Source organism: Bos taurus, chromosome 4 (assembly GCF_002263795.3).
Source record: "Bos taurus isolate L1 Dominette 01449 registration number 42190680 breed Hereford chromosome 4, ARS-UCD2.0, whole genome shotgun sequence".
NCBI classification, from domain to species: Eukaryota; Metazoa; Chordata; class Mammalia; order Artiodactyla; family Bovidae; genus Bos; species Bos taurus.
Genome location: NC_037331.1, coordinates 9,217,169 through 9,278,116, shown reverse-complemented (window position 1 = coordinate 9,278,116; position 60,948 = coordinate 9,217,169). Strand labels below are relative to the sequence as shown.

The 60,948-nt window shown below is 39.4% G+C and overlaps 1 protein-coding gene and 1 pseudogene across 2 annotated transcripts; one reads left to right on the top strand and one right to left on the bottom strand.

Moving 5' to 3' along the window:
- The first annotated feature begins 23,326 nt into the window (after positions 1 to 23,326).
- Positions 23,327 to 30,479, top strand: MTERF1 (mitochondrial transcription termination factor 1). Of its 2 annotated transcripts, none has more exons than XM_024990962.2 (3): positions 23,327 to 23,584; positions 23,952 to 24,013; positions 28,016 to 30,479. In XM_024990962.2, the coding sequence occupies exons 2-3, from the start codon at positions 24,009 to 24,011 to the stop codon at positions 29,202 to 29,204; spliced, it is 1,194 nt and encodes a 397-aa protein (XP_024846730.1). In that variant the 5' UTR covers positions 23,327 to 23,584; positions 23,952 to 24,008; the 3' UTR covers positions 29,205 to 30,479. The 2 variants fall into 2 exon arrangements, with proteins under 2 accessions (XP_024846730.1, XP_002686694.3); XM_002686648.6 differs by having other exon boundaries at positions 23,327 to 23,619.
- A 4,357-nt stretch (positions 30,480 to 34,836) lies between these two features.
- Positions 34,837 to 36,227, bottom strand: LOC132345064 (tigger transposable element-derived protein 1-like; annotated as a pseudogene).
- Between the last annotated feature and the right edge of the window lie 24,721 nt (positions 36,228 to 60,948).

The window sequence follows — 60,948 nt, the reverse complement described above, 5'->3', positions numbered from 1 at the left end:
TAAACCCCGACCTGCCAGCAGCACCCTAACTTTCAGCTAATAATTCTGCTTTCTTTTGCTGGGAAGAGTTTGGAATTAACTAAAAGAGATCCTCCATAAACTCCTTCCACCACAAGATCCTGCTATCCATGTCACGAGGCCCACGTCCTAACTCCTCCCTTTACTTTTGACGAAATCTCTGAGCAAAGGCAAATTTCTCCACTTGTGCATTAGATTTCATTCCCCTTTGCCTACTCAAGGATTTTGCTCCAGTAATTCTTCTCTTTGTCTCCCAAAGCATCAAATTTTCTCTGTCTCCAGGATAATTTTTCATTAGAATACAAATATGTTCTTTTTCCCTCTAGCTCTCTCACTCTCACTCTGTGTGTGTGAGTAAAACCAACTTTCTCTTTCCTTCCCCAGCTCAAAGTGAAAGATGTGTGAAAGTGAAAGTCATGTCTGACTCTTTGTTACCCCATGGACTGCAGCCCACCAGGCTCCTCCATCCATGGCATTCTCCAGGCAAGAATACTGGAGTGGGTAGCTGTTGCCCTCTCCAGGGAATCTTGCCAACCCAAGGATCAAACCCAGATCTCCCACATTGCAGGCGGATCCTTTACCATCTGAGCTACCAGGGAACCCCCCCCTTCCCCAGCTACTCCTCTAATTTCCTCCTTTCCTTGTCAGCAGTGCTCCAGTTATCTCCAATTTCTCTCTGCCCATTCTCTCTTAAATCTACTCTAGTCATTATTTTCACCTCCATTATGCCATCAAAATTGCTCCACCAGAAGTCCCTGATGGTCTCCATGATGCCAAATCTATGGTCATCTCTCAAACCTCAGCTTCCTTGACCTCTCGGCATGATTTGACACAGATGATGACTCTCACTTCCTTGAGACTTGTCTTTACCTGACTTGCAGAGACACGTGACATTCACTTGCTGCTGCTGCTGCTGCTAAGTTGCTTCAGTCATGTCCAACTCTGTGCGACCCCATAGATGGCAGCCCACCAGGCTCTTTACCTTTCTTTGATTGATTCCTTTTCATCTCATCAATCTCTAACTGTTGAAGTGCCTCAGGGCTCAGTGTTTGGATGTGTATCTACTCACCAAGGGGATATCTCACCCAGGTATTTGACTGGCATATGACCATCAGACCTAGACAGCATATTAAAAAGCAGAGACGTTACTTTGCTAACAAAGGTCTGTCTAGTCAAAGCTATGGTTTTTCCAGTAGTCAGGTATGGATGTGAGAGTTGGACTATAAAGAAAGCTGAGTGCCAAAGAATGGATGCTTTTGAACTGTGGTGTTGGAGAAGACTCTTGAGAGTCCCTTGGACAGCAAGGAGATCCAACCAGTCCATCCTAAAGGAGATCAGTCCTGGGTGTTCATTGGAAGGACCGAAGATGAAGCTGAAACTCCAATACTTTGGCCACCTGATGTGAAGAATGGACTGATTTGAAAAGACCCTGATGCTGGGAAAGATGGAAGGTGGGAGGAGAAGGGGACGATAGAGGATGAGATGGTTGGATGGCATCACCGACTCAATGGACATGAGTTTGAGTAAACTCTGGGAGTTGGTGATGGACAGGGAGGCCTGGCATGCTGCAGTCCATGGGGTCGCAAAGAGTTAGACACAACTGAGTGACTGAACTGAACTGAACTGAGCTGATACTCATGACTCTTAAATTTCTATCTTAGCTTGGACTTCTCCTTAGATTCTCAGTTTGATATCTCTACTTGTATCTCAAGTTTAATATGGACAAAACTGACCTGTTGATAAATACCTTCCAACCTGTTCCTCCCATAGGTTTTCCCACCTCGCATAAGGACAACTCTTTCCTTCCATTTTTGCAGGTCAAAAACTCTGGAGTCATGCTTGATTCCTTTCTTTCACACCCCACATCAATTAAGTCAGCAAATGGTTAGCTTTACCTTCAAAATATCCCAGAATTTGATCATTTCTCACATCTCCACTAGCACCACTCTGGCCCAAACTACTATTACTTCTTACCTGGATTATTATAATAGCATCTTGAGTGCTTGCCCCACCTCTGCCCTCCATGTTTTTACCCAAGTACCAAAAGTGAGAGCAGTCATGCGTGTACGCGTGCTCAGTCGCACAGTGGTGTCTGTCTCCATAGGGTCTGACAGACCCTATGGACTGTCGCCCGCCAGGCTCCTCTGTCCATGGAATTCTCCAGGCAAGAATACTGGAGTGGGTTGCCATTTCCTTCTCCAGGAGATCTTCCCGACCCAGGGATTGAACCCACGTCTCCTGCACTGCAGGTGGATTCTTTACTACTGAGCCACCTGGGAAGCCTTGACAGCAACCATATTTCTGCTTTTTTCCAAAAGTATCCCATTCTTTCAGAATAAAAAGCCAACTTCTCACAAGATCCAGCTCCATCTTACTGCTCAGAGCTTAGGGCCATTTACCTTGTACCTTGTATATCTGCTCCAGCCACACTGGCTTCCTAATATTCCTTGAAATAGACAGACACTCTTGTCTCAAGGTCTGTTCCCTCTGTTCTCTCTGCCCAGAAATGTCATCCCTTGGACATCAGTATGGTTTGCTCCCTCACTTCCTTCAAGTCTTCACTCAAATTTCCCCTCGAAGTAGGGCCCTTCTCATCCAAATTTCCACCCCTCACACTGCATACTCTCCTCTGCTTGAGTGCTTATCACTATCTAACATATTACATATGTTACATTTATTTTGCCTATTATTTGTCACCCACCCACTCCCAGAATATAAGTTCCACAAAGGCAGGGATATATGCCTTTCTTTTTTTCAATGCTATAATCCCTAGCTTCTAAAACAGAGTCTAGCACAATAATGGCTGCTCGACAAGTACTTGTGAACGAGTGAATGTATGTTTAATAAAGGCTCCCACACAGGGAAAAACAGATTCAGGAGCCAGTGTTGACACTGTGCTTCTCTACAGCCACACTGGAAGTGGAAGGCAAGAGACAGTGGCATAAAAAATATAGATGAATTCCAGCCTCCCTGGATTTCAAGGGAAACTGTTAAGGAGGGTAAGCTAAAGATGCTTTCAGATTTGCAAGATTCCAAAAATATTATTCTTGAGACTTCCCTGGTGGTCCAGTGGCTAAGACTCTGGGCTCCCAAAACAGGCGCCTGGGTTTGATCCCTGGTCTTGGAACTAGATCCCGCATGGCATAACTAAAGATCCTGCAGGCTGCAACTAAGAACAGGGACAGTCAAACAAATAAATAAATAAAAATAAATATTAAAAATATTATTTTCATGAACTCTTTATTAGGCAGCCATCAGGTGACTGACTTCATTAAAATGAGGGGGAAAAATACCCCAAGAAATAAGAAGATACAGATTCCAGGAAAATTGATTCAACACAAGAGGAAAAGCAAAGGGAAGACCTAGGGTAATAATTAGTAAAATTCTAGGCTGTCGTCATACAGAAAGTCTTGAGAATGATCAATCCATACAGAAGCAGGAGGACCTGGACTCCAGGAAAGATGTCTTTGAGTTAAAAACCAGAACTAATAGCTCACCTGATACATATTTACTCAAAGGAAAGGACTTCTACAGTCTGGTTAAGAGAGTTCATGAAATAATTAGTAACAGATAAATAGGAAGCTTGGAGAAGGCAATGGCACCCCCACTCCAGTACTCTTGCCTGGAAAATCCCATGGGCGGAGGACCTGGTGGGCTGCAGTCCATGGGGTCGCTAAGAGTCGGACACGACTGAGCGACTTCACTTTCACTTTTCACTTTCATGTGTTGGAGAAGGAAATGGCAACCCACTCCAGTGTTCTTGCCTGGAGAATCCCAGGAACGGGGGAGCCTGGTGGGCTGCCGTCCATGGGATCCCACAGAGTCTGACACGACTGAAGCGACTTAGCAGCAAATAGGAGGCTAAACAACACTATGTGGCTTAGTTATTTGCACAGTAATAATAATATAAAATAATGGTCAAATAATTTGATTAAAAATTGTAACCATGGGTAGAAAAGAATGTGGGGACATTGTATATAGAAGCCCAATCCAAATTTTTCAGAGTAAAAAGCTGACATACAAACACCTAAAGTAGAAGCAGAAACTAGCACTTAAGCATATTATATAGAATATAAATAGCTAAAGAAAGAAAAGAGCTGAAAGAAGCTGTCAACTTAGACTGGGCATGAGAGGTTGAGAGAGACAGGACCCTGACAGTCTCCTACTCTTCACTGTAAGCTTTGTAGTACTATTTGACGTTTTAGGTTATGTGAATGCAATTTTGCTAAAGGTAAAAATTAAAACTGAATAGGCTCGTGTAACATGAAGAAATGTCATTTAGAGTTATGGAAATAATAAAAGGAGCTGAACACAAATGGTACAAGACAATGGTTACCTCGGAAAAGTGGGATTGTGGGCTGATAATTTTATGACTACAGGCATGACCGCTAAAACAAAATTAAATGAATAAGACCAAATCACAGTAAAGGTTGATCAATCAGATGTCTGCGAGAATGGTATAGTCCTGAAAAATAGTTATAAATTAGCCTGCATTCATAAGAGCAAAGTCATTAGCTTGCATTTCACTAAGAGCCTTCTATCAGAATGCATATGCTTACAGAAAGAAACCCTTCTTGAGAAAATGAACATATCTGGGCTTCAGCGTGATAATGTCATGATGATTTGCCATTTTGAAAACTAGTATCTTAATATCAAGGAAAGGTACCTGTTGATTTAATAGGCAGACTGAAATCCAAATTCAAAACTCTCCACTTGAATCAAAATGACCTTCCCGTAAGAAAATTAATCCTCTTAGCATTTTGTTCTAATCTTATTTTAGGAGCAGATTTTCCCTAATACCCATTGGAGTCATTTGAGCTCTGACACAGAAATAGCAAAGAAACAATCATGATAGGTAAATACTGGGTCAGGACTTTTGTATGTGCTGTGATAGGTTCCATGGAACCCACGCATTAATTACTTTGAGGTTACCCAGGGGAAAATATCTGTTTTTATTTTTTAAGATATTCATGACATCTCTCAATAATTAGTTTGTTTCAACATTTCTTTTAAAATACTTTTATTAAGTAATATTTTAATACATACTGAAAAATGTAACACATGTGTAAGGAATAAAGTATGGTGATATAACAAATTTTAGAACTGGAAGATTACCAATACCGTAATAGCAACTCCCTGCATGTTTCTTTCCACATCCCATCCTTATTGAAAAATAGCATTCTCTATACCAACTTCACAATTTTCTGTTACGATTCAAATTAATTTCTTCTGGCTGTATCCTCTGAAGAATAATATCTATGGAACACTTTTGCTTTCACTCACAAATGAGTGAGTATAGTATTTGAAATTGATATCTAGTTGCAAGGCCAGCTTTGCTACAATCTGGCTACTTTTATAACTGTAGACAGGTTACTTAACTCTTCTGAGCTGCAATTTCCTCATCAGGAAAACAAGGATAATAATTTCTCATTTGTAGAGTTATTATCAGACTTAGATGAGCTAATATTTATGAAGTTCTGATTACCTATAGAAAGTAGATCATTGTCATCTCAGAATATTTTTACAAAGTATAAAGAAAAAAATAGGTTAATTATTTCACTTGGTAATGCTTGCTTCAAAAACAGAATCTAAAAAGAAATATTTCACTTGCTTTATCCTGGTTATTTTAATAACTGAATCCAATCAACCTGTATGGATGATTTTTTGGTTCATTGTGTAGACACTAGTTGTCAGGGTGGCTAAATGTCCTGTTTATGAATTCAGTAGTTTAAAACTCAACATAAGGATGGAGAAAACAATAGAGACTGCACATGAGAAACGTCAATAGGGCATTGATCTAGTTGCCAATCGTGTGTTTTGCTGACTCAGCATTATACAGACAGGAAAGGGGGCAATGACTTCAGAAACACTGAATTTTTGTTGTTCATTTTTTAAAACATTTTTCTGCCTTAAGAAATAATGGAGCCAGCTGTCACAATATAGCCGCCCGGAATGTTACCAATTATTCTGTCACCATGGTAGCAGTGTCTGGGGAACACATGATTAGATACAGGCTTCTAAAAAGTCAGAGGTTGACTTCTATATTTGTATAAGGAGACTTGTTTATCTGAAGAGAGATCACATTAACTCTCTGTACCCTCCTGAACTATATGAAATGCTACCTTCCTGGAAGAGAAGCTACTAGTGTGGAGAATTCCAGAATACCTTAAGATGGCCAACATCAAATAACTACAGACATGAAATGTGTTGCAACGATAGTAGGATGAAGAACTGGTCCTTTGATTTTAAACCTACCTGATGTATGCTAATGGTGATGGTGGTGATGAGCAAGGGATTGTGAGTGAATCAGGACAGAAAATTTATTATTACTGCTAAATGCAAACACTCAATCATTTTCATACATTTCAGGCCCGTTCTTCTTAAAGAGCCGAGCTACTTTATTTTCATGTGACATGCATTCTGTGTTGCAGTCCTGCCTTTTGACTCGTGTGTCTATGTGTGTGCTCAGTCATGTCCAACTCTTTGAGGACCCATGGACTGTAGCCCACCAGACTTCTCTGTCCATGTAATTTTCCAGGGAAGAATATTGGAGTGGATTCCCATTCTCTCCTCCAGCGGATCGTCCCGAGCCAGGGATCGAACCTGCGTCTCTTGTATTTTCTGTATTGGTAGGAGGATTCTTTACCACTAGCAGTGAAATATATGACAGGTGCACAATGAGGTTAATTTTAAAGGGCTCTTTGCCACGTTTTCTGCTGTCATCTGAGAACTGGGCTAAGATGATAGCATGATAAATATTTGGGTGAAATCCAGTCATGTGGCAGTTTGTCCCTTATATGATGCTGAAAGATGCATTTGACTGATTTTATGTTTCACCTACTTGACCAGTAGTTGTTTGACCAAATTGTTTTCTTTTGCATTTTGCAGACACAATTTAAGTGTGATGACTAGCTCTGTGGGACTTTGTCTTTAAAACTACTTGTTCAATCACTTCTAGAGTTTCAGTAATAAGGTTTGCCACTGAACTGTTTAGTCCAATTTATCTTATGATCAGAAACATCCACACAGTGGTATTGACATTCAGTTGAGCTTAAATTTGGAACAATGAAGTAAAATTTGAATCATAAAGGGATGGTTAAGAATTCTTGAGAATTTGTTTCCTAATGTGTGTGTGTGCTTAGTCACTCAGTCATTTCTGACTCTGCAACCTCATGGACCATAGCCCACCAGGCTCCTCTGTCCACGGGGATTCTCCAGACAAGAATACTGGAGTGGGTTGCCATGCCCTCCTCCAGGGGATCTTCCCAACCCAGGGATCGAACCCAGGTCTCCCACACTGCAAGTGAACTCTTTACTGTCTCAGCCTCCAGGGAAGCCCTGTTTCCTAAAAAGGGGGTTTAATTACTATGTCCAATTTTAAAATTTATATCTCATATTATTGTTATGAAACTTTATAGAACAGATCACTCTAAGCTTACTTCATCAATTCTTCATAAAAATACATTTTAATCTATTTACATTACAAATATCTAGAAGTGACAATATGAGCTGGTGCCAATGCATACTTATTCTCCTTTTTATGGATCAGTCACCTGGTTGCCGTAGAAACCTTGCTGGGAGGAGAACTATCTGGTTTTACATTCATATTCCTTAAGGCTCTTACCTCCAAAACTATGTGCTTTGATTTTTCTGTATCATTGCTATTAGTTTTATAAGTTTTTAAAGCTTTTTTTATGAATAATGTAGTAATAATACCTAGTCTTCCAGTTATGAATTTTTATAGCACTATTAAATATTTCTTCAAGGATTTTCTCCCTCAAATAATTATAAGGTGTATTTCCAGAATAGCTATTTGTAAATTTGAGGACTAATTAGAGCCTTGTGACATTATGATACCCATTATTGTAATCTAATAATAAATAAGTTTTTAAAAGTCACAATCCACTGATATATTTACTTGTTTTATGTACTATGAAACTTTTAGAAATATCATCTAATATTTCCTCTGCTGTTGTCACTGTTATTAGAAATAACTCTTTATTATGTTTAGTGATAGCATTATCAATAGAAATAGAAAGATTTAATAATTTTCATTAGAAATTCTCTATTGTAACATGATGATACTTTTGTTGCTTGTCAACAAACCATGAAATGTTTACTATGTACTGTCAGCTTGCTCTTACTTTATATTTTCTATATATAAAAATATATATGACATTCATAACATGTAACAAGAATATATTTGTCCTTTTTTATTTCTTCTGGAGTACAAATATGAAGTGGGTCCTGGCCAAAAACATCGCTTCAATTTCACACATTACTGCTGGCAGTGAAAACCGGCAAAATGTTCATGGAGGGTAGTTTGGTTCGTCAAAATTAAAAATGCTCACACTTTGACCCAATCACCTCAACACCAAGGTTTTTATTCTACAGATAATCTTGCATATGTGCAGCACAAAATGCATGCAAATGAAACATTTATTGCTGCCTATTTGTCATTTGGAAACATTAGTAAATGCTCATTCTTAACAGATTGTTTAGATGAAGTATGCTATATTTGTACTGTGGAGTACTATGATGGATTTGGAACAATCTTCAAGAGTGAAAACTCAAAGAGCAGAAGAGAGTATATATGACATATTACCTTTTGAGTGAAAGGAGAGAGAGGGGGGAAATTTATACATGTATGTTGGCAAATGCATGGATTTTATTTTAGAAGAATTGCCACAAAACTGGGTACAGGTTATCCTTCAGAGAGGGGAACTGGGTAACTGAATAAAAAGAGAGAGACAAGTTTTTATTGTATCTGCTTTTGTATCTTTGTATCATGTATGTAAGCTTACTTTATATTACACATACATATAGGTACACACATACATAATTTTAAAAAATAAAAGAAATATAGCCTCATAGTGAAAGTTGCTCAGTCGTGTCTGACTCTTTGTGACCCCAGGGACTGTAGCCCACCAGGCTCTTCTGTTCATGGGATTCTCCAGGCAAGAATACTGGAGTGGGTTGCCATGCCCTTCTCCACGGGATCTTCCCAACCCAGGAACTGAACCCAGGTCTCCTATGCTGAAGGCAGATTCTTTACATTCTGAGCCACCAGGGAAGTACACATACAGCCTCATGTCTTGGAATAAATATACTGCCCAATACTACTTTTCATTTCTTCTTTCCTCTTCTATAACTTCCATCACTTAAGAGTACTTAAGTTCTTTTATTAAAAAAGAACAGACATTTCTATCTTTATAACTACCAGCACAATTGTTTCTAAGTAGTTAGAGAAGACTTGGGCCTCTTAACCTTTACGTTTTAGAAGTGTTTGGTTTTGTAAATACAGCAATGCAGTTGGGCCTCTGCAGTCTAAAGAGAAGTGGAAATTTGATAATTATAAAAGAATCCCCCTTTGGAGGCTGGAATTGTTTGTAGTCTAAACTGAGTAATGGTCAAATTGCATCAAGGTACTATGTATACAGTCTCAGAATGATATTCTAATATAAAACTGTAATTAAATCTCTGAAGATGGTTGAGTTTGCACCATATAGAATTTGTAACATGCTATAAAATGTGTACCATATATGTAAAACATATTTAGAGATTCGTGGCAACAGGTTTGAAAACTTATCTCATGTTTTAAAAGAAGTTTTAAAGGTTAAAATAATGAAATAATGTCTAGTAGAAAAAATGTTAAAATGTCAATATAGAAAAAGAATTACAAAGATCTTATAAAGTTCTGTGAAAGGCTGTCTTGCTTAGAGGTGAAGACTGCCTCAAATTCTATAATTTGTGGTTATTTCAATGACTGTCAATGAGGAACAAAAGTAATTTTCTTAAATCTCAAGAACACTAGAAAAATATTTACATTATCATATGCATTCTCACAACACAGGTACAAATGCATGCAGTGCCAATTAACTAATGTTTTCCCTCCACCATCCCCAGGAATTCATATCTGCTTCTCTGCTAAGTATGTTTCAACGATGGTGCAGTCAATACACTCGATCCTCTAGAAAGTAATAATACATACCCCCTGGAGAAGGATGCCTTTGTTTCCTGGATCTTGGAGTCGTGCAACATATGGTCTGACAGATTCTAAGCTCCAAGTATCTATTTTTAGACATGATGGTTCTTTACCATTATCTTTCAATGAAAGAGAAAGTATTTGTTGAACTGAGACTTGCTTTCACAATAGTACCTAAGCTAGAAAGCAAGTGGTTTTGTCAGCTTAGAAAGTTTGGTGAGATGAATAATTTAGTCTGTAGGAGTAATATGTCTAGAGAAGAAATTTAAGTAGAGGTTAGGTAATGCAGGTAATTAATTAAATGATCTTAGGTTATCTGATTCACAATGACTAATTTAAATATGTCCTAGAAATACATACGGATCATAAGTCACGATTGTGATATTCTCAAGGGCAATACGGAACACATAATTCAATACACAATAGAAAAAATTAATCGCTTTATGTGCTTTAAAACATTTGAGAGTTCTCTCTCTCTTTCTACCTTTTTTATCTTTTGCTAATGTTCACAGAGAATCACAGTGCCTGATCAAAACAGAGAACAGAATCAAGCTAAGGTTTATATTTAATGCCAGGAAAAATGAACATATTTTAGAGCACTTATCTTTAGCTAGACAAATATGTGAATTTTAAAAAGTACTTTTTCTGAGAATTGTTCTAAACCTTACAATAGGGATTGCTTCTTTAGATTGTCACCGTAATTAACTGGGTACAAAGAATGGTGTGTTATGAAACTCCTTGGTACTAGGAAAATGATATTTAGCACTTCTCGTGGGCTGAAGAAGAGACTAACTTTCTCCATGTCACTGATGGCTGGGAAGTCATCAATCTTACCAACAGAAACAGATGCCAATAAACTCTGCCCTCATGTTCATTCCTGTCCTTTGTCAAACCTGCAGGCCTGTCCCCTGTGACACTGGAAAAGCAGACTACTTAGAGAAGCGAACCTCCATCATGGTGCTAGATATTTACATTCATGTGGTCCTCGGTTTAGAGATGAGTTGGGTTTCAAAACTTTAGTACCAGAGTAGAATTTTCAATTAAGACAATATTATAGGTGGTGCTAATGTTCTGGAACGAGTCTATAAAATGAAGTGTTAAAAGAGTAGTAAAACCCAAAATAGCTGTGAGACAAGTTCAGTTCACTTCAGTTCAGTCTCTCAGTCGTGTCTGCCTCTTTGAGACCCCATGAACTGAAGCATGCCAGGCCTCCCTGTCCATCACCTCCCTGCTTCAGCATCAGTCCTTCCAATGAATATTCAGGACTGATTTCCTTTAGGATGGACTGGTTGGATCTTCTTGCAGTCCATGGGACTCTCAAGAGTCTTCTCCAATACCACAGTTCAAAAGCATCAATTCTTCAGCGCTCAGCTTTCTTTATAGTCCAACTCTCACATCCACATGTGACCACTGGAAAATCTATAGTCTTGACTAGACGGACCTTTGTTGGCAAAGTAATGTCTCTGCTTTTTAATATGTTGTCTAGGTTGGTCATAACTTTTCTTCCAAGGAGTAAGCGTCTTTTAATTTCTTGGCCGGAGTCATTATCTGCAGTGATTTTGGAGCCCAATAAAATAAAGTTTGCCACTATTTCCACTGTTTCCCAATCTATTTGCCATGAAGTGATGGGACCAGATGCCATGATCTTAGTTTTCTAAATGTTGAGCTTTAAGCAAACTTTTTCACTCTCCTCTTTCACTTTCATCAAGAGGCTCTTTAGTTTCTCTTCACTTTCTGCCATCAGGGTGGTGTCATCTGCATATCTGAGGTTATTGATATTTCTCCCAGCAATCTTGATTCCAGCTTGTACTTCATCCAGCCCAGCGTTTCTCATGATGTACTCGGCATACAAGTTAAATAAGCAGGGTGACAATATACAGCCTTGACGTACTCCTTTCCCGATTTGAAACCAGTCTGTTGTTCCATGTCCAGTTCCAACTGTTGCTTCCTGACCTGCGTACAAGTGAAGCAAGTATCAAAAGAGAAAACAACACACCAATTAAAAATGACTTATGTTGAATGCTGGTGTCTGAAGAAAAATTTTCTTTAGAGGAGAGTAAAAAGAATACAGGCTCTTGTGAGAATTCTGAAGAGCTTTTATTAGTGCTTTTAGGAACTCTAGAGCTTGTTCTTTCTTTTTACACCAAAAAAAAAAAAAAAAAATTCACTTTGAAATGTCACTTCTCTTTTTTTTCTGGTTTAAATACACCACTGATAATAGTCTTTTGCTTAGGCATGGTTATAGTCGTGGTGGGGGAGGTAAAAATGGATCAAGGGAGAGGAAAATATTCTTGAAATAACCAGTTTCAAGTTAAGACAGGGAGAGAATAAAGGAAAAGGGATTAAAGATGAGATGTCTCTGGGCAAGAGATTATTAAAAATTATCACTAAGAGTGGAGGATGTAGTAAAATAAAGAGAAAAATCTGCAGCTTGACATGGGCATGGCTGAGTGATGTTAGGTCAGATAATTTCCTATCTGTGCCTGTCACTAAGTGATACTGTTTATTCTGGTCAAATCTGTTACAGTGGTTTGAGCAGGGGAAGGGAGGCAGACACAGTGGGAAGGCCTCAACACCTACTGTTTTGCCTGCCCAGCAACTGTTGCCCCTTCTTTGATTCCCCATATTCCTTTGGGGCAGAGGCTCAATCACAAGGAACAACAGCCTGTAATTACTGAAATGGGAGCCAAGGCCACCATGGGATTAAGCTCTGAGTTGCTGAGCTGCTAGCCTAAGGCTCCTTGAATTTTCCCTGGCTAGAAACAGAACTGGTCCCAGCATCCAGAGGGGGCTTTAACCTGCTGGTAAAAATGAAGCAACTCCAGTTTCAAAGCTACAGAAGTTCTCAATTTTGGCTATCCATTAGAATCATCCATTGAAAACCAAAACTGCTTTTAAACATAACAAAAAAACCAGACCAATGTCTGGGCTTCCCGTCAAACCAATTAAATCAGAATCCCTGGGGGTGGAGAGCTGGGCTTTGGAATACTTAAAAAGCTCCCGAGGGGATGCTAATGTGCAGCTAGCATTGACAACAGCAGGTTATGAGGGATACAGAGGTGAAAAGCTCAAGAGTCCAGCTCACAGGTGAGGGTGAAGAGAGAAGTTCTACCGGCAGCTTTGGAGAAGGGTACTCTTGATGCTCAGCTGGCTTGCCTAGTGTGGCAGTGAGGTGCAAGGGAGTCAGGTGGAAGCAGGAGGTACTAGCTGTTCAGCAGATACAGGAATCAGGAGCTCAGTGAGGAAGGCTGGATGGCAGTAAGGTAAGACTTCCCATCTTTGCTATTTTGCTTAGTGAAAGTGAAAAGTGAAAGTGTTAATGGCTCAGTGGTGTCCGACTCTTTGCAACCCCATGGACTGCAGCCCATCAGGCTCCTCTGTCCATGAAATTCTCCAGGCAAGAATACTGGTGTGGGTTGCCATTCCCTTCTTCAGGGGATCTTCCCTACCCAGGGATTGAACCTAGGTCTCCTGCATTGTAGGTAGATTCTCTACTCTCTGAGCCACCAGGGAAGAGGAAGCCCTAAGTTACCTCTTCGGTGATTATTTGACAGCACCCACCTCCCCTTCCCAAAATCTAGCCAAGGTTAGCAGTCATTTAAAATCTCCTTTTCACTGATTTGAGTGCTTAAGATGGGAGGAAGAACGGGCCATCTTCATGTGATCATAAATCTACCAGCTCAGTGCATGCGGTGCAAACCTCCTACTCAATAGACTCACAGAAGCCTATAGCAGGAAGGGACCTTCAGTGACATCTGGTTCAACACTTTTCTATGAATATCTCCATTAGACTTGATAAAGGCGAGGAGTGTTTCTTAAGTTTCTTTGTTTCTCTAGTGCCCACCTGGTGATGCATAAATATCAAAAGACCAACTGAAAGAAAATATTTTTAGATGAGGAAGCTGAGTTGCTTAGTCAGTAAATTAGTCACTTCATTCATTCATTTATTCACCCATTCACTTAATACCAGACAGAAAGCTTTAGATATTTATGGGAATCAATGTACAACAAGGAGGTTATAGTTAATAATACTGTACTGTATACTTAAAATTTGCTGAGCATAGATCTTATGTGTTCTCACCCCATACATAATAGTAACGATGTGAGGTGAAGGATGTGTTAATTAGCTTGATTGTGGTAATCATTTCACAATGGATAGGTACATTGAATGATTGTGTTGTATACCTTATATATACTCAACTTTAATTTGTCAGTTATACTTCAATAAAGCTGGAAAAATAAAACTAGCAAACAATTGCAATATACTCACAATTTTCATTTTCATTTAAGATAATGTAGTCTTTTTTATGGTGGATTATTTTGGTATTTCACAAAGAAAAATAAATTTTTGCAGCTGAAAAAAATAGCTATAAGGAGCTAGAATATTTCTGATCATCTTAGAAATATAAGTAATTTTATTCAATCAACATTTTTATTCACTTACTAGGGAAGGCATTTATTAGGTGCTATAGAGGTTAATAGGGCTTCCCTGGTGGCTCAGTTGGTGAAGAATCTGCCTGCAATGCAGGAGACCTGGGGTTCAATCCCTGGGTCAGGTAGATCCCCTGGAGAAGGAAATGGCTACCCATTCCAGTATTCTTGCCTGGAAAATCTTATAGACAGAGGAGCCTGGTGGGTTACAGTTCATGGGGTAGCAAAGAATTGGACACAACTGAGCGAGTAAGCCATAGAGGTTAATAGAATTTAATTATTAAGAGCTCAGTCTTGGTGTCAATAGCCCGGATCTGATTTCTGGTTCCTACTTCCTGGGTGTGTGATATGGGGCTACTTATTTAACCACTTCATGTCTCCCTTTTCTTAATTGTAAAGTAGGAATAACAAAATATGCTTTGCAGGGTTAACAAGACCTTACACTTAATAACTATTCAATAACTGTTAACTATTAAAGACGTGATTTAATACGATCTGCTATTTTGAATCCCTCTTCACTACTAAGAAGACTAGGATCTGTTACCTAGGTGGGATTTTATTTCACTGAGTCTCATGTGGGTTTGGATCTGAAGATGGGCCTGGAGCACTGCTGACTTTGGGTGAAATAGTGGGGAGAGGAGTTTGAAGTCCTGAAGACCATCCAGTAGGAAGAAAATGTGAGCCAGGCTCTCCAACAACAGATCTGAAAGTTGTTTTTCTGTGTGGTGTGGTAAGTAACCCCTTGGACAAAATCTGCAGTGAAGTCCATTTTGCTCATTCATGTTTTCAGGTGACATGGTTTACTTCAGCAGAATTCAAGGTTGTTCTGGGTTTATGAGAGAGCATGTGCAGCTGGCAGAACCAGAGGAACTGGTTGCTGGTTGCTGACTGTTGGCTTAGTTTGTTTTCCCTTTCAAATACGTTTCTGATTTAAAATTGTCATGCTATAAATACCAAGGAATAAATCTTTAAAGATGGAATTTAAAGATAGACTGTAAATAGGAAGGAAGATAATTTCGGAAAAAGCGGGTTTTATTCCATCTTGTGAATATTTGCTCCCCTGCTCTGCAGTAATGTAACATTTTCTACCAGTGATGAAGAACTGCCTCATGGTAATTTAAGGCAGAGTACTGCAGGATCAAACAACCCAAAAGGTTGTTAAACTCACCAGACTGAGTGGAATCTCAAGTATTATGGTGTTTCTTTTCTGGTGATGGTGGCAGTCTAACTACCTTGAGAACCCAGGATCATATGGAGGTACAAATTGTTAGGCAGCTAGTGTAGGGCTGGGACCTTGGTTCTTTTTTAAAATGTCAAATTTTTCTCCCATACAAATATCTTGCTCCATTAACCTAAAGTTTATACTTGTTGTTTCAGTTTCCAGGCATTCAGAGAAATACCTCTCTCATCTAGTAGGTAATAAAACATCCAGACCAAAGACAGGACAATTGTTAACTGCTGTCCAACTTATCAAGAAGAAAAACACCAGGTAGACCTTTAACTCTTACCCCATACATCTGGTCCTTGAACAATGGCCTGGGGTCATTAGAAAGGGTCATGGGATGGCAACTCAATGTCTAATAAAAAGTCAAGGACTTGGGGATCAAAAATAAAAGCAAATTATAAAAAATAAAAAAAATTCAAACTAGACATAGTTGACTTTAAAACGATTGGTTAGAAATTACATATATGTCAGGGACCCACGTTAACCAAAAACAAACAGATCAATACTGGAAAAGATATAAACTGCTGTAATTCCTGCCTTCGGGGCACTTCACCCCGTCTCAGTGTCTATCCTGAGAGCTCTGCACTTCTTATTTCTCTAAAATAAATTCTGCATGTTTACTACCATGAGTGTCTGCGTGATCGTAAAGTTCATTCTTTGGCTCTGTGAACAAGAACTCAGATTCCCATTTCAATATCAGGTCTGGAATCAGCAACTTTGCCAGGCTAAGTATACAGTTCCTTGCCACAGACCCTTGAGGTAATTAGCCTGGAAGTGGGAGCACTCATTGATGAAGTCTTTCTAGATTCTGGTTAGGCACATTTCAGAGAAATAAAGTTGCCAGCAGGAACTCTGTATAAATCTGTTATTAAAAACAACTGTTCTGCAAAGGAAGGAAATTAAGCTAGCTCTTTTGTTTGTTTGTTTGCAAACAAAGAATATTAACCACCTGTGACTATGTGGGTAACTTTACTGGTTTACTCAGCCTTAAGCTTTGTAGATTTTTCTTTGGTTTTCAGGCAATGCCAGGCAAGAGAATGGAGGAAGAGAGTTCTGGGTAGAGACCTGCTGTTCCTCTTAAGGCCCTCAAGTGAGACATGTAGGCAGCTGGCAATCTTTCTGGGAAGTTGATATGGTGTGGGTGATCCATTTGTCCACTGAGTCCAGGAGTCTGTGGGTGCAGTTTCATTGGGTAGGGGGAGGGGGAACGGATGACCACTTCCTCTCTGACCTCAGTCGGATTTTCTGAGATTCAAACATGAGTGGTCAACCAAAGGCTTGTGGTTTTGCTAGAAGTCCATTTGCATGAAAAACTAAGGACACTTCCTGGGCAGAGCTGGTCAGGCAGGTACTTTGGGCGTAGTAACAAAACAACAACAACAACAAAAACCCCAAACAAGAGCAAACAAACAACTTTATTTATAAAACGGGCAGAGGTGCTTCTGAATACATCACAGATACTACATTTGTACTTGACTTTCAACATATGTCCTGAGTGTCTAAGTACAACCTGTGGAAGGAGGGCTCCAGAGTCTGTCCTTTGCCTGCAACAAGCTTTCAAATAAAAAGGAGGCCAGGGAAGGAGAGATCCATTCAATCTTGCAAATTTGATCCCCTCCCCAAGTAAGGTCACTTAAAAACACATATAAGGGGGGAAGGGTGGCTGGGTGCAATGATTTGGAGATTGGGATTGACATATATACACTACCATGTGTAAAATAGGTAGCTAATGGGAACCAGCTGTGTACCACAGGGAGTTCAGCTCTGTGCTCTGTGATGTCATAGACGGTAGGATAGGAGGAGTGCAGGGTGGGAGGGAGTTCCAAGAGGGAGGGGATATATGTATACATGTAGATGATTCATCTCGTTGTAGCACAGAGATTAACACAACATTGTAAAGTAACTATCAGTTCAGTTCAGTTGCTCAGTCGTGTCTGACTCCTTGAGACCCCATGGACTGCAGCATGCCAGGCTTCCCTGTCCACCACCAACTCCCAGAGCTTGCTCAAACTCATGTCCATCGAGTTGGTGATGCCACTCAACCATCTCATCCTCTATCGTCCCCTTCTCCTCCCACCTTCAATCTTTCCCAGCATCAGGGTCTTTCCCAATGAGTCATTTCTTTGCATCAGGTGTCCTAAGTATTGGAGTTTCAGCTTCAGCATCAGTCCTTCCAATGAATATTGAGGACTGATTTCCTTCAGGATTGACTGGTTTGATCTCTTTGCAGTCCAAGGGACTCTCAAGAGTTTTTTCCAACACCACAGTTCAAAAACATCAATTTTTCAGCACTCAGCTTTCTTTATAGTTCAAATCTCACATCCATACATGACTACTGGAAAAGCCATAACTTTGACTAGACGGACCTTATGCTGTCTAGATTGGTCATAACTTTCCTTCCAAGGAGTAAGCATCTTTTAATTTCATGGCTGCAGTCACCATCTGAAGTGATTTTGGAGCCCAAGAAAATAAACTTGACACTGTTTTCACAGTTTCCCCATTTATTTGCCATGAAGTAATGGGACCAGATACCATGATCTTAGTTTTCTGAATGTTGAGCTTTAAGCCAACTTTTTCACTCTCCTCTTTCACTTTCATCAAGAGGTTCTTTAGTTTCTCTTTGCTTTCTGCCATAAGGGTGGTGTCATCTGCATATCTGAGGTTATTGATATTTCTCCCGGCAATTCTGATTCCAGCTTGTGCTTCATCCAGTCCAGCATTTCACATGATGTACTCTGCATATAAGTTAAATAAGCAGGGTGATAATATACAGCCTTGATGTACTCCTTTCCCTATTTGGAACCAGTCTGTTGTTCCATGTCCAGTTTTAACTGTTGCTTCTTGACCTGCATACAGGTTTCTCAGGAGGCAGGTAAGGTGGGCTGGTATTCCCATCTCTTGAAGAATTTTCCATCGTTTGTTGTGATCTACACAGTCAAAGTCTTTGGCATAATCAATAAATAAGAAGTAGATATTTTTCTGGAACTCTCTTGCTTTTTTGGTGATCCAACAACGTTGGCAATCTGATCTCTGGTTCCTCTGCCTTTTGTAAATCCAGCTTGTACATCTGGAAGTTCACAGTGCATGTACTGTTGAAGCCTCGCTTGGAGAATTTTGAGCATTATTGTGCTAGCATGTGAGATGAGTGCAATTGTGTGGTAGGTTGAAAATTCTTTGGCTATACTCCTATTTTAAAAAAGAAACACATATATGATCTTATATTGCCATGGTTGCAGAAAAGGAAGAGAACTGCAAAAAGAGATATATGACAATATAAATTTGACTTAAAAATTGAGTTACTTTAGCCTTTATAAAAATTCAGAAAGATGAAAACTTTAGAACAGTTTCTAGGAAAAATTCTCTTCTATCATGCTACTACTTCACCTCATTCCCTTTCCTCTCTGTTCCTTCATCATTGCTTACTCCCTGCCACTGGTGTCCCACACACAGTTCCTAGTGATTCCAACACACTTTATTTTCTTAATTACATCATTTTAGTAGAGCCTTCAGAGAAAGCAATGGCACTCCACTCCTGTACTCTTGCCTGGAAAATCCCATGGATGGAGGAGCCTGGTGGGCTACAGTCCACGGGGTTGTTAAGAATTGGACACGACTGAGTGACTTCACTTTCACTTTTCACTCTCATGCATTGGAGAAGGAAATGGCAACCCACTCCAGTGTTCTTGCCTGGAGAATCCCAGGGACAGGGGAGCCTGGTGGGCTGCCGTCTGTGGGGTCGCACAGAGTTGGACACGACTGAAGAGACTTAGCAGCAGCAGCAGTAGAGCCTTGGGTCACCTGTGATCTTGGGGAAGCATGTAGATGAGCAGACATTCAGGCTGAGAATGAGACCTACCTTGTAAATAAAGTCCAGGAGGGCAGGGCTTAGTCTTGATTTTCACCATATCCCCCCATTCTGAAAACAGGGTAGGGGGTATAGTGAATAATGAATAAAACACAAGCAAGGTATTTAAAAATTCCATTCTAACACAATGCCAATGGCAACCAAGTCATTTCTCCTACTGGAGGTAATGACAATGTTTTGGGGATTTGAAAATTTTTTTAATCCTTAATGAGTAAACCTCTTTGCAAAAATATGAGAAGGAAAAAATGAATCAATAATACACCATTCTTATCCAACCATTATTATATTTTTCTTATTCAGAATTTTATAATATGCATTTAAGATATGAAATATGGAACTTATTTTCAGAAGAACTAATCTCTATAAGACATCACTGAAAACAAACCATGGTGTTGCTTAAGTCTGAAATAATCTTTGATAATCTAAGTTCCTACGAGAGACATTACTTTGTCAACAAAGGTACACCTAGTCAAGGCTATGGTTTTTCCAGTAGTCATGTATGGATGTGAGAGTTGAACTATAAAGAAAGCTGAACGCAGAAGAATTCATGCTTTTGAACTGTGGTGTTGGAGAAGACTCTTGAGAGCCCCTTGGGCTGCAAGGAGATCCAACCAGTCCATCATCCAGGAGGAGATCAGTCCTGAGTGTTCATTGGAAGGACTGATGTTGAAGCTGAAACTCCAATACTTTGGCCACCTGATACAAAGAACTGACTCATTTGAAAAGACCCTGATACTGGGAAAGATTGAAGGCAGGAGGAGAAGGGGTCAACAGAGAATGAGATGGTTGGATGGCATCACCGACTCAATGGACATGAGTTTGGGTAAACTCCAGGAGCTGGTGATGGACTGGGAGGCCTGGGAGGCCTGGTGTGCCGTGCTTCATAGGGTCGCAAAGAGTCGGACACGACTGAGCGACTGAACTGAACTGAACAACAAAGCATGACGTATAGATCACAGAAGACTTACTGATCAAGCAGGTATAAGACATGCATTTTCTTGCTGGCTTCTACTCTGAGGGTTTCAGTGTTTCATCTGTAAAAGAAGAGGACAGTGGCTCCATAATCTCAAAGCTCTTCTTAAAGTCTGAGGTTTAACAATTCCTAAAGAAGATTTTATTGTTTTGCATTCAGATTGTAAGATAGGTTGAAGATATAATATTTATATACTTATGTACATAAATTTATGGGCTTCCCTGGTGGCTCAGTGGTAAAGAAACTGCCAGCAATGCAGGTGTCACAGCAGACACAGGTTCGATCTCTGGGTTGGGAAGATCCCTTGGAAGAGGGCATGGCAACCCCTCCAATATGCTTGCCTGGAGAACCCCATGGACTGAGAAGCCTGGAGGGCTACAGTCCATGGAGTTGCAAAGAATCAGATATGACTGAAACAACTTAGTACACACACACAGATAAATTTATATACTTACATATAATAATAAATATTAACTGGGATACAGGAGTTCCTTCCACGCAGTAATAGATTTTAGAAACTCACAAAAAGAGACCATTTCTAATTTTTCAGGACAAAAAAAATTTTTTTAACCTGGAGGAACTGCGGTAAATAGTTTTACTTAGCAGATAGACTGATTATTAACAAAGTTCCAAAAGGAAATCTTTATGCTTAAAAACCAATAAAACTGAATGTTAATTCAAGATAAGGTGATGACAACAAAACAGCTATAAGTCACCTAAGGGACAGAGTGAAGATAAAACATTAATTGGTTTATTGGTGCAGAAATGGGATGAAGAAAATTCTACCACTATGCTCCTACATAGAAGAGGGTAATGGTGTTGGAGAAGACTCCTGAGAGTCCCCTGGACTGCAAGGACATCCAACCAGTCCATTCTGAAGGAGATCAGCTCTGGGTGTTCTTTGGAAGGAATGATGCTGAAGCTGAAACTCCAGTACTTTGGCCACCTCATGCGAAGAGTTGACTCATTGGAAAAGACTCTGATGCTGGGAGGGATTGGGGGCAGGAGGAGAAGGGGACAACAGAGGATGAGATGGCTGGATGGCATCACCGACCCGATGGACGTGAGTTTGAGTGAACTCTGGGAGTTGGTGATGGATAGGGAGGCCTGGCGTGCTGTGATTCATGGGGTCGCAAAGAGTCGGACACGACTGAGTGACTGAACTGAACTGAACTGAATGCAGGAAATTCTTCCTTGCAGTAGAATTTAGGATCAACTGTCTCCCCAACTCTCCGTTTTTCCAAGGACTTATCTTCTTCCTTCAGAAGAAAGTGGCAGTCTGATGATTATCTCATTAGCCTCTGTATAATCCCTCTTTTGGGGTTAATAGTGAGACTGACAGGACCACAAAGGTTTAAGGTGACACCTCCCCAGGGGACAAAAGTGCACTGGTTGCAGAAATTAACTTCCTATTGAAACTTCTACTCATTTAAAATTTTTTATTATTTATTTTTTGGCTTCGCCTTGAGGGATCTTTGCTTCCAGATTAGGGATCAAATCTGTGACCCCTCCATTGGGAAAGCTAAGTCTTAACCACTGGACCACCAGGGAAATCCCCACACTTTAATTTAAATAGCCTAAATTCATTACAGTTTCAAAAGAACCATAAGTAATTTGCATTGCAAGCACTTGAAGCACTCTAGAATTGCTCCTGGGCCTGAAGGCTGACTGAATTAGTACTAGTGATTTACCAAGTAGCTCTTCAGGATTTACCAAGTAGCTCATCAACGAAAACGGGGCTGGGGGGCCGGGTGGGGCGGGGTGGCTGTTCACATGTGTTTCCCTGTACAAAAGGATTTAAGTACAAACTTTGACATTTCTCCTTTCACTTCTTCCTCTGGTATCTTATCTACACTTGTAGTACTAATCTAGGGGAGGCTTCTTTAAGTAGCTGCTTTCTGTTCTGATGAAAATTAAACAATCAGAATCATAGAATTCAATGTTGAAAGGGCTTTAGAGACTTAGAAGAAAAATTATGACCAACCTAGACAGCATATTAAAAAGCAGAGACATTGTCAACAAAGGTCCATCTAGTCAAGGCTATGGGTTTTCCAGTAGCCATGTATGGATGTGACAGTTAGACTACAAAGAAATCTGAGCATGGAAGAATTGATGCTTTTGAACTGGGGTGCTGAAGAAGACTCTAGAGAGTCTTTTGGACTGCAAGGAGATCCAACCAGTCCTTCCTAAAGGAAATCAGCCCCGAATATTCATTGGAAGGACTTATGTTGAAGCTGAAGCTCCAATACTTTGGCCACCTGATGCGAAGAACTGACTCATTTGAACAGACCCTGATGCTTGGAAATATTGAAGGCGGGAGAAGAAGGGGACGGCAGAGGATGAGATGGTTGGATGGCATCACCGACTCAAAGGACATGAGTTTGAGTAAACTCTGGGAGTTGGTGATGGACAGGGAGGCCTGGCATGCTGCAGTCGATGTGGTCTCAGTATTGGACATGACTGAGCGACTGAACAGAACTGAAATGAAACGCTGAAGTGTTCATCTACATCATGTTAATCACATAAATAAGCGTAATCAACCTATCACGCTGCAAAATTCATGTATATAATGATTTTCCCATTGCATGTCGCTTTCTAGCAGCAAGTCAGAGCCTCTGGCTGCGTGGCTGGAAGGCTCCGAGTCCCATTCCGCCCCCTGAAATACTCCCAGAAGGCGCTCACCGCGGTCTCCTGCTGCCCCCTGCCGGGACCCAGCGTCAGGCTGTGAAAGGCTTCGCGCAGCCGCGAAGGAGAGGAGGGTCCAGACGCGTGACGTCATCTCTGTGCGCATCTCATCGCCGGAAGTTATTTCTGTCCACTTACGTCCCTCTGTTTTCGCGAGACTGCAGAGGTGCCAGGAAAGGCTTTTCCCCGTGCCCTGTTTTATTCCAGGTTGAGGTTGGTGACTTGCTGCTGCTGTGCTTTTTCTTTTTAGAAGCAGGTCTGGGTGGCTGTGATGTGTAACTGAGTCCCATTCCCGCGCAGTCGCTGGCTCACTTTCTTTGTCGGAGGACAAGGGACGGAAGAACCCGCGAAATGGAACCCGTAGAAATACCCGTAGCGTTTTTGAGTTGCAGACTCGCGTAGGTTCGAACCTTGCTTCCACCAACTAAGTCAAGCTAGTAAGGGAGCTCGGCGCTTTTTCTCATTTTGTAATTTTAGGAATAATGCCTATCTTTTAAGTTGCCTACCTTTTAAGTAAGATAATGTGTGAGAAGCAGTTAGTTCTGGGTTTTGCAAATTATGCTCGTGATTCTGCTGCCTTTTCCCTTCATTCTCGGGCTTGTACTTAGCATTTTCTTCTCAATATCTCTGAGAGATGCTTAGTATGCTGAAGATTATGCATTTTACGAAAACAGTATGCACTGTTAAATGAGATTGATCTCTTTTTTTCTATATTAACGGAGTCCTGACAACATTTTGTCTTCCTTCCTTTATTTTTTTCCGTTTCTAGGGACAACTGTTTTCCCGCTTTTCTGGAGGAACGCAAAGTCCTTTTTCCTTAAGACAGATGAGGTGAGAAATGCATTTCTGTAAAGATCTTCAAACTTAGCTCGTTTTGTCAAAAGACTAACTGGAACGCAGTACCCTGTAACCAGAGGTTACCCATTTCCATCAAAAGCCCCCTTGTCCGGGGAATTGTGGAGCAGAGGGGCACATAAACCCACTTTTATCCCTTAGACCTCACAAGTACAGAGGTTTTCCATGTATTTGTTAACTTTGACTTTTAATGCTTGGAATAATGGCTTTGATAATTAAAAACGTCAGTTTGAGAGACAGATGGAAATAACTTAAAATATTAATTATTTTTGAAATTTATAGATTGAGTCAGTTGATACTACTTGCATTAGGCTGCTTAAATATTTATTCACCATACTAGGTGTAATAGATTATTTTGAAGGGAGATTGGGTGCTAAAAGAGTAAAATAACATTGATACTTATCAGGTTTAACTTTTTTTGTGTTGAAACCTGAAAAACAACTTACCCTATTTTTATCCCTTCTCTGTGTATGTATGTCCCTCTCCCCTTTTCATGTCAATGATATTATACTAGCCATACTCTTAAGCAATTTGCCACTTACAACGCTTAGGACATATTTTTATTGTGTTAGATCTGCCTCCTTTTAAAGAGTAGGCTGTGTAATGTTATATTGATGTGTGTTAGTCACTCAGTCTTGTGGGACTCTTTGTGACTTCATGTACTGTTGCCCACCAGGCTCCTCTGTCCATGGAATTCTCCAGGCAAGAATACTGGAGTGGGTAGCCATTCCCTTCTCCAGGGGATCTTCCCCACCCAGTGATTGAACCCAGGTCTCCTGCATTGCAGGCAGGTTTTTTACTGTCTGAGCCACCAGGGAAGCCTCATTGTATTGATGTACCACTATTTATTAATCATTCTACTCTTGGTGGCCATTTGGGTTCCTTCTTTTTTTACTCCCACAGACTATTATAATGCTCATCTTTTTTTTTTTTTTTCCTGTGAAGTAACAAATGTGCATTCTTGTCTTTCATTTCCTTTAGATGATCTTCAAGAAGTAGAAATGCTGGGTTGAAAGATACAATAGACAGTACCAAGTTCCCTTCCTACAGTGATATTTAGAATTCTTATTTTTTCCTATGTTTACCAGTTGTTAATGTTAGTTACCATCGTTGTTAGGTTTAGCTGATCCTGTTCATACTATTGATATTGGGGGGGGGTCCAATTTTTTCATGTATAATATTGTAATCAAAACCAAATTTTTGTGGCCAGTTCAGTTTTTTCCTGTTTAAATAGAATACTTAATTTTAGGCTCCTTAGTAATGAATTACTATAAAACAAATGATTCACTTCACCTTGAAGTAATTGTTAAGTTGAAGAGTTGTGGGAAAATACTGTTTGAATGGAATCTTGTACTATGGATAGATTTAGGAGGATGAGCCTTTCTGAAAGACAGAGTGGGTTTAAAAAGGCAGGAAGACAAGAATGGTCAAGGATGTCTAGGACCAGAGACTTAATAGGCAACGGTGTTTCATTGTGAGATTGCAGAATAGAGGAGATAGCTAGAAAGGTCAGTCTGAAGATTTTACCTTCCAGGGGAGAGCTACAGAGGTGTCTTAATCAGGGCGTGAGGGACATGACCACATCTTTGTTTCATAAGTGTTCTGTGGGGGACACTTATGAGTGACTCGTTTAGAGAAACGAGTTAAGCGACTGATAGTCTGAGTAAGAGAATTTGCGAAGAGTAGAGAGATTGGATTTCAGAGATACTGAAGAAGCAGAGTCTACATGAATGAATGACTGTGGGTTCGAGGATGAGAAAAAAAAGCAAAGCTTACTTTCACATTTTTTATTATGAGTAATTATTAGGAGAGTAATGGTGGTTTCATTAATTAGAGGAGGGCTTGTTTGTTTGGGGGCTGGGAAAGATGCTCAGGTTGGTTTTGGACTTGTTTATTTGTGTGAAAGGTATGTCCATGGAGAATGAATTATACACAAAGACAAGTCCACCTATAATACATCCAGAAGTCTTAATTTCTTAGTCTTTTGTTAAGATACTTGGCATATATTTTTCCTCTGAATTTGTCATCAACAGAAATTTCTTTTGAACTTGCTGTGACTCATTCAGCTCTGTTTCTCAAGAGTAGAGTGTGGTCTAAAGCAGTAGTCTTAGACATTTTTGATCATATACAATCTTAATTTTAAAAAAGGTCTATAACTACACCTCCAATATATGTATATTTATTGACTAGTTATATACATGTCTTATGGTACTATTGTTAATATATTGTATAATTATGAAACATGTAAAAAGTAGAAATTTTAAAAGGCCAAGACAAATATAAATTGGAGCTGTACTGTATTCTTCCTGCATCCCATTGGATCATCTCACACCCACTCTTTGGAAAGCCCTGGTTGTATCTAGAGCTGTCAGTGTTCTGTCCCTTTATCCAGTAGAGGTCACCCTGAGCATCTGGAACAGAACAGGGTTTTGAGCTGGGCAAGGTAAAGCCTCATTCTTTAATTAGGAGGGTCTTATTTTTAAGTTTCTGTCTTCATGTATTTTTGGAAGATTATGTAGTTACAGAGTATATGTTATAATGAAACATGAAGAATAATGAACTCAGGGTATAGGGCACTCTAAAACACGCTTTTGCCGTTTCCTGTTTACTTTGTGAGTGACCTGCGTTTTGTTCGAATGTTACCTGAGTCTGTAGTTTTGGAATCTTTTCCTAATTCTTTGAGGATTAATGGATTATCTGAGTTATAAGAATGTTTCCTGCCAGTAGGCATAATCCAAGTTCTTGTTAAATTGGAGTATTTAAAAGGACAGGCACAGAGGAGCTTTTCCTATATGGATCTTGAAAGCAGCATCTCAAGCCCATTGTAAGTAATTAGAAATTAAGAGCAGTTTGTCACAGCTATATAGTCTGAAAAGGAGAAAGTACTGGTGAAGTATCATGTACAGCACTTTACAAAAAATTGGTAGGACCATAAGCAACTTAGGAGCATAAATCATCTGACAATTTGGATAGCAAGACAGAAACTTTTCTGTTAAAATATTTCCTATAAACAGAGATATTCATTTTAGTAGGGACCTATGATTATTATCATGTATAAGTTCATATATTTTATGCCCCATTTCTAAATGATCAGGAAAATGAGTTGTCAAGGTTTTAATCTTTGGACCGAAGTTATGTGTATTATGAAGCAGATGCAGAGAGCCCTGAGTTAGTCTTTTGTAAAATGGTGGTAAGAAGGAGAATGGCAAAAGTAAGTTTTTAAATGTGTACATCTCATTTCTCTGTATAATTCCACATGTAGTGGACTCTGTATGAAATATCCCAGCTGGGTCATAATGAAGTGAAAATTGGTTTGGAGTTATTGGGTGAAGCCACCAATCAGGGTAAATTGAGTGACGTGGAGATTGGGATCAGGGCTGTTGACTAGAGATCCATGTAAGATAAGAATTAAGGATGGGTTTAAAGAATACCGTGAACCTAGAAAAAGGTGTTTAGGGTGGAAATAACATAGTATGAAGTGTTGGTTTTCAGGGCTAGATTTAGAGTTTGATAACCAAAAAGTGATAAGAGGCAAAGAAGGCTGGTATCTGTGGGCAGATGCAAGGCCAAAAATCTGGGAAGTTAGAAGACAAGGCAGAATTGAAAGCGTCAGTTAGTAAAAATAAGTCAAAGCTTTGGAAAGCAGTTAGATAAAGCAGAGATAGAAAGGGGCAATCGGTTTTGGGTAGCCAATGCAGGCAGGACCAAATAGCAAGTAAAGGCAAGAATGATTCTGGGGCAGTGTTGTTGCTGTGTGCTGCTTTTATTTATGTTAAGAATAGAAGTGGCCCCTGGCCCACAGATAATTGGAATGGTGAGCCAGGGAGTGGGAGTGTGGTGATGAGATTATCACAGAACCAGGAGAGCTGGATCTCTAGTATTTTCTTACAGAAATGACCACACTACAGGATCATGATATAATCTGTCAGCTGTTGAACATGTTTGTTTGTGTAATACTGTATATGTTGTTTTATACAGCTTTCCAAAAGGTTTGGGCCACCTGACCATTATGGTGCCAAGAAAACTCTTGTATGTGAGAAGTAACTATCTCTTTGGTTCAAGATGTTGGATGATCCGATTTTCAACAGAAATCCTCTTTAAATCAGTTTCATTTAGGCCTTTCAGTAAGAAATGTGATAATGCAGACAGTGAACCTTTGGAAAATGAAGAACTGCTGAATAACTTACTTACCATGGGAGTAGATGTTGACATGGCAAGGAAGCGACAGCCTGGAGTTTTTAACAGGACAGATACTAATGAGCAGGACCTGCAGACATTCCTTCTGTCTAAAGGAGCCAGCAAAGAAGTGATTGCTAGCATCATATCAAGATACCCACGAGCCATGACTCGCACACCTGAAAGTCTTTCAAATCGATGGGATCTGTGGAGAAGAATTGTGACATCAGACCTTGAAATTGTAAATATTTTGGAACGTTCTCCTGAATCTTTTTTTCGGTCCAGTGACAACCTAAACTTAGAGAATAACATAAAGTTCCTCTACTCAGTTGGATTGACCCATAAAGACCTTTGTCGATTGTTGACCAATGCCCCGCGTACCTTCTCCAATAGTCTTAATCTGAATAAACAGATGGTTGAATTTTTGCAAGAAATCTGTTTGTCGTTGGGTCACAATGGTCCCACAGATTTTGTCAGGAAGATAATTTTTAAAAACCCTTTCATCTTAATTCAGAGCACCAAACGGATAAAGGCTAATATTGAATTTTTACAGTCCACGTTCTGCTTGACCAACGAGGAACTGCTTAGTCTGATATGTGGTCCAGGAGCTAAAATCCTAGACCTTTCCAGTGACTGTATGAGAAGAAGCTACAGAAATATCAAAGACAAACTCTCTTCTCTTGGGTGTACTGCAAAAGAGATACGGAAGTTTGTTTTAAGCTATCCAGATATGATCTTCTTGGGAGAGAAAAAGTTTAATGATAAAATAGACTGCCTCATAGAAGAAAAAGTTAACATTTCACAAATAATTAAACATCCTCGGATTTTGGATTCAAGCATAAGTACTTTAAAAAGTCGAATCAAAGAATTGGTAAATGTTGGCTATGACTTGAGTACATCAAACATCAGCCTTCTGTCTTGGAGTCAAAAAAGATATAATGCTAAATTGAAAAAGTTATGTATTGAGCAGAACATTGTCCTGGAGAATTAAGCAAAAGTCAGTCTTCTAATGTAGTGATATTCATTTTGAATTTGGACCTTTCAAAAAGGAGAGATTTGTATTCTTAACCACATATACATAATGTAAAGTGCCTTTGGATATTTTATTTTAAAGGTTCATAAAAACTCACTGTCAGTATATCCAAGTATATAGTCTTCCCAGCTACCTCTTCTGTAGTTTGAATTATTAATAGTACCACATCCAATTTTATGATATAGGCTGTGGCTATTGTAATTAATGGTCATTGCTGAGTGCTATGGCAGAACAATGTGTAGAAAGAAAATGCAAAATAAGTTTTTTTGGCTTCTCTTCCTGTTTAAAAATTGAGAGATTGATTTGGATAGTTCTATTTCTTATCATGGTTTTGTATAGCAACCTATTTCTCCTGTTATTCTGTGTATCTAATTATAGTTCATCTTCAGAATACAGTGTCAGTAGAAATAAGACAACACAGGAGGAATTCTTCACCCAAATTCTATATACTCCATTTAAATCGTTAGTATGCCTCATGGCTCCTCCAGTTTAGGCTAAATTTACTGTGGCTATATCCTGATTTCTTTGAAGATAAGGGCAACTGTGACAGGCAGAATAATAGTTAACCCAAAGATTTCAATGTCTTAATTCCCAGAACCTGTGGATATGTTTTGTTACATTACAAAAGGACTTTGCTGATATGATTTAAGAACCTTAATTTGGGGTCCTGGGTTGGGGAGGTTATCCTGGATTATCTGGTTGGACCCAGTATAATCACAAGGGTCTTTAAAAGTGAAGAGGGAGGTAAAAGGAGAGGTCAGAGTGATGTGATGGAAGAAGGACTTGACCCACTTTTACTGGCTTTGAAGGAGGAAGGGGACATGAACCAAGGAGTGCAGGTGACCTCTAGACAATGGACAAGGCAAGGAAGCATTCTCCCCTAGTGGCTCAGAAAGGGAGGCAGCCGTGTCAGGACTTTGAGTTTAGCCCAGTGAGACCCTTGTCAAACTTCAGACCTGCAGAACCGGAAGATAATAAATCTGCATTATTTTAAGCCACTGAGTTTGTGATAATTTGTTACACCAACAAACAGACTAACAATTAAGTAGATAATTTAGTAATTCAGGTGAAGAAGTATACCTTTAGTATCATATTTGTATTTCTTCTCTTATACTTTTTTCATCCACTTACGTTTCTGGAATGGCTAGTAAGTTACTGTTTGTAAATTCCTGTAAATATACGGATAAAAAGCTAAATGTAAGTCTAAATAAAGGAATATTTTTGCTTAATGAATGTACAGAAATGGTTTTTGTTTATTTGTTATTTGCTGGTGTTTCTACTAATATAAATAAAGAGCTAAAAGTTTCTAGAGGCATTAATTTCAAAAATGACATGCGTCTGTATCTTGAAACATACACAGTCTAGCTCTGCATAAAGTGAAAGAGAAGGAACCAATTGTATGACTGCAATTACTTTCAGTTGTTTTCCAGAGGCATTTGTTTTCTAGGTACGGATTTTAAATTAAGTAACAAATGATGCTTAACCTTTGAAGCATTTTTTTCTTTTATTGAAATATAGTTGTTTTACAGTATTCAGTTTCATGATCACGGAATAATGATTCAATATTATTTTTTTTCAGATTATACTCCATTATAGATACATATGATACACACACACACACACCAAGATAATGGGTATAATTCCCTGTGTTAAGCCTTATTTTTTATCATTGATACCTCAAAAAATTTTATTCCCACCAGTGATAGTAACAAAATGCTTGTTTTTTCAAGGCCATTTGTATGTAAATGATACTCAACTATTTCCAATAAACTATTTGATGGCAAACATGGCATAATTTAGAAAGCATGGACTTTAGAGACATTTCTTTAGAGAAATATATCTGGGCACTGTTCCTGATTAGCTCTGTAACTTTGTGTAAATATTTTAATTTTACTGAACCTATTTTCTCATCTGTAAGATGAGAAATGGATGTCCCAGAGTTAAGAATCAGGTGATACAGGGCCTCTAAGGTTTCTTGCACACAATAACTGTTCAGTGGTAGCCAGAATAAATAGTTACAGTAGCATTTTAAAGACATCATTCCCATATTATACAATTCAAAGTATGCAGCTTTTAAAAATATTCATTGTGCTGTGCAATAATCACTGCAGTCTAACTTTAAAATGTGTTCATGCCCTTTAAAAGGAAATCCTGTGCACATTAGCACTCAATCCCCATTATCCCCCTCCTGCTTTCCTAGCCCTGTTTAGTTGCTCAGTTGTGCCCAGCTCGTTTGTGACCCCATGGACTGAAGCCCACCAGGCTCCTGTGTCCATGGGATTTCCCAGGCAAGAATACTGGAGTAGGTTGCCATTTTCTTCCCAGCCCTAAGCAACCACTGATCTTTCTACAAATTGGCCTACTCTGAACATTTCATATAAATGGAATCATACAATATGTGGCCTTTGGTAACTGGCTTCTTTCACTTAACATAATGTTTCTAAGGTTCATTCTTATGCTGTGTATCAGTATTTCATTCTTATGTGTTGGAAAATAATCTATTGTATAGATACAGCAGTAGGATTGGGAGTAAATTTTATGGTTTAAGTCCTGGGATGGGGAGCTTATCCCAGATTATCTGGGTGGGCTCAGTGTAATCAAAGGGGTCCTTAAAAGTGGAAGAGGGAGGGGAAAGAAGAGGTCAGAGTGATGTGATGAAAGGACTTGATGGATTTTTACTGGCTTTGAAGGAAGAAGGGGATATAAACCCCCTTAAGTCCCTGTTTTCTGACTTGTTTAGGAATTCTTTATGAGATAATTGGTTTGAAGTCTCTAACAGGTCTGTAAGAAACTTGAGGGAGGTGGGCAGAGGAAATAAAAGTTTATTGGCATCAGCTCGTCATGAGGATTATACCTGGACTTTTGAGAGATGATACAGCAACGACAGTTGCCAGTGGCCAAAGAGGGTGTGGGATGCACAGAAGTAAAATACAGTACCTATTTGGGGTTTGGGAGAGGGACAACTTCCTTTGTATTCTTTGTAGAAACAAATGAGCAATGCCTGTCAGGCATTATATAATTAAGTATTTTATATAAGATTAAGCTTATATAAGTACACATATATAAATATATGTATAATTATATAATACACATATACATGCACATATAATATTTTTTGAAGTATAGTTGATGAATGATGTTTCTGTTGTACAACGAAGTGATTCAGAATATATACCTTTTCACATTCTTTTCCATTGTAGTTCATTACAAGATACTGAATATAGTTCCTGTGCTATACATTTGGATCTTGTTTATCTATTTTTATATATAGTTTGAAACATGTCCTATCTTAAGGTTTGAGTCTGAGGAAGAGTCAATTCTTGTAAAAAAAAAAAAAAAGTGAATTACAAGCATATCTTAGAGGTTATTGTGGAGTCAGTCCTGGATCACTGCAGTGAAGTGAATATTGCAGTCAGGTGTGTCACATGGAATTTCTTGGTTTCCCAGTACATATGAAAGTTATGTTTATACTCTAGTCTATTAAGTGTGCAGTAGCATGCTGTCTTAAAAAAACAATATATACCTTAATTCAAAATGCTTAATTGCTAAAAAGTGCTAACCATCATCTGAGACTACAGCAAGTCAATCTTTTTGCTGGTGGAGGGTCTTTTTTTTTTTTTTAAAGGTTTTTTTTGATGTGGACCATTGTTGAAATCTGGGCTTACTTGGTGGCTGAGCTGGTAAAGAATCTGCCTGCAATGCAGGCCATGGACTTGGGTCAGTCCCTGGGTTGGGAAGATCCCCTGGAGAAGGGAATGGCTATCCACTCCAGTATTCTGGCCTGGGGTTGCAAAGAGTTGGACACAACAGAGTGGCTTTCACTATTGTAAAATCTTAAATTTGTGCAGTATTGTTTCTGTCTTATGTTCTGGTTTTTTGGCCACGAGGCATGTGGGATATTAGCTTCCCAACCAGGGATCAAACCCACACCCTCTGCCTTGGAAGGCAAGGTCTTAACCACTGGACCTCCAGGGGAGTCCCAGAGGATCTTACCTGGATGTTGATGGCTGCTGACGATCAGAGTGGTGGTTGCTGAAGGTTGGGGTGACTGGAATTTTTAAAAAATAAGACAACAAACATGGAGTTTGGTACATGAATTGACTTTTCATTTCATGATTTCTCTGTTGCATGTAATGCTGTTTGACAGTATTTTACCCACAGTCGAAGTTCTTTCAAAATTTAAGTCAGTCTGCTGCTTTATGTAATAGACTAAATTCTGTTTATTTAATAGACTAAATTCTTTGTTGTCATTTTAACAGCCTTCACAGCATCTTCACAAGAATAGTTTTCCATCTCAAGTAGCCACTTTCTTTATACATCCATAAGAAGCAACTTCTCATCCATTAAAGTTTTATGAGATTGCAGCAGTTCAGTCATATCTTCAGGCTCAACTTCAAATCCTAGTTCTCTCTCTATTTCCACCACATCTGCAGTTCCTTCCTCCACTGACGTCTTGAAGCCCTCAAAGTCATCCATGAGGGTTGGAGTCAGTCTTTTCCAAACTGCTGTTACTGTTGATATTTTGACCTCTTCCTGTGAATCAAAAAGTTTCTTCTTTTTCAATTTAAATTTTTTTTTATTTTTTATGAAGATTCTTAATGTCATCTATTAATACAATGCTGAATCTTTAATATTCTGTAATAAACCATAATGGAAAAGAATATTAAAAAGAATATATATATATACAGCTGTACTACACTTAAAAGTAATGGTGAATCTTTTCCAGAAAGTTTTTGCTTTACTTTGCTCAGATGTATCAGAATCAGATATAGTAGAATGAATCACTATGTATGATGGCTTGATCCATGGCCTGCAGAACGGGTGTTGTGATAAGCAAGCAAGGAAATAACATTAATTGCCTGTGCATCTCCGTGAGAGCTCTTGGGAGACCAAATGCAATGTCAGTGAGCAGTAATATTTAGAAAAGAATCTTTTTTCCTGAGCAGTAGATCTCAACAGTGGACTTAAAATATTGAGTAAACCATGTTGTAAACAGATGCGCTGTCAAGCTTTGTTGTTCCATTTATGAGAGCACAGGCAGGGACAGTTCAGTTCAGTTCAGTCGCTCAGTCGTGTCTGACTCTTTGCGACCCCATGAATCACAGCACGCCAGGCCTCCCTGTCCATCACCAACTCCCGGAGTTTACTCAGACTCACGTCCATCTAGTCAGTGATGCCATCCAGCCATCTCATCCTCTGTTGTCCCCTTCTCCTCCTGCCCCCAATCCCTCTCAGCATCAGAGTCTTTTCCAATGAGTCAACTCTTCTCATGAGGTGGCCAAAGTACTGGAGTTTCAGCTTTAGCATCATTCCTTCCAAAGAACACCCAGGGCTGATTTCCTTCAGAATGGACTGGTTGGATCTCCTTGCAGTCCAAGGGACTCTCAAGAGTCTTCTCCAACACCACAGTTCAAAAGCATCAATTCTTCAGTGCTCAGCCTTATTCACAGTCCAACTCTCACATCCACACATGACCACAGGAAAAACCATAGCCTTGACTAGATGGACCTTTGTTGGCAAAGTAATGTCTCTGCTTTTGAATATGCTATCTAGGGTGGTCATAACTTTGCTTCCAAGGAGTAAGGTGTCTTTTAATTTCATGGCTGCAGTCACCATCTGCAGTGATTTTGGAGCCCCAAAAAATAAAGTCTGACACTGTTTCCCCATCTATTTCCCATGAAGTGATGGGACCGGATGCCATGATCTTTGTGTTCTGAATGTTGAGCTTTAAGCCAACTTTTTCACTCTCGTCTTTCACTTTCATCAAGAGGCTTTTGAGTTCCTCTTCACTTTCTGCCATAAGGGTGGTGTCATCTGCATATCTGAGGTTATTGATATTTCTTCCGGCAATCTTGATTCCAGCTTGTGTTTCTTCCAGCCCAGCATTTCTCATGATGTACTCTGCATATAAGTTAAATAAGCAGGGTGACAATATACAGCCTTGACGTACTCCTTTTCCTATTTGGAACCAGTCAGGGTAGATGGACCATAATCCGGAAGAGCCATAGGATCTTTGGAATGAGAAATGAACTTCAACTTCAAGTCATTACCTGCATGATTCCCTAAACAAGAGAGTCAGCCTGTCCTTTGAAGCTTTGGAGCCAGGCAATGACTTCTCTCTAGCTATGCAAGTCCTAGAATGCATTTCTTCCAATAGAAGGCTGTTCCATCAACATTGAAAATCTGTTGTTTAGTGCAGTCACCTTCATTAATTATCTCAGCTAGATCTTCTGAGTAACTTGCTGCAATTTCTACATCAGTTCTTGCTGCTTCACCTTGCACTTTTATAAAGACAGCATTTTTTTCCCTTAAACTTCGTGAGCCAACTCTGCTAACTTCCAACTTTTCTTCTGCAGCTTCCTCACCTCTCGCAGCCTTTTTGAGTTAGAACTGAGTTAGGGTCTTGCTCTGAACCAGGCTTTGGCCTAAAGGAATGTTGTGGCTGGTATAATCTATCCAGACCATTAAAACTTTCTTCATATCAGCAATACGGCTGTGTCACTTTCTGGTCCATTGTGTATTCACTGGAGGATCACATTTAATTGCTTTCAAGAACATTTCCTTTGCATTCACAGCTTAGCTGTTGGTGCAAGAGGCCTAGCATTCAGTCTGTCTTATGTCTTCCTCTCTAAGCTTTGGATTTAAAGTGAGAGACAGGTTAATCTTCCTTTCATTTGAATACTTAGAGGCCATTGTAGTATTGTTAATTGGCCTAATTTCAATATTGTGTCTCAGGAAATAAGGAGACCCGAGGAGAGGGAAAGAGAAGGGGAGTCAGCTGGTCAATGGAATAGTCAGAACATAAACAACATTTATCAGTTAAGTTCACCACCTAATATGGGGATGATTCATGGCACCACAAAACAATTACAATAGAACATCAAAGATTACTGTGACAACCTAGAGGAGTGAGACGGGTTAGGAGGAGGGAGGGAGGTTCAAGAGGGAGAGGACATAAGTATGCCTATGGCTGATTCATGTTGATGGACCCAAGTTAGGGGCATTCTTTCCTTTTTGCATTCTTGCAGATGGGGAATACTGATTGTCGTTACACTCTGAGCATCAGCTGAAGTGTCTGGCAGAAGTATGCACTTGGGTCCTCATTATTCCCCAGCACATGGGAATGTGTCTTTACAGACTTGCTCAGCTTCTTCAGGATAACTTTTTCTCCTGACCAAAGCCATATCTGACTGCATTTCATGTAAGCATGATACACTTGACTAAAGCTTGTTAATTTAGCTAAAATGTGATAATGTATGCACAGAATTAAAGTTTAGCTGAGTGTATACATTAAAATAATTCAAAGTTCTATAGATTATATATTTAATTGATACCTAAAAATAATTACTGTTAAAAAACTAAAACTAAGGCCTAGTCATCCCGAGTGTACTTGTGCACAGAAGTTCATGAACTGCAGGGGGAACTGTAGACAGCAATTTGGCTTATACAGTTTTCTAACGTCAGCTGTAAGTCTGGCTTGCTAATTCAAGCTAAGTAAAGAATCCTTTAAAAAGAAGGTTAGCAGGGGATCAGTTCATTTGTAGATTCTGTCAGCCTCAAGCTGGAAGAAATAAACTGATGCTCTCATATACAGTTTTTCCCCCTGATAGTTTAGTGTGTGCTTAAAAGAATACAAAAGCTTTATTGCTTGAATGGTCACTCTTTCCTTTTAAGCAAATGTTACTGTTCAGTTGTTTCAGGCAGTTCCAAAATGATATGATTAGGGCACTTTTTGCATTTTAACCTGAGTTTGTAGTTCTCTTCTTGTTTGTTACACAGTCTCAACTCTTAGTATTATGCAGCGATGTCTTTGAACTTTTTCAGTTGTACTGCCAGATCCTCTGTTCTTGTTTAATTTTCATCTTTGAACTTTTGGGGCGTGTTTATTATATGTCTGTATAAAAAACCTCACATAAGGTAGTGTGGTCTCCACATGATTGCAGTTGATATGGTTAGTTAGCTTTCATTCTTTTGGAACTTGAGGATTTTTTTGTTTGTTTGCTTATTTGTTTTTAGTAAAGATTTTAATGATTCCATCTGAAGTGAGAAAATCAGATTTTGTTGTAAGAGTGTTATATAACAGACACATTATTAACCACTCTTGGTTTCTGTGTTGTTGAGAAGACCCTGCATATGCAAGTGTGTGTGCTCCAGGGTCTCCCAGGCTGTTTTGATGACTTCATTGATAACTCTCATTGGCTGAACAGTTTTAGTTTTGAGGATCAGTGTGTAAAAGAGAATGGTAGGATTGGAAATAAAAGTAAAACACCTTTATATAAAGCACCGTATGTACAGTGCATGCCCTACATTTTTATGGTAGCTACAAAAGAGTTTGAAATCTCTGCAGTTAAATGCTGTCTTTCATGTCTTTACTGTCTGCATCACACCTTCATGAAGTTGAATTCTGGTCCACACTCTACCTGGCATCTGGAAACTCGACAACAAACTCTAGAACAGAATGGTCATCATACAGGGAAGGGTGCTTTTTCTCTTCCTGCCTCTGCAGCTGGTTAGTACCTATTTAGATAAGCTTTGCTTTGTACTCTGCAACTTTCTTCCCTAGAGTCAGTGAACAGAGGAGTCACTCGCGTAATGGCTTGACCAACTAGATCCCTCAGAAATATAAGTTCACCCCTTCTCCTTTCTTTTCCCAGTCAGACTAATACTTATATATTTACCACAGTCAAAGTCTCTGCCAAAATTGAGGCCCTTGGTAGCCTAGAAGAGTGCAGTAGTAGCTTTGATAGTTCATTGGTTTGTTTATAAAAATAACATTTTTTCCTGATTGCATACTAATCATACAATTACACAATGTTGGACAATACAGGAAAACACACAAAGTACCTATAATCCTCATATTCCAGAGATAGCACTTGATAATATTTTGGTATATAACTTTCTAGTCTTTTCTTTCTTATGCATATGCATTATTATGTGTGAAAAATAATCTCTCTTCTATAAAATGAATAACTTAACACATATTTGCTGAATACTAATTATGTACTGTTGTGTTTGATGCTGGATTATTGTAACTGTTTTAAACATTCTTATAAATGTACTATGCGCATTCTCTCTAATCACACACCATTTATAATCTGTTTTTAGATAAATTTGAGCCTTGACCACCCAGCTCCACTGTGGTTAAGGGAATATGCCATGTGAGAGCAATAGGGAAGAGAACTGGGACTTCCCTTTTGGCTCAGCGGTAAAGCATCTGCCTGCCGATGCAGGAGACATGAGTTCAGTCCCTGGGTTGGGAAGATCCCCTACAGAGGGAAATGGCAACCCATTCCAGTATTTTTGCCTGGGAAATCCCCTGGACAGATGGGCCTGGTGGGCTACAGTCCACGGGGACGTGAAGAGTCGGACACGACTTAGTGACTAAAACAACAACAAAACAACAAGGGAAGAGAACTGGCTGCCAAGGAGGCCTGGTCTGAGTTTGTCAGGTCACCATGTGAAATATGTTCAGAGCTTGGTGAAGGAATCCTTTATTGTTTCCACTCAGTATGACAGAAGTTCCTGGAAGGTCATCAAAGGACTGGTAGGAAAGCAAGAGGAGTACTTGGAGAAGTATTATTTGAGAATCATCTTCAAATCCTGTGTTAAATTAATATTCTGATAAAATAGTGATTAGATTTCATGGCCAATATTGAACTATTTAGATATAAAAGACATTAAATACTTCTAGATCATATATTTGAATCTAATTTTCCCAAAGATGATTCAGAATTGAAGCTTCTGGTATCAAGTACCTTTAATTTTGACATATTTTTCTCTAGAAGGCTTCCCAGGTGTCACAGTTGTAAAGAATGAGCCTGTCAATGCAAGAGACACAAGAGATGAAGGTTTGATCTGTGGATCTGGAATATCCCCTGGAGGAGGAAATGGCAACCCACTCCAGTATTCTTTCCTGGAAAATCCCATGGACAGAGGAGCCTGGTGGGCTACAGTGTGTGGAGTCTGTAGAGTCAGACACGACTGAGCAACTAAGCATGCACATTCTTCTCTAGGCAATGCTTGGACCCATTTTTTAAACCTCTAATCTTTTCACATTTAACCAACCCCTACTCTGAGATATCAGAGAAGGCAATGGTACCCCACTCCAGTACTCTTGCCTGGAAAATCCCATGGTTGGAGGAGTCTAGTAGGCTGCAGTCCATGGGGTCACACAGAGTTGGACACGACTGAAGCGACTTAGCAGCAGCAGCAGCAGCTGCACTCTGAGATATTCTATACACTGCCCCTGAAATAAATTCCTTGATCAACACTGGTAGGCTGAACAGACCTGGCTCTATCAGTCATGGAGCTTACAGTCCAGCAGAGGAAGAGAGAAATGCCATTAAGCATGCAAATAACTAAAAATAAATTGAGAAAAGTGAAGGAAACAGAGCTCTTGGATAGAGAATATAAGATGAGACTTGAATGAGGAGACAGCCAAAGAGCCGTGCAGAATATTTCAGACATAGGGAACAGTTGATGTGAAGACCCTGGTAGTTAGTATGTCTTTGGAACTGAAGGATGCCGGGTACAGCTGGAGAATAGTGAGTGCCTGCTGAGTGGCTTTAGAAGATGTGATAGTGATGGGCAGGCACATGGAGAGGTAGAATCATGTGAAATGTAGGGCCTCAAAGTCTGTATGATAGGAAACTTGGATTTTAAGGACAATAAGAAACCACTGAGAGAGAGTAAGCAGGTAAATAATATTTAGAAGTATAATAATATTTACATTTAAAAATAATTTCTATAGCTTAAAGAGAATCAGAGTGGACCCATTGGAGAAGCATGAAGATTAATAAGAAGGCCATTGTAGTAGTTCAGGCAAGAAACGATGGTGACCGGGGTGAAGGTGCTAACCTTCAGTATGGTGACAGTAGATGGTGACTCTATAGCACCACTATCCAATAGGAATATAATGTGAGCCACAAATATAAGCCAAATGTATATTTAAAAATTTCTCATGACCGTATTAAAAAAGTAAAAGGAAATAGATTAATTTTAATAATATATTTTATTTAACCCAATATATTAAAAATATCACTTGAACAGAAAATCAATATAAAAGTTATTAGTTGCCTTTCTCTTTTTTGTACTAAGTCTTCAAAATCTGATGTGTATTTTATACTTAGGCACGTCTCAGTTTGGTCCAGCCCCATTTTAAGTACTCAGTGGCCACATGTGGCTGACAGCCAATAGTAGATAATACAGCTGTATAGAACTTGGTGGTCCATTGGCTGTAAGGAGTTAGGGAGAAGGGGAATTCTAGGATAACCCTATGACTTCTAATTTGAATGATGGGTTTGTACCTTTTGAGATGAAACAGGTTGAGGGCAAGAAAGGGTTTAAGATAGAGGGAATAAAGAATGCAGCTTTAGACATGATAAACTTGAAACGTATGTAGAGACAACCTTGTCACCCCTGTGAATTAGCTGGCAATGACCTGGCTCCTTTTTCCCTGAGTAGGAGAGGCTGCACTCTACTACCCTCCCCCAAAGAATGCCAGGATTGTTCTGAATACTGGCAGACCTGTTTCTTGAGAACCAGGTGCCCCAAATATAGGGCTTGCACCCACAGAACCAAGTGCAGTAGTGGAAGGGGGCAGGATTGCTCTGCTGGAGGATGTACTCACAGTGTGTTCAGGTCCTCACTGGCCTGGGCAGCCTCCCCACAGGATGGCTAGAGGACAAGAGAATCAAGCAACCTGCAGACTTTCTGTTGTGAATAGTTCCTCTGTGCTCCAAGTAATGCTTACTGGTATTTATGAGAGGCCCTTAACTAGACAAAAAATGCTGGAGGGAACTTCAGGTAGGCATGCCAGATAAGCCATTTGAATATATGAATGGAGGTTGGAAGAGAATTAATTTCCTTTTTTTTGCAGCTTCATCAGAGACAATGGTGTACAAATAATATTTAAATCCTTAATAATGGTTTAGACGAGCAGCAAAGAGTAGAGTGTGAGATCCAGGCTGAGGTTCTCCAAATTTTGAGGTTAGGTGGGGGGGAAAAACTAGGGCTGCTCAGAGCCATGGAACCTAGGAGAACAGAATATATCGAGAAGGTGGCAGTGGTCAGCTGTGGTGATGCTGCGGTCAGAGGTGGAACAGGAGTTCTTCAGAGGTTTCACTGTTGTCCTCTGCTGCTACGCCAGCCCCTACCTTCACAGCCCTCCACCAGCTGCTGCTTCTTCTCTGCTTCTACACCTTTCTGATTTTTGTTTTTGTTTCCCTAAGCCTGCTTTTGTGCTTTCCCCCGTCTCTAGTTGCAGGACGTAGTGCTTTTTATGTCTTTTAACCTTCAATCCTAACCTCAGTTGTTTCACATGATTTGCAATATTGTTGTTGTTCAGTCACTCAGCCGTGTCAGACTGTTTGCTACCCCATGGACTGCAGCAAGCCAGGCTTCCCAGTCCTTCACTGTCTCCCTGAGTTAAACTCATGTCCACTGAATTGATGATGCCATCCAACCTTTTTGTCCTCTGTCGTCCCCTTCTGCTCCTACCTTCAATCTTTCCCAGCATCAGGTGGCCAAAGTGTTGGAGCTTCAGCTTCAGCATCAGTCCTTCCAATGAATATTCAGGACTGATTTCCTTTAGGATGGACTGGTTGGATCTCCTTGCAGTCCAAGGGACTCTCAAGAGTCTTCTCTATCACCACAGTTGGAAAACATCAATTTTTCAGAGCTCAGCCTTCTTTATGGTCCAACTTTCACATCCATACATAACTGCTGGAAAAACCATAGCCTTGACTAGAGGGACTTTTGTTGGCAAAGTGATGTCTCTGCTTTTTAATATGCTGTCCAGGTTGGTCATAACTTTTCTTCCAAGGAGCAAGCGTCTTTTAATTTCGTGGCTGCAGTCACCATCTGCAGTGATTTTGGAGCCCAAGAAAATAAAGTCTGTCACTGTTTCCATTTTCCCCCATCTATTTGCCATGATGGAGAAGCTCTATACAGTCAGCAAAAACAAGACCAGAGCTGACTGTGGCTCAGATCATAAACTCCTTATTGGCAAATTCAGACTTAAATTGAAGAAGTAGGGAAAACCGTTAGACCATTCAGGTGTGACCTAAATCAAATTCCTTACAACTATACAGTGGAAGTGACAAATAGAGTCAAGGGATTAGATCTGATAGACCGATGGACGGTCTATCAGAAGAACGGTGGACGGAGGTTGGTGACATTCTAGAGGAGGCAGTGATAGAGACCATCCCCAAGAAAAAAAATGCAAAAAGGCCAAATGGTTGCATGAAGAGGCCTTACAAACAGCTATGAAAAGAAGGGAAGTGAAAGGCAAAGGAGAAAAGGAAAGATATACCCATTTGAATGCAGAGTTCCAAAGAATGGCAGGGAGAGATAAGAAAGCCTTCCTCAGTGATCAATGCAAAGAAATAGAGGAAAATAATAGAATGGGAAAGACTAGAGATCTCTTCAAGAAAATTAGAGATACCAAGGGAACATTTCATGCAAAGATGGGCTCAATAAAGGACAGAAATGGTAGGGACCTAACAGAAGCAGAAGATGTTAAGAAGAGGTGACAAGAATATACAGAAGAACCATTCAAAAAAGATCTTCACAACCCAGGTAATCATGATGGTGAGATCACTCACCTAGAGCCAGACATCCTAGAATGTGAAGTCAAGTGGGCCTTAGGAAACATCACTACAAACAAAGCTAGTGGAGGTGATGAAATTCCAGTTGAGCTATTTCAAATCCTAAAAGATGATGGTGTAAAAGTGCTGCACTTAATATGCCAGCAAATTTGGAAAACTCAGCAGTGGCCACAGGACTGGAAAATATCAGTTTTCATTCCAATCCCAAAGAAAGGCAATGCCAAAGAATGCTCAAACTACCGCACAATTGCAGTAGTTTGCACAACTCATCTCACACACTAGCACAATAATGCTCAAAATTCTCCAAGCTAGGCTTCAACAGTACATGAACCATGAACTTCCAGATGTTCAAGCTGGTTTTAGAAAAGGCAGAGGAACTAGAGATCAAATTGCCAACATCACTGGATCATCGAAAAAGTGAGAGAGTTCCAGAAAAACATCTATTTCTGCTTTATTGACTATGCCAAAGACTTTGACTGTGTGGACCACAATAAACTGTGGAAAATTCTGAAAGAGATGGGAATACCAGACCATCTGACCTGCCTCCTAAGAAATCTGTGTGCAAGTTAAGAAGCAATAGTTAGAACTGGACATGGAACAACAGACTGGTTCCAAATCGGGAAAGGAGTACGTCAAGGCTGTATATTGTCACCCTGCTTATTTAACTTATATGCAGAGTACATCATGTGAAATGCCAAGCTGGATGAAGCACAAGCTGGCATCAAGATTGCTGGGAGAAATATCAATGACCTCAGATACGCAGATGACACCACCCTTATGGCAGAAAGCGATGAAGAACTAAAGAGCCTCTTGATGAAAGTGAAAGAGAGTGAAAAAGTTGGCTTAAAACTCAGCATTCAAAAAATAAGATCATGGCATCTGGTCCCATCATTTCAGTTCAGTTCAGTCACTCAGTCATGTCCGACTCTTTGTGACCCCATGAATCACAGCACGCTAGGCCTCCCTGTCCATCACCATCTCCCAGAGTTTACTCAAACTCACATCCATCGAGTTGGTGATGCCATCCAGCCATCTCATCCTCCGTTGTCCCCTTTTCCTCCTGCCCCCAATCCCTCCCAGCATCAGAGTCTTTTCCAATGAGTCAACTCTTAACATGAGGTGGCCAAAGTACTGGAGTTTCAGCTTTAGCATCATTCCTTCCAAAGAAATCCCAGGGCTGATCTCCTTTAGAATGGATTGGTTGGATCTCCTTGCAGTCCAAGGGACTCTCAAGAGTCTTCTCCAACACCACAGTTCAAAAGCATCAATTCTTTGGCGCTCAGCTTTCTTCACAGTCCAACTCTTACATCCATACATGACCACTGGAAAAACCATAGCCTTGACTAGACGGACCTTTGTTGACAAAGTAATGTCTCTGCTTTTTAATAAGCTCTCTAGGTTGGTCATAACTTTTCTTCCAAGGAGTAGGCGTCTTTTAATTTCATGGCTGCAGTCACCATCTGCAGTGATTTTGGAGTCCCAAGAAACAAAATCTGACACTGTTTCCACTGTTTCCCCATCACTTCATGGCAAATAGATGGGGAAACAGTGGAAACAGTGACAGACTTTATTTTTAGGTTCTTTAGTTCCTCTTTGCCTTCTGCCATTAGGGTGGTATCATGTGCATATCTGAGGTTATTGATACTTCTCCCGGCAATCTTCATTCCAGCTTGGGCTTCATGTTGTCTGGCATTTCCATGTTATACTCCTCATATAAATGAAATAAGCAGGGTTACAATATAGAGCCTTGATATACGCTTTTCCTATATATTCTTTTGCTATATGTTGTGCATCTGTTATACTTATTTGGATACCACTTCTGAATGTCAAATGTTAGTTTCAATTAATAAGATATTTATTAATAATGAATTAATAATAATAAAGGTTGACAGTATTAATCAAGAAACTAATCGCCTGTGCTATTGTTTAGACCAGTGCTCCACAATAAGTTTCTGGAACAATGGAAATTGCTCTGTCTGTTATATCTAGTAGACACTACCTCATGAGGCTATTGAGTATTTTAAATGTGGCTCAAGAGACTGAAGAACTGAATTTTATTTAAAAAAGCATTTTAATTAATTAAAATGTGAATTTAATTAGCTATATATGGCTAGTGCCTACCATATTGGAGAATGCAACTTTAGACCTTATGTTCTGCTAATAAAGTCTTTCCATAGCGATAGAGAGTTTGGTCATACTATTCTCATGCATGTCTGGTAACCCATCTTCAAACAACATAAGCAAGCCTATTTTATTTTTTAGGTCCTCTGTAGCCACGAGATTTTTACATTCTATTAGTAAGGTGGCCCTTGAAATTTTTGTGCTCAGTTTCAAAACATACTGTCTTTTACATCTGAAAACCTGTATAGAAACTGCCTGGAACGATGGTATAAAACCTGCTTGATTAGATTTTTACAATCATCCAGTGAGCTGTTGCTTTTATTTAAAGTTTTTTTTCCTAAGAACTTACCAGTTATTTCTCTAAGACAGGAAAGTTTTCACAATCTGTGTTCCTCCATAGGCACTAACTTTCTGTCATATGACTCATCTTTCCCTAGACTCTGATTTTACTTCTTTTGTGTCTAACTCCTCTTTTCTAGACTCCAAAGTACAATGCCAGAATTCCTGTTACTTGATCTTGAACATCAATTTACACATTGTTGCCTCAACTCACTTTGTATTCTAAATCTATTTGCAATCTCAGAACTTTGTTCCACAAGCATGTATTACTGTATTTCTAATTTACTTTTTTATAGTTTAAGGATCATTCTTTATGAGTACACAAGAAGCTGCCCCTTTTATTAATGGCTGCATAGCAGAACTTTTGGATGGGTGTACCATTATTTATTTAACTAATTTTAATCAAGGGGCGTTTAATCTATTGCCATAAAAATTTTTCTGCAGGGATGTCTTTCCGTGTCATTTTTTTATGTGTACAAAATATCTATAGGACATATTCTGAGAAACAGAATTGTTGGATCAAAGATATGTGCATTTAAAATTTTGGTAGATGTTGCTGAATTGCCTATGGTATCTATTATATTTCTGGGCTTTCCTGATGGCTCAGCAGGTAAAGAATTGGCCTGCAATGCAGGAGACACAGGAGACGTGGGTTTGATCCCTGGGTTGGGAAGATACTCTGGAGAAGGAAATCGTTGCCCACTTCAGTATTCTTGCCTGAAAAATCCCATGAACAGAAGATTCTGACGGGCTATAGTTCAGTGGGTCTCAAGGAATCAGACATGACAGAGCAACTAAGCACTCACACACACATTTGTACCAACAATATGTGAGGGATGCCTGTTCTCCTTCACCAACAGTAGGTTTTTCTTTTTTTATCATTAGCAATCTGTTAGGTAAAATTGGTGTCTCCTAACTTCAACTGGGGTTTCTCTGATGACTGACTCAGTGGTAAAGAATCTGCCTGCCAACGCAGGAGACACAGGTTTGATCCTTGGGTCAGGAAGATCCCCTGGAAGAGGGCATGGCAACCCATTCTAGTATTCTTGCCTGGAGAATCCCATGGTCAGAGGAGCCTGGTGAGCTACAGTACATACGGTCTCAAAGAGTTGGACTAAATAACAATAACAAACTTCAATTGACATTTGACAATTGACATTATTATGAGTGAGGTTGAGCATCTTTTCATATATTTAAAGCTGCGTGTATTTCTTTTTCTTTAAATTGTCTTGTGCCTGTTGATCATTTATCTCTCACAAGAGAATTCTTTGTCTTTTTGCGGACCTTTTTGTGTATAAAGGAAGTTAGCCTTTAGGCTGTAATAATGCTGTATTCTTTTCCCTAACTTTTAACTTTAATCTTTTTTTTTCATGTAGAGTATTTTAATTTGCATGAACTTGGTTTTATTAGTTCTTCTTTCATGATTTAGAAAGGCTTTCACATTCCAGTATTATAAAATCATTCTCCATGTTTTCTTCTAGTGCTTTATGATTAAAAATTAAAATTTGATCCATTTCAACACCATTTGTTGAATATTTCTTCACCAAGAAATATTTGTTTCATTTCTTTACTATTATCTGTCATATCATATTGTTTCCATTTATTCTTTCTACATATGTGTGACTTGTAGCATTTTAAAGGTTTTCTTTATATAGCTTTGACACAGTTCTTGCTAAATTTTATTACTAGGCATTTAATCTTATTATTGCTATAGTTTTAATAAATGGGATCTTATTAATGTATTTCATTGTTTTGTAACTGAGGCCCTCATTGTTTTATACAGAAAGGCTATTTATTTATTCACTCATTTTATCTTAATATTTTTCATATTCCTTTCTCTAATAGTGTGTCAGCTGATACTTTTATAGAAATGTTAAATAATCATGCTAGTAATAGACATTCTTTTTCTTAATGTCAATTGAAATGCGTTTGGTATTTCTCAGTTAAGCATGATGTATATGATGTTATAAAATTGTATAAAGTAAAACTTTATCCCTTTTTTATTGAGAATTACTTAGTTAAAATAAATAATAGAAATTAATTTGGTCAAATGCTACTATTTAATCTATGGAAATGATTATGATTTTTCTTTTCAGCTTATTAATATGATGGATTAGATTAATACATTTGCTAATAGTGATTATCTATCATCTTGGTATGACCATAGCTGACCAGAATGTATTATTTTTTTAATGTGCTGCTAAATTCCATTTGATAATGATTTAATTAAGATTTATGAGTTGTTGTTCTGTCACTGAGTCACGTCTGACTCTCTGCCACCACATGGACTTTAGCAAGCCAGGCTCTCCTGTCCTTCTACACATTTATAATTTAATTGATTTACATAGTTTTTTTTTTTTTTGTAATATATGTTGAGTTTTGGTATCAGTGTTTTGCTGGCTTCATTAAAACAAAATGATACTGTTATTAGCAAATGATTTATTTTCATGAATGTGAGCAAAGGAGTCTGTTGTTCTTTTAATATTCTCTACTTCTGTGGTTATTTCTAAATTTTACTTAAAAAATACAATTTTTTCTCCATTTAAGTTAGAATCATGAATGTTTATCTAAAGTATTTATCTTTAGAACTGACATTAAAAATACATTCTGCTATTTTTTTCCATTTTCTGTTTAGTTTTTTCCTGTTATCTTTATTTTGCTTTTCTTAAGTTTATTTTATTGTCCTTTTCTAAGATCTTGAGCTGAATGTGTAATTCATTAATTTTCATTTTTTGACCATTAATAGAATTTTCTGAGACTATGTTTATTTTTCTGAGCACTGCTTTATCTTTTAAGTTCTGTATATCATTTTTATTACTTTTATTTTGTATGTTTTTGTGAAAAATGGTGAGAGAGCTGAGCTTTTATCCTATTTTCAAAGGTAGTAAGGTAGCCTGTCACAGTTTTATGGATGCTCTGACTCCTGGGTCAGAGACAAAGTGTTGTTTATTACTCACAGCAATTACGACAGTCCAAGAATTAGTATTTGTGCCTGTTCCCTGAGCCCCACTTTTCCCAAGGTGATGTGAAGATGACCAGGTGACATCTGCATACACAGTGAGTTGCATTACAGGAGAGAAACCCTGAGTTTAGGAAGCCTGAAGCTTTTATAATGGCCAGTAAACCTAATTGTCTTTTGAAGCTTCAAATGGAGAACTATCTCTGTCAAGATCTGTTCCAAGATCTCTCCAGGCTATTCAGTGTACAGATATCCTTGGACAGATAGTCCAGAACAAAGGAAGTTAGTGCCTCAGCTTGCAATGTGTACAGAAACGTGAAACTTGTGGAGAATTGTTTCCTAACAATATCCACCCCTTGTTTCTCTTCTGTCTTCACTGATAGTGATTTCCCCTGAGAATATGCCACTCTCAGCTACTCCGATCAATCTGAACAACCAAGATTAGAACCAGATCCATTCACTTTGTACCATGTAAACACATATATATCAACAGGACTCTAAGCAGTAGATGAGGCTATAGTGTATATAGCATAGTATAGTATAGTAACCATAGTATTGACCTAACCATGCCCTTCATGCTTCTAGATTCACCTACTGAGCAACTCCCATAAGTCATTTGGGTCTATTTTAGAAAGCAAGATGGCTTTACTAATCCTTAGAGAAATGCAAATCAAAATGGTACACCTGCTATGGAAAACAGTATGACAATTCCTCTACAATTAAAAATAAAGTTTCCGTATGATCAGCAATTCTGCTTCTGGTTATACATCCAAAAGAATTGAAAGCAGGACCTTCAAGAACTTGCACACCTATAATTATAGCAGCATTATTCAAAGTAGCCAAGAGGTGGGAAGCAACCCAAGTATCTACTGACAGAGTATGGGATAAACAAAATGTGGTGTAGGAATACAATGGAGTACTATTCAACTTTAAGAAGAAAGGAAATCCTGTCATGCTACAACATGGATGAACCTTGAGAACGTTATGGTAAGTGAAATAAGTCAGCCACAAAAAGAAATATTGTATGATTCCACTTTTATGAGGTATCAAAAAAGTAGTATGAATGACAGAAACATAAAGTAGAATTGTAGTTTTTAGGGACTTGGAGGGAAATGAGGTGTTGTTTAGGGGTGTAAGATTCAATTTGTAAGATGAAAAAGTTCTAGAGAGCTGCTGCACAGCAATGTGAATATACCTAACATCACTGAACTATACACTTAAAAATGTTTAAGATGGGGGAATTCCTTGGGTCCAGTGGTTAGGACTCCATGCTTTTGCTGCTGAGGGAGCGGGTTCAATACCTGGCTAGGGAACTAAGATCCCTCAAACAATGCATTATAGCCAAAAAAATAGTGTAAAAATTAAAAAAAAAGTAGTTAAGATGGTAAATAATATTTTATTTTACTGCAATTAAAAACAAAATCAAATGGCTTTCTCCTTCACTTCAATTTATATATTGATTTATCCATTATTCAACTTCAACAATTAACAAGTCATGATAAGATTAGCAGTTTATTCCTATTTACTCTTTATTTCTACCTACTTCTGCATTACTTTATTATTTTGATGTAATATAATTTCAGACATAAATCTGAGTATGTATGTCCGAAAGGTAAGAATTACTAAAACTTAATAATTTTTAAATTTATCTGTTCAGTTCAGTTTAGTCGCTCAGGCATATCTGACTCTCTGTGACCCCATGAACTGCAGCACGCCAGGCCTCCCTGTCCATCACCAGCTCCCGGAGTTCACTCAACTCACGTCCGTTGAATTGGTGATGCCATCCAACCATCTCATCCTCTGTTGACCCTTTCTCCTCCTGCCCTCAATCTTTTCCCAGCATGAGGGTCTTTTTCAATGAGTTAGCTCTTTGCATGAGGTGGCCAAAGTATTGGAGTTTCAGCTTTAACATCAGTCCTTCCAATGAACATTCAGGACTGATTTCATTTAGGATGGACTGGTGTATCTCCTTGGAGTCCAAGGGACTCTCAAGACTCTTCTCCAACACCACAGTTCAAAAGCATCAATTCTTCAGCACTCAGCTTTCCTTATAGTCCAACGCTCACATCCATACATGACTACTGGAAAAACCATAGCCTTGACTAGACAGACCTTTGTTGGCAAAGTAATGTCTCTGCTTTTGAATATGCTGTCTAGGTTGGTCATAACTTTCCTTCCAAGGAGTAAGCGTCTTTTAATTTCATGGCTGCAGTCACAATCTGCAGGGATTTTGGAGCCCAGAAAAATAAAGTCAGCCACTGTTTCCACATCTATTTGCCATGAAGTGATGGGACCAGATGCCATGATCTTTGTGTTCTGAATGTTGAGCTTTAAGCCAACTTTTTCACTCTCCTCTTTCACTTTCATCAAGAGGCTCTTTAGTTCTTCTTCTCTTTCTGCCATCAGGGTGGTGTCATCTTCCTGTCTGAGGTTATTGATATTTCTCCCAGCAATCTTGATGCCAGCTTGTGCTTCATCCAGCCCAGTGTTTCTCATGATGTACTCTGCGTATAAATTAAATAAGCAGGGTGGCAATATACAGCCTTAACATATTCCTTTTCCTATTTGGAACGACTCTGTTGTTCCTTGTCCAGTTCTAACTGTTGCTGACCTGCATACAGATTTTTCAAGAGGCAGGTCAGGTGGTCTGGTATTCCCATCTCTTTCAAATTCTCCACAGTTTATTGTGATCCACACAGTCAAAGGCTTTGGCATAGTCAATAAAGCAGAAATAGATGTTTTTCTGGAGCTCTCTTGCTTTTTTGATAACCCAGTGGATGTTGGCAATTTGATCTCTGGTTCCTCTGCCTTTTCTAAAAGGAGCTTGAACGTTTGGAAGTTCAAGGTTCACATATTGCTGAAGCCTGGCTTGGAGAATTTTGAGCATTACTTTACTAGCATGTGAGATGAGTACAATTGTGTGGTAGTTTGAGCATTCTTTGGCATTGCCTTTCTTTGGGATTGGAATGAACACTGACCTTTTCCAGTCCTGGGACCACTGCTGATTTTTCCAAATTTGCTGGCATATTGAATGCAGCTCTTTAAGAGCATCATCTTTTAGGATTTGAAATAGCTCAACTGGAATTCCATCACCTCCACTAGCTTTTTCCGTAGTGATGCTTCCTAAGGCCCACTTGACTTCACATTCCAGGATGTCTGGCTCTAGGTGAGTGATCACACCATCGTGATTATCTGGGTCATGAAGATCTTTTTTGTACAGTTCTGTGTATTTCTGTCACCTGTTCTTAATATCTGCTGCTTCTGTTAGGTCCATACTATTTCTGTCCTTTATTGAACCCATCTTTGCATGAAATGTTCCCTTGGTACCTCTAATTTTCTTGACGAGGTTTCTAGTCTTTCCCATTCTATTATTTCCCTCTATTTCTTTGCGTTGATCACTGAGGAAGGCTTTCTTATCTCTCCCTGCCATTCTTTGGAACTCTGCATTCAAATGGGTATATTTTTCCTTTTCTCCTTTGCCTTTCACTTCTCTTCCTTTCACAGCTATTTGTAAGGCCTCCTCAGACAGCCATTTTCCTTTTTTGCATTTCTTTTTCTTGGGGATGGTCTTGCTCCTTGTCTGCTGTACAATGTCACAAACCTCCATCCATAGTTCATCAGGCACTCTGTCTATCAGATTTAGTCCCTTAAATCTATTTCTCACTTCCACTGTATAATCATAAGGGATTTGATTTAGGTCATACCTGAATGGTCTAGTGGCTTAAGTCTGAAATTGGCAATAAGGAGTTCATGATCTGAGCCACAGTCAGCTCCCGGTCTTGTTTTTGCTGACTGTGTAGAGCTTCTCCATCTTTGGCTGCAAGGAATATAATCAGTCTGATTTCAGTGTTGGTCGTCTGGTGATGTCCATATGTAGAGTCTTCTCTTGTGTTGTTGGAAGAGGGTGTTTGCTATGATCAGTGCGTTCTCTTGGCAAAACTCTGTTAGTCTTTGCCCTGCTTCATTCCATATTCCAAGGCCAAATTTGCCTGTTACTCCAGGTGTTTCTTGACTTGCTACTTTTGCATTCCAGTCCCCTATAATGAAAAGGACATCTTTTTTGGGTGTTAATTCTAAAAGGTCTTATAGGTCTTCATAGAACCGTTCAACTTCAGCTTCTTCAGCATTACTGGTCTGGGGCATAGACTTGGATTACTGTAATATTGAGTGGTTTGCCTTGGAAACGAACAGAGATCAGTCTGTCGTTTTTGAGACTGCATCCAGTTTATCTATTGAATTTATCTATTGAATCCTCTCAAAACCATCGTACGTAAGAAATTAGTGATTTCTGGTTGATGTGCCTAAGTGTAGTCATATTTTTCTTATCCTGCTTAGAATTCATGGCGTTCTTAATTCTATATCTTGATGTATTTTTCAGTCTGGAAAATAATCAGACATTATCTCTTCAGACTTTTTTTCTGCCCTGTTCATTCTCTCCTTCTGCTCTTGGATTCCGGTTATATGGATGTTAGACCTTATCACTGTGTCACTTATGTCTCCATCTTGGTTTATAGTCGACTTATCATAAAAAAAAAACCCCACAGAAAAACCTGTTTTGGAGTTCCTCTGAAATATATTTGGCAGGATAATTTATTGACGTAATTTAAAATTTTTTCCACAATCCCCAGAAGTTGGTATGTACTGATTCTGGGCTTCTTAGCTTCAGGATGTTGTAAACAGCCCTTAGTATAGAAGGTCTGAAAAGAAGAACATGGGTAAAGATAGGAGTTTCTTGATACCTAGAATAAAACCCCACTACCCAAGTTTTTGTTTTGGGAATAGAGACGTAGGAAGAGAGTACAATGGGAACATGAAGTCTGAGTGTTTGCTAAGGAGAACTAGGGGTACAGAACTGGCAAGAGTGGGATTCACTTTTAGAGACTGGGGTGGGGTGCCCATCTAGGTGACAGCTTTATGAGTAGATGGAGCCTGTGTACTTTACACTTGAAGTGAGATCTTCTGATGGGAAGTTGAGGTGGGACTTGTTGATGCTGTGGACAGGGAGCACTTAAAATGGTCTCTGAAGCTGACTTAATAGATCCTGACACAGTGAATGGTGTGGCCTGTCTTTGGACAGGTGGGCTTAAGCGTTGACCATCATGTGTGACCATGATGAACTGAGGGTCAGAAGAAGAGATTTACCCTGTCCTCAGGGTTGCATTGGGGGTGTTGAGGGGGTGAAGGCAGTCTCTCAAATGTGAATTGGAATATCTTGATACCTTTGACTGCTAGAAGGCTAAGCTAGATTTTTTTTCCTACATCCAACATATCCATTTATTGTTATCTAGCTTGCGCTTGAATGTTGTAGAACACATTCATACCTTGTTTTGTCCCCCAGATCTACTGTTATCATCCAGGTGTACTTTTGTCTTTCTCAGGTTAGTCTGAGTTAACAACAATGAAAAAGATGTGGAAAGTAAATTCAGGAGAGCTCTTTTATTTCCCAACTTCCTTTGTTAACAGCTATAACCATCTTTAGGAAACTTCAAAAGGACACACAGGAACAAAGGAGAAAAGCTGAGACTGCTATTTCATGGTGCAGTAGACTTAGGTGGGTGGAGAAGGCAATGGCACCCCACTCCAGCACTCTTGCCTGGAAAATCCCATGGATGGAGGAGCCTGGTGGGCTGCAGTCCATGAGGTCGCCCGGAGTCGGACACGACTGAGCGACTTCACTTTCACTTTTCACTTTCCTGCATTGGAGAAGGAAATGGCAATCTACTCCAGTGTTCTTGCCTGGAGAATCCCAGGGACGGGGGAGCCTGGTGGGCTGCCGTCTATGGGGTCGCACAGAGTTGGACACGACTGAAGTGAATTAGCAGCAGCAGCAGTAGCAGCAGCAGCAGACTTAGGTGGAAGAGAGAAACCTTGATAGAAGCAACAGGTAATAGCAATTGAAGGTGAATCAGACAGAGTAATTCTCAGAAAGAAAAGCATGATGGTTCACAAGTTAGATCAGGAGAGTGGCCTGAAGTGTATGCTGGCGAGAGACTTCTGTCTAGCCTTAATTAGACACTGTCCTACACCTTCACCCCTCAATCCGAGTCTCTGACTTCACCTACCTGTGTGATCCTTCTACCGTGGTGGCTCCAAACAATAGTGGCCAACGTTGTTGTTGTGGTTCAGTCTCTAAGTGGTGTCCGACTCTTTGCGACCCCACAGACTGCAGCACGCCAGGCTTCCCTGTCCCGCACTATCTCCTGGAGTTTGCTCAAGCTCTTGTCCATGGAGTCAGTGGTGCTATCCAACCATCTCCTCCTCTGTTGCCCCCTTCTCCTGCCCTCAGTCTTTCCCGGCCAACATTGGTGTCTTGTATTCAGGGCAAGGAAGTCCAACTCCTATTGCTCAATAGGGAGTGAGTCTGCCAGAAGAACTGAAGAGGGTATTACAAGACGCTGTGTCACAGGCATAAAAACTTGGAGCTCTCAATGAATTTTCTTTTTTAAAAATTTTGTTTATTTATTTATGTTTGGCATCGCTGAGTCATCTTTGCTTGCATAGGCCTTCGCTATTTGTGGTGAGCCAGGGCTACTCTTTCTCGCCTTGTAGGGCTTCTCATTGCAGTTGCTTCTCTTGTTGCGGAGCACAGGTTCAGTAGTTGTGGTACACAGACTTAGTTGCTCTGTGGCATGTGGGATCTTTCCAGACCAGGGATCGAACTCATGTCCCCTGCATTAGCAGGCGGGTTCCTACTTAGACTGCACTACCAGGGCAGTCCCAATGAAATTTCTCATAAAAACTCTGTGCACAGTTGTATGGTATTATTTAGCACAGGTGCATTTGGTACTATTAAACTATTAGCACAGCTATGTCGGGTTATACAGGATTCCTAAGAGACCTGACCAGCGAGTATAACATTGTTTCTATAGTAAAATGACCGACAAAAGAACCTTTGGATACAGTCTGTAAATTGGATTGGCCTGACTAGGTTATAAGGCCCATCCTGCTCCCCAGCTTTAACGTCTGCCCCTGTGCAAAGAAGGTAAGGTCTTTTATACTGACAGATAAGCCACACTCCCTGATTTTAAATAAAGATAAATATTGGCTCCTTGTCAGAGAGCTTGTCTGATTTAGGCCATACTTAATGAAATATGGCATTAAATGGACCTTTTAAACAAGGCAGTTTGTACCAAGTTCTCTACCGTTATCAGAGCATCTGTGTTTACTTTTGTGTGAAAGTAAAAGTTTCAATCTTATTTTTGATCAAAAATGGCATTGCTCATTGTGATAATGAGTGTGAATATCACTCAGTAAAAAGTAAATAAAAATGGGGGTTTTATTTTTTTATTGGTTGCCATTTTCCATGGAGAATGAGTTAAATATGTGGAGTTGAAAGAAAGGTAAAGAGAGGTGGTTGACCAGTTTAGTCATGTTTTATGTAATACTTGTTTTTCTTTTACATGAACGCATTTTACCATCCATAAGGACAAATTAATATGTCTTGGGCCTTTAAAACTGTAAAAAAATAATTTTAATGGTTCCAATAACAGCTCCAGATGAATGCTGGAAAACAGATATTCCAGACTGTCAAATAGCGTATGTATTGCTTGGCTCTGTTGTAACTGCAAGTAAATGCTGCTTTTGTACGAGGTCTCCTTGACTGCCAGTGGAAGAACTGTAGCACATTTATTGCAAACAAAATTGGAATGGGAATGTGACATGTTACAACAGAATGGTACCTAATCCTTTCTCACCAATTGGATTGAATTAAAATAATAAATCATTAGGACAATAAAGCATTCTTGGTTATAGGATGGTATAATTTAATTAAAGAGCTTTTTAAAAATGGCAGGTTCAGGGACTTCCCTGATGGTTCAGTGGCTAAGACTCCACATTCTCAATGCAGAGACCCTGAGTTCGATCCCTGGTTGGGAAACTGGATCCACAGACCACAACTTAAGATCCTGCATGCTGCCACTAACATCTGGTGCAGCCAAAAAAAAAAAAAGTGGCAGGTTCATACTTGCATTGCTTATGATACAGAGATTTTATTTAAAAATATGGTTTCTTATCATCTGGAGAAATAGACTTAGATCCCATGTAGTTATTTGTGTTAAATGGGAAAAATATCAGGCAAGCTTCAGAGGTGAATTGAACTGTGGAATGAAAAGTGTTTACAACAAAGGCCAGTTCCTACTCTGTTTACTGCAAGTAAGGAGCTTCAGGATGTTGTCCTGTGTTTGAAAGGGGTGACTCATGCCATCATTTATTGAGGTTAATTGCTTGTGTTTGTGAAGATCACGGTATGTTGCAAAGCAGGGCTGAGTAATCCACGGTGACCTTTTGTGCTATCAAAGCTTTATCAATTAGAAGCCCCTTATTGTAAATTCAGAGAACACCCATTGAGTGCCATCAAAGAAAGATCTTGGCTACTTAAGCAATCCAGTTTTTTTTTTTTTTTTTCCTTTTTGGGCTCTTTTCCTTCCAACTGAATCCTCTCTAGGGTAGTGTTTCCATATCTGCAAAATTAAGCATATTGAAAATGTTTTCTGACTTTCAAGAAGTGTTGTGTTTTTCCTAAGCAATAGCAGGAATTTCAGAAAACTAAAAAAAAAATTCAGAATTTTTTTTTCCTTGCTACATGCCTTTCTTCTTGAGGCCCCCAAACTGGCTGGCTGGCTAACTTCTGGTCACTTTCTTTTCCATCTGCTTCACTCTGTTGATACTTGGCCTGAGAGACGTTTTGCAAACTTTGTTAAATGTTTCAAAATTGTAAATTAAAACCGTTATTATTACTATAATTTGCTTTTGAATCAGTCTTAAAATATTTGTTTATTCTCATTCACTTATCTCAAGATATGATTTTTCATTTCTTATTTTCTTTCATGTTGTTGCAGTTTCTGACATTGTTTAGTGCCCTGCACCCCCAGCTTTTGACATTGTTGAATTCTGTCTTCTCATCCCTTCTTGAAATTCTCTGCTCTAATGTATTTTATGACACTGCATTGTCCTGGATCTTCTTTTATAAACTTCGCCTTCTTCTGTTTCTTTTCTTTCTCCTTCCTCCTCTTTCTCTTCCTCTTCTAAAATTGCGCTGCTACTGCTGCTGCTAAGTTGCTTCAGTCGTGTCTGACGCTGTGCAACCCATAGACGGCAGCCCACCAGGCTTCCCGTCCCTGGGATTCTCCAGGCAAGAATACTGGAGTGGGTTGCCATTTCCTTCTCCAATGCGTGAAAGTGAAAAGTGAAAGTGAAGTCACTCAGTCGTGTCCGACTCCTAGCGACCCCATGGACTGCAGCCCACCAGGCTCCTCTGTCTCTTTTCTATGTTCTTTAGTTTGGTTATTAACCAAGGCTTAGCTTCCCCCCCCCCCCCACCTTCTACTCTCTTGGCACGCTCATATACTCTATTTCTCAAGTTCCAGGTCTACATTTCCAACTGCTGTGGAACGTTGCTACCATTTCCATCAAGAACAAACTCCAAAAATCAAACTCAAAATCTCCTTCTGCCCAGATTCAGGATTCCTAATGACTAACATAGTATCTGACACATATTAGAGACTCAAATATCTGTTGAATTATGCAGTAACTTGAGAGAGACATACTGGGTTAGGGGACTAAACTGTTTCTGGGCACGGTCAGAGCTGAAGGTCAGACTTAAAAACCCAAAACTTGTGGCCAAAAGTCAAAATATAGTATCCAAAAGAGAGTAATTGACTCAGGTCCAGTCTCGACTGTTGTCTAAGGGGTTTGCTCTGATAAATAAAGAAAAGGCAGTAGAAGTCTGTGGGACAGTGGGATAATGCTGTCACTTTTACTCATAAGGGATACTAATAGGGGATATGCAATTGGTAACATCCTCAGTGACCTACTTGAAAATGCTTTAAGTTGTTACTGGCCCTCAGTCAGTGTCTGGGGGAATGGACTGTGATATAAAAGAAAAATAGATAAATTGGACCACATCAAAATTGAAATCTTTTGCTTTTCAAAAGATGCTATTAAAAAAATGAAAAGGAAAGCCTTGGACTGGGAAAAAATATTTTCAAAACATATTTAATAAAGGACTTGTATCAGAATATATAGAGAAACTTACAACTCATTAATAAGATGTTAAGGAACCCAATACAAAATGGGCAAAAGAAATCAATAGGTACTTTACTAAAGAAGATATATAATGGCAAGGAAATTACACTCAACATCCTCAGTCATTAGAGAAATGCAAATCAAAACCACTTGAATTTCAAAGTGGCAGTAGAGTTTCAAAACCATGTGAAACCACTGTATACCTGCTTGCGAGGCTAAAATTTAAATGACTGATGATTCAAAGTGTTGACAAGAAGATAGAGCAACTAGGACTGTCAATATACTGGTGGAAATGCAAACTGAAAAACCACTTTGGAAAGCAATTTGACAGTTTCTTATAAAGTTAAACATATACTTATTGTATGATCCAGCAAGCCTACTTGGAGGTCTTTGCCTTGGGAAAATGAAAATAAATGTCCAGACAAAGGCTTGTAGGTAAATATTAATAGCAGCTTTATTTCTAATAACTCCAAACTGGAAACAAGCATTTTGGAAAAAACAAGTGAATGGATAACCAAACTGGTGCAATCATGTAATGGAATGCTATATGGCAACTTGAATAAAAAAACATGAGTGTGGAGAGGTAGACTGGGCAAGATAAGGACTTTTAAAGTCATATTAAGTTTAGACTTCATCCTAAGAGTGACTGACAGGTTTTAAGCCCTTTTTAATCATGTGATATTGAGAGCTGACTCATTGGAAAAGACCCTGGTGCTGGGAAGGATTGAAGGCAAAAGGAGAAGAGGGCAGCAGAGGATGAGATGGTTGGATGGCATCACTGCCTCAGTGGACATGAGTTTGAGCAAACTCTGGGAAATAGTGGAGGACAGGGAAGCCCAGTGTGCTGCAGTCCATGGGGTTGCAAGGAGTCACATATGACTTAGTGACTGAACAGCAGCAGCAAATCATGTGATGTGATTTCTAATGTGTGTCTGTGGCTGCTGTGTGGAGAATGGGTTGAATGGAAAGATCTTTACCAAGAGGGCGTCAGACGATAGTGCTATGAGTTGGGAGAGTTGCTGGAGGAAATAGAGAGAGATGGGTGGATTTCAGAGATATTTGGGAAAAGTAGAATTTCTTGTGGGAATTGATAAGGAAGGAGAAATTGAGAATAGTTTCTGAGTTTCTGGTTTGGGTAACTGGGTGTATGGTGGCACTTTTCACAGAGATAAAGAATAAAGAATGAAAGCTTATGGACAAGGTGATGACTTTAGTTTTATACATGCTGCTTTTGAGGTGCCTGAGAGGCATTCATATTGTGTTTAGAGACAGTTGGATATATCAGTCTGTTGCTTGAAAACAGGCCTAGGCTGCAGAAACATGTCAGTTCCATGTAGGTAGTAGTTGAAACCGTGCAATTGATCACTGATGAGTAGGATGAGGAAAGAAGAGGCTTATAGCAAAACCCTGAGAAACTCTTATGCTCTATGGAGAGGTAGGAGGAAAATTAGAAGAGTACTGTATTATGGAAGCCACTAGAAATGGTGAATGATCAATAGTATCAAGTGGAATTATGTCATTGAAGAATATGATTTTTATTCTTAGTTAATACATGTTGTAGGATATTTGAGAGGTGCTCTTACAGTAGAAGATGAATCACTGTTACACAATTAAAAAGAAAAGTCAACTGTTTGATATCTTGTAAAAAAGCCAGCACTTTTTTTTTTTTTTAACATTTTTAATATAGATGGAAGAACTCAGAGTTTTCTGTTATTTTGTTTTGTTTTTTCCCCTCCTTGGGCTTTCCTCCTTCATTAGAGACTTTAGAAGCACTAAACATTAAAGAACTTACAGAAATCCACTTACATACATTGTGGGTGGAGAAGCTTGTACTAGATATTCCCTTATTTACAAACCTCTGAGCAAGAACATACTTTTTGCAATGTTTGTTTAATAAATGCTATTCACCTTAATTCCCCCTTTCCCTTTGGTCTCTTTCATGCCTGAATGGGTGTGACTAGCTTGAAGAGATCAATGGCAAAAGGTTTTGATCCCCCTACTTTAAGCAAGAAGTGTTTGTCGAGTGGGCAAGAGGATCTGTCAGTGATGGATAGAGAAGTTTTTAACTGAAATACCAGTTGTTTTCAAATTGATCTTATTGCCATGGTCAGCTTTGGTTGTTTGTGGCAGGATGCTGAAATGAATGTCTACACCCCCCCACCCAAGATGCCATCTTTCCCTTTCCTTTTTTCTAATTGCCTTCTCCCAAAAATGGAAGAAAAAGAAAGCTTTTAAAGAGCTAGAATTTTACTTTAGAGTGATAAGTAGGAGAGTATTTTTAAGGAATTGAAGATGACAGTTACAAGAACGCAGCCTGGAAAATGGCTGTAGGCGCTTACTAAACCATAGTTCCAGTCAGTGGCAGTTTTCTACTCTGGGAGGCGAGGAGGCTCCCAAGCTCTGTGTCCCAGTCATCAATTGATGCCTTTCAGCTCCGCATACCTGTCTGGGGTAACGGACTGGGCTCTGAGCATTTCTCGGTCACAGCGAGCACAGTTTTAAGCTTTGTCAGTAGAGGTTGCTGGAGGGATGCTGCCTGAAGGGGAGGGCTTCTCTCCCTGTTCCGTCTGCTACATTTTGCTTTTCCTTGCTCCTGCTTTGGGGTCTGTCAGTGGTGTGTGTGTGTGTGTGTGTATAGTGGGGGGCATCTACT